This window comes from Thamnophis sirtalis, unplaced genomic scaffold, assembly GCF_051295495.1.
Source record: "Thamnophis sirtalis isolate CommonGarterSnake01/CBP01778 unplaced genomic scaffold, rThaSir2_p1.2 scaffold_12, whole genome shotgun sequence".
NCBI classification, from domain to species: domain Eukaryota; kingdom Metazoa; phylum Chordata; class Lepidosauria; order Squamata; family Natricidae; genus Thamnophis; species Thamnophis sirtalis.
Genome location: NW_028261392.1, coordinates 56,357,343 through 56,429,431, shown reverse-complemented (window position 1 = coordinate 56,429,431; position 72,089 = coordinate 56,357,343). Strand labels below are relative to the sequence as shown.

The 72,089-nt window shown below is 42.9% G+C and overlaps 2 protein-coding genes across 3 annotated transcripts in view; one reads left to right on the top strand and one right to left on the bottom strand.

Moving 5' to 3' along the window:
* Window positions 1–15,470, top strand: part of ATF6 (activating transcription factor 6) — a 97,696-nt gene extending 82,226 nt beyond the window's left edge. Inside the window, exon 16 of one of the 2 annotated variants that reach the window (XM_087726711.1) lies at window positions 13,510–15,470. In XM_087726711.1, coding sequence (XP_087582837.1) covers window positions 13,510–13,718 — 209 coding nt within the window. In that variant the 3' untranslated portion in view covers window positions 13,719–15,470. The remainder of the gene's footprint in view (window positions 1–13,509) is intronic. The other variant, XM_087726710.1, reaches the window with a different exon arrangement.
* Window positions 15,471–23,122: 7,652 nt separating this feature from the next.
* On the bottom strand, window positions 23,123–68,459 carry OLFML2B (olfactomedin like 2B). The gene is made up of 8 exons (XM_087726709.1): window positions 68,249–68,459; window positions 63,476–63,739; window positions 48,226–48,333; window positions 41,909–42,073; window positions 40,268–40,493; window positions 33,240–33,836; window positions 27,237–27,413; window positions 23,123–24,185 (listed from the first exon to the last, which is right to left on the bottom strand). Exons 1-8 carry the CDS (start codon window positions 68,393–68,395, stop codon window positions 23,584–23,586), a joined length of 2,286 nt encoding a protein of 761 aa, XP_087582835.1. The 5' UTR covers window positions 68,396–68,459; the 3' UTR covers window positions 23,123–23,583.
* Between the last annotated feature and the right edge of the window lie 3,630 nt (window positions 68,460–72,089).

The window sequence follows — 72,089 nt, the reverse complement described above, 5'->3', positions numbered from 1 at the left end:
TCTATAAAACATTTTTGTTTGAATTATTTATTTCTTCGATTAAATAAATACAAAGAGATAAAGAAAGAGGCATATCTCTTTATACAAAGATATTCTGAGCAGCTTGCAACAGCTACAACACATAAAAACGGTTCCACCACAAAACCGCGGTAGACTAATGCGCGCTCGACGAAACCGCGTATCTGACATCATCACAGCACGACGAAAAAGCACGCTGTGAGTGGTAAAGCTAAAATTAATGCATAAACCTAAACCTAACCCCCCGAAACCTAACCCTAAACCTAACCCTTAATCTAACCCGAAACCTAACGCTAAACCTAATGCTAACCCTTAACCTAACCCTAACCCTAAACCTAACCCTAACCCTAAACCTAACCCGAACCCTTAACCTAACCCTAAACCTAAACCTAACCCTTACCTTTACGTGAATCGGCTTGCTTTAAAAGCGCTTTTTAAAGCTCCCTTTTTTCTCCGCGGTTATTGTCGTCGTGCTGCTGATGACGTCAGTGATGCGCTTTAATCGGGGGCGCTTTAGTGGACCGCGGTTTTGGCAATGTTTCCTATTACATGTTTCATCAGTTGCATTGAGCAGAGATCATAAGGAAGAAGTGAACTGAATTTTGAAACATTGACTTTCATTTCAGCTGCCGTGCTGACATTTTACTAAATAAATGATAGAAATTTGAAAAATGAATCACCAAGTATATCCTTGAACCAAAAGCACGTGGCTGTTGTGGAAATATTGGAGACCGCTGGTTAAAAGCATTTTGAAAGGCAACAAAAGCCATTACAGTTTCACTTACTGAGATCATCTCTCTGTTTTGTCTTGATGGTATTTCTTGTGGTTGCTGCTGTTGTTTTTTAATCCCATGAGTAACAGTTTGTTTAATTTGCTGGGATAATGGGATTTTTGGTCAAGATTTTATTCCCTTAATATCCCTTTTGTTGGCTTGACTTGAACCTCAAGTCTAGCATTTTCTGGGAACTGAGATTTCTCCTCTTGTCCCATCACATTCCATTTTCCAGAGCGTGGGAATCCAACTGGGCATCGCAAATGAATCAGGATTGTTCTTAGTTTTAAAAATAAATTAATCTTTTTGAAGTTCTCCCATCTTTATTCTTAACAGTTACATATTTCAAATTTCTTTCTTGATTATACATTGGTTTCTTTTCACAACAAGGAGTCTGTAACTGTTGTAGCATCTGTTCTGAAAGATCCCCTCCTCTATTTGTATAGATGTCTTGACCAAAGCTGTTTTTTTCTTTTACATCTCAAGCTTCTTTGATATACTCAGCTGGTATCTAGTCCCAGGTATTATGAGTTATTAAAAAAGATTTGCAGGAAGGAGAAGTTGAACTTCATCATCTATGTAACCTATTTGTACTTTCCAATTACCTGATTTCCAAGGTTCCACCACAAATGCGCGCACAACAAAAGCGCGCCTGACTAAACCGTGGTGTCTAAAGCACGGTGACAAAACCGCGCGACGAATGAGCGACTAATTAGCCCTAAAGCGCGCCGACAAAAGCATCCCTAACCCTAATCCTAAACCTAACCCTAAACCTAACCCTAAACCTAAACCTAAACCTAAACCTAAATGTAAATCTTACCTTAAATTAAATCACGCTTCTGTCGGCACACTGTTGTCGGCGCGCTTTTGACATCGCGGTTTTAGCGCCATGGTGTTGTCGCCGCGCTTATGACGTTCGCGCTTTTGTCGGGTCACAGATTTCCAAAGCAGTGTGAAATAAATGTGTAACGAACATTCACAATAAATCAAGCCATCTGTGGAAAAAAAGTTGCAATAAAGTTGAGAGCAATTTAGACAGAACAAAACAATCTTTTAATCCTCTAAAACATTAAATATGAACCATTCTAATTTCCGTGGCTAAATCGAGCTGCTGAAAATGACCCGTTTTATGAACTCCCTCACCAGATCTTTCCACTTTGCAAAAATATAAAGGTTGCTTCTCCAATGTTGAAGATAAACTTTAAATATATTTACATATTCTGGCGCTAAATATTTGGGCTTGTAGGTCAAAATGAGCGGTTTGAATTTATATGTTATGATATGTGGTTACAATAAACTTACTTAAGTGGTTTAAATTGAACCTGAAAACAAAATGGAAATAATTGAAGTTGAAATCCAAATGTATTCTACTTGTAGTTCTCAAATGCAAGAGCCAAGGTGGCGCAGTGGTTAAATGCAGCACTGCAGGCTACTTCAGCTGACTGTAGTTCTACAGTTCGGCTGTTCAAATCTCACCAGCTCAGGGTTGACTCAGCCTTCCATCCTTCCGAGGTGGGTAAAATGAGGACCCAGATTGTTGTTGGGGGAAATATGCTGACTCTGTAAACCGCTTAGAGAGGGCTGAAAGCCCTATGAAGCGGTATATAAGTCTGACTGCTATAAATGCCTTCAAGGAAATCCTCACAATAATTGGGATTCTTTGTTTTGCACCTAATATCTGTAGATTTAGGGTGAAGTAAGGTGTTATTGCAGAGTTTTACTCAGAGTACTCCACAACAGTTATGAAAAATTTACCTAATTAAAAGGAACAATGTGTTATAAAATGAGTTAAAGTATTGATCCAAAATGGCTTTAAAGCAGGTTCTTGCATTGAAATAAAGCCCCTCGATTCACAAAGATGCTTTTTTTTAAAAAGTTCAATAAATATAGTACCAAAAGAAGATCTCTCAAAATCTGATGGCATGTGCTTGGAGTGGAGGGTATTTTTAGTAGGTTTTTGCTGTAATACTAATTGGTGTTTATAGACATATTTGGTAACGCTTAGCAACTCTTTCGATGGAAATATTGCCCAGACAGAGATGGAACAGCTTAGTTTAGTCTGAGTCACAGCATTTGCAAGAAGTGAGCTATGGGATGAGTTACAGCTATGCCCCTCACGTGAAAATAATCTAGGGTAAACCCTCTTGAGTTGCTTTGGAGTTCCCCCATTCCTGGGTAGTCTTTGAGGGACAACTAAAAGCTGGGTTTTAGATTTCACTCCTATAGTTTTGAGTTGCATAAGCATTTGCATTCGTCTTCTGGCTTATCTGTCCTTGAGTAAACAAGAAAGATAAAACTTTTAATTCATGTTTTAATTAGTTACTTTTTAAAGGAAGAAAAAGCGTGTGTGTGTGTGTTTGTGTGTGTTTGTGTGTGTTTGTGTCAGCCGAGGTGGCGCAGTGGTTAGGGTGCAGTACACAGGCCACTTCAGCTGACTGTTATCTGCAGTTCAGCGGTTCTAATCTCACCGGCTCAAGGTTGACTCAGCCTTCCATCCTTCCGAGGTGGGTGAAATGAGGACCCAGACTGTGGGGGCGATATGCTGACTCTGTAAACCGCTTAGAGAGGGCTGAAAGCCCTATGAAGCGGTATATAAGTCTAACTGCTATTGCTATTGCTATTACCAGGGTTCTACAGTTAATGTTCAGATATCATCAAGGGGAAATTTACCATAAAAAAAAATGCTTTATTTCATAGTTAGAAAAATAGTGGTAGATATATTTTTGAATCTATGTGCTATGTTTCTATGTCTCCAATATTTTGTTATTTAATGATATAAAACATGCACAAAACAGGTAGAAAGAAGAAAAACTTCTAAATATATGTGTGAATATTTTCTAAATTCTTTGTTATACTGCAGCTAATATACATTATTTATAAACATTGAAAATGTTTATATATTTCTGATTTCTTTTGTCAAATTAATTTTCCCCTTAGAAACCATACCTTGGATGCTTGAATTTGTCTACATAATATGTAAGATATAGAAGCTGTCCTCGCTTGAATAAGAAAGTGAAAAGTTGATAGCGATAAAAACATAAGCTAATGACTTTTGAGTAGTTTTTAAAATTATGTTTTAATTATCAGGATATACCTTTAATATTCTGATTTGGGACCTTCTAAATTGCAGCAACATCTTACTTCATTCCTTCATTTTGTGTTTGTTATTTATGTGTGTTTGTGTGCCCATGATGAAGAGTTGATTATGGTGTTATTAGTGATTCCACACTTATGCAGAAGTGTCACTGAAACATCTAAGGTGATGAGGATGGATGTACCTCTTCCATCCAAATTGTGTCATAGGATATTCCTTAGAGCAACCAATGTGGTTTCTTTCCTGTTGTGAGTCAGCAGAAGTTTGCTGTGAGTTGAGTCGGGATGCAAGATTAAAAATGCAGCTGGGGCTCATTAGTGTGGTCTTCTGGAGATAAAAGGACTGATGGTGCCACACCCTGTTGCAGAAGTCAACGTTCATCGTTCATCGGCCGTGGTTTGTTTGTGAGAGACACTTGGATAAGTGATTTGCTTTCTGTAACCCTGATTCAAAGAGACATTTGGAGAAGTGATTTGCTTTGTAAGAGATCTTTGGTTTTGCGTTCTGTTATCTTCTTGCCAGAGACTTTATTTATGTTTATTTTTGGGCTCGCAGCCAGCATGAGCCGAGGCTGATAAAGTTCTTTCCTTTTAAGTCTGTCTGCCTGTTGTCTTTGAACGAGCGAAGAAGGGGGGACAGAACACTTTCCTATGACCACATATGAACCCAGATGGCTAGGGGATCACAACTTACACTGGCTAGTTCTTTTAGCCTATTCTTCCCCAAAAGGATCGTGGACATTTTAAATGTAGTAGCTGACCGGCATTTCACAGGTGCAATAAGGACAGAGAAGTATTATACTTTGCCACGTTTAATACTGAGTAGGCTTGTACCTGAATTCTAATTCATATTTGCTTCTTGTTTTCCACCAGTATTGCTCCTGGCATCTCTTTATCTGCTTCATTTCTCAGATCTCCTCCGTAAACCAAGGAGATGCGTGGGATCAGTAGACCACTCATAAATAATCCTGTCAAGCACTTTGATTGCCTCTAGCAAATCACTTCAAAATATGTTGCCATGACTGCAGGGACTTGACCAAACAGTCACAAAAAGACAAGACTAAAACTATGAAACTATGTCTTTCATGTTGTTCATTCGTTCCTGCTCTTCACTATACATTTCCTTTATAGTGGTTGTCACTCGATGAGTTTGTGAATGTTGACTCCAGACAAGAATCGCAACTTGGTTAATTTGTTAATCCACATCAGGGGTGGGTTTCAACCGGTTCGCGGCGGTCCCTGCGAACCGGTTGGTCGACGAACCCGGAAGTAAGTAACTTCCGGGAACGGCGAAGGGCGCGCCCGCCCGCCCGCGGTCCTTACCCGGTTTTGACGAGTTCTGTGCTTCCACGCATGCACAGGACGCATACAGTGCCTGCGCGATCCTCCAGGAGCAGCTGGAGCATCGCGCAGACGCTAGTACGCATGCGTGCACCACGCGCGTGCACGAGAACGCCGCCGGCCCCGTTCCAACCGAACCGGTTGGAACGGGGCGAGAAACCCACCCCTGATCCACATCAATGTTTTTTAGGAAAATAGAAAGGCAAGCATTAGATTGCAGACTTGATATAGTGTTCCCCGCTAACAATTAGGAGAGTAATTGGTCATGTTGTCCACTATTCCACAAGTGTAGCCAAGTCCCAGTTTTATCTCAAGCACGCTCATGCTCTTCTGTTGCAGGCTCAGATCTCTAGAGACTGCCTTGAAAATCAATATATTGCTGCCAACATACCTCCAACTGGGAGGTATCTGCACTATATTTGCACATTCAGGATGCATAAACAACTACTGGCATATTTATAAATCAGGACATCTAGATCAGTGTTTCTCAACCTTGGCAACTTGAAGATGTCCAGGACTTCAACTCCCAGAATTCCCCAGCCAGCATTCGCTGGCTGGGGAATTCTGGGAGTTGAAGTCCGGACATCTTCAAGTTGCCAAGGTTGAGAAACACTGAACTAGATAGAAGAAGGAGGGAAAACATTTCCTTAATTACCTTGTGTAATTCTGTAAAACAGCTACAGCATAAGTAACACACAGCACAGCACTAAAATATTTTTATAAATGTGTGCTCTTGGCCATCTTTTTACTGAACATCATGTAATTAAACAGCTGTCATATGCAGCCGGGTAATTCTACACAAATACCCTGCAGAAAGAGTGAAGTTTCACTCCAGCTAGTTTCAAAGTGAACTAAATAAATAAGAGGAAAGAAAGCGCTAATGCTATTAAATTACCCTCCTTCAATCTGGAACTCTTGCTAATCCTCAGGATTTTTAACCAGAATGATCAATAAATCCTGGCTGGGAACCCTGAGAGTTGCAGTCCTGATCCATTGGAAGGATTCCACATTGGACAATGTTAAGTAAATAATAAATGTTTCAGGAATCGTCAACATTTTTTAAAAAAATTGGTCAACCAAATGTGGTTACTCAAGAGAACCTTTGCTATGGCAGGTGTGGGGGGGAGGGGCTTTTCACAAAACTCCAACTTAACTCCAACCTAACCAAAAGGCTCACGATCAAATTCTTAGTTTGCTTTATACGTAATATATTTACAAATAAATCCTGCCCTGAAACCATCTTTTTTCCCCCCTTCATTCTAAAAATCTATCATAAGCCCTGTGGGATTCTTGGAAATGAAATGGATTCTGGGAATTGATATTATATGAGCTTCCTTTTAATTTCTGGTTTAAAAACGTGTTTTAGACAGGCACTTTTGTATCCACAGGTTCAAAAATGAGGATGTCCACAATGGAGATACATGAACTAGATAATCAAGTAAATACATTCTACAATTATAAAAACCCTTTCTAACTCCAACATGCCTTTCTAGTTGTGTGTGTGTGGGGCGGGGGGGAACTGAGTCTCCCACTGTCTTGTTTTCCCATTCTTATCAGGCAATTATTTTTCATAGGGTGGTTCTGTAACTGGAAGAAAACAGGACTGTGAATAAAAGTGTCCCAAATAGCAAAAACCTGTGTGACTTGTCAGGAGACCTTTTACCTGTTTTTTCTTAGGTGGATTAAAAAGTACACCAGTGGTGGGATTCAGCCAGTTCGCACCAGTCTGGGAGAACCGGTTGTTAACTTTCTGAGCAGTTTGGTCAACTGGTTGTTGGAAGAAATCATTAGGGCAGAGAACCGGTTGTTAAATTATTTGAATCCCACCACTGAAGTACACCTTCTATGACTCTTTATTTCTGAATGCCGGAATTCATTCTGAATTTTTAAAAAAATGTGTTCTTGCCCACTCTGCATAAATATGACTGGTCTTGTCTTTTTTTTTTTTTTATGTTCAAATGTTTTATTTTCATTTTTTCATTTTCATTTCATACAGTCACATATATACTGTGCATGATTGGGGCCATATAACATTGGGCAATAAACACAGCCATCCTTGTCAAAATTACTCCCCAAAATACAAAACCAATATACCACTTCAACCCTCCATACACCCTTTCTTTCTCCCCCCTCCAACTTTCCTTTCTCCCCTCCAACATTCCCCTCTCCTACTTCCCCTCCCCCTCTATCACTCCTTTCTCCCAATACACTCCCTCCCTTCTATCTCACCCTCCTTCCGATCCTCTCTCCCACCCTCTCTACCCCTCCCTCTTCTTTCCCTCTGCTCCTCCTTTCGGTGTATTTCTACTATCTATCGATATATTCAGCTTCTTATTTTTTGTCTTGTCTTTTTGTGGGGATGCTTCCCATGGACTGCAATTCTGACCTGGGGTGCTGGGGTGGCTGTGTTACCCCTAGAGCAGTGGTTCCCAAACTTGGCAACTTTAAGACTTGTGGACTTCAACTCCCAGAATTCTCCAGCCAGCTCTAGCTGGAGAATTCTGGGAGTTGAAGTCCACAAGTCTTAAAGTTGCCAAGTTTGGGAACCACTGCCCTAGAGCATCCTTAAGTTAGGTTGTAAAAATTCAACAGCAAAATCCAGGACCAAATACCAGCATTTAGGACCAAAATAAAGTCCAAGGCATCATTTTTTTTCTTTTTCAAGACCTCTCCCTCCATCTGGCTGAAAACTACCCATTCATTAATCCTTCCAGTTTTAGTATTAATTTATTTCCTAGATATAAAAAGCAAAGTGAAGCAGTAGCCTTGGAATACACTTTGCGTTCCAGTAGTCTTTCAAGGATACCACACCATCTTAATTGTGCAGATATGTTTTCTAATCATTAGCATTAGTTAGTTCGACTAATGAATTAGTTCATTAATTTGTATTTCGCTCAAAAGAGTGATCTGTAACTTGATCTCTTGAAATATTTATGGGATTTGATTAATAAGCGACTTCATTTTAAATCCTGCAGCAATGTCAAATATGTCTTTATTAGTTTACTTCAAAAAAGGAGTCATAATAACCAGCAGACCAAAATATCAAATAAAATAACTAGAATCAAACCAACTGCAAGTTAACCAATTTATGCATTGTCCTCCTTCTAAGCCTCTTATATAATTAAGCTATGTTTGGATGCTACCAAAAATGAGAAGGAAAAATAATCTAAACTGCAAAAAAGATCTTAACCATTATCTCTTCTTATTTATCTTATGATAACAGAACTCAAATGGCCCTGTCACTCAGGGGTGGGTTACTTTACTCAGCATGCACTTTCAGTTGCCTGTAAAAAGGTCTGTGCTTGCGCAGAACATTAAAAAATGCCCCCCCCCCAAAACATGCCAAAGATTGGATTGCGAAATAGAGGTCCTATAAAAGAGGATTACTAAATGAAATTGACCAATGCCTAGCGCAGTATAGGGCAGAGCCCCCAATCTTTTTGGATTCGTGAGCAAATTTCGAACAAGGACAACATGGAAATGGAATTTTGTCACACCCTGAGGCTCCCTCTTCCATAGGGCATTCTCTCCTATCCCTCATATTTTTACTCTCTTTTTTAAAAAAAAGATGGCCACCCTTTCAAAAACAATGCAGAATTTCAGCTGCATATCTGTTTTATTTTCTTTGAAAGCTTTTAGCAATAGCAATAGCAGTTAGACTTATATACCGCTTCATAGGGCTTTCAGCCCTCTCTAAGCGGTTTAGAGTCAGCATATCGCCCCCACAGTCTGGGTCCTCATTTCACCCACCTCGGAAGGATGGAAGGCTGAGTCAACCATGAGCCGGTGAGATTTGAACCGCTGAACTGCAGATAACAGTCAGCTGAAGTGGCCTGCAGTACTGCACCCTAACCACTACGCCACCTCGGCTCTTTTGGGTCCCAAAAGAATACATGGAAGTAAAGAAGAACGCCAGAGATACACATTTGGCAATGCAGCATACTAGCTTTTCATTTTTTAAAATAAAACTCAAGAGTAACACCATTTATTGTACCCCTCCCTATGCTTCTATCTTTCATCTTATTTAATAATTTATACTTTTTACTTTTTGGTCTTCTTACATTCCAAGTCGCAGTCTTCCACGTATGCCTTAGGATACAAATTCTTTGAATCTGTGTTTTTCAACCTTAGCAACTCTATGCATTTCAATTTCCAGAATTCTTTAGATACGTGCTTATAGCAGGACTGGGGGTATAGTAAAGTTTCAAGCTAGGCATGAACAGGGTGGCATTTCCTTCCCGTAGTATATTTTCTGTTTTACTACATCCTTGCTCATGGCGCTACTAAATTTTCACTAAAGAGAACCAAACCTTTCTAGAGTACTGTTTCACTACAGACATTAAGCTCATTCAGAAAACAAATAGCAAGAACAAAAATAGCCAGGGGCAGTTCGGGCTGCAGAATTCTTTGGAGTCAAGCTCTCGTGAATGTAGGAAGCTGGCCACCTACTAAGAGATACTGGGATGGTGCAAGTTTGAAGGCCAGCTGGCATGTATGCAAAAATGTTAGGAGGAAAGATGAGAGGTTGATTGCATAAGTTATGAGAAAAGCTTCAGAAAAGCTTTATTAGTCTTAATGAAGAATAAGACTACGGTATTCAGGAGAATCCTACACAATCTTCTACCTTAATTAAATGAGGTGGTTTTAATTATAGCTTCCAAACTAAGAAAGAGGGTGGGAGTTGAAATAGTTCCTATTGCAATTTTGCCCATTTTTCTGCTAGAAATGGTGTTTAAAATGGCTAACAGTGCATCAGAAAAGATAAATTTAATTCACAGCAAATTAAAAATGTATCAAAGACTAAATGGCGCCCAACCAGTAAAAACCTATTTCATAAATAAACCAACTTAAATGCTGAAGTTAAAGAAAACTGTCTTTGTCTGTAAGAAAAAAGAGAATACTCATCTGGCCTCCATTAGCCCAGAGAATCCAGAGACAGACAGTGTATCCCCAAAAAATCCCTCTTATTTTTCTTTTCATATTCCTTGTGATTAGCAATAGCAATAGCAGTTAGACTTATATACCGCTTCATAGGGCTTTCAGCCCTCTCTAAGCGGTTTACAGAGTCAGCATATCGCCCCCACAGTCTGGGTCCTCATTTCACCCACCTTGGAAGGATGGAAGGCTGAATCAACCTTGAGCCAGTGAGATTAGAACTGCTGAACTGCAGATAACAGTCAGCTGAAGTGGCCTGCAGTACTGCACCCTAACCACTGCGCCACCTCGGCTCTAGGTGGGGGATAAAAAAGCGGGGCGGCTCTCTCAAGGCCAAGCTCATTTGGGGGAATGTGAGCCTTCCGATTGCAAATTGTTTAAGACTTTGTATGTGATAACTTCGCTTGCCCATTCAAAGCTACTCAGATTAAGAAATCAGCTGTTCCCTGGAAAGGAATCGCTTCTGTTGTCTTGCCTCAACTGAATTATCTTAGGTTTCAGAATGCTTGTGAAGGCATCCCTCTGTAAATGGGTTCCAATAGTCAAATGGAATACCATTTAGGGTTAGGGTTCATCATTACGTTCAGTATGATATATTTCCCAAAATGGCACACCATTTGTAACTGTGCCAGCAATCTTGGTCACCTAGTCCAGGAATATATAAGGCATAGTGGTATGTTTCAGTGGTGGGTTTCAAAAATTGTTCGAACCTACTCTGTGGGTGTGGCCTCCTTTGTGGGAGTGGCTTGCCGCCCATGTGACCGGATGGGAGTGGCTTGCCACCCATGTGACCGGATATGAAGATGCCGACGACACTTGTCAGAACCACCTTAAATTACCTCACACACAGCACTGGCATGCATAAGAATATGATGTAAACTTGTTTTTTAAAAGCCATCTTTGGTTTGCGTTAAAACAACTTCAACACACGCAATGTTCTGATTGCACCACAAATGCAGTAGTCATCCTTACCTTTCACAGAGGCACTGAGTTTTATAAATATGAGCATGATAGTGTAGAATAATCATATCCAAGGACCAGTGGTGGGTTTCAAAAAATTCTGGAACCTCTTCTGTAGGTGTGGCCTGCTTTCCGGGTCCACTGGTGGAACCTCTTCTAACCGGTTCGGTAGATTTGACGAACCGGTTCTACCGAATAGGTGCAAACTGGTAGGAACCCACCTCTGGTATGTTTCCTAGTCTGGTCTGTTCTGAAAAGGGACAGAGGAACTGAGTCTAGTTTTCAGTTCACTCTTCGTAGCCATCTATGTAGGCGTGAGTTTTTTGTCCCATTGCCACCACCATTGACCAACAGAGCAACAGTTGAAAGAAGTAACTTGGGACAAGAGGAACCAGTTGTTTGCTTCAGCCATTTTTCCAACACAGTGCCATTGCTATGAAAAGAGAGAGCCTTGCTATGTTGGTAATCTGAAGCTGAGCGTCCTTCCAGTAGTCCTGTATATTCCAGGAGGCAGCCATGTACCTAATCTCGGTGCATAGGGAGAAGGACAGGGAAAGGAGGAGGGAAAGAGAAGGCTTTTCATAACTAAGACTAGGCCCTTGGGAGTTGCAGCTGGGCCCGTTGCTCTGCTCACCAGGCAAGTTGGTCTCGGAGGCAAGACAAAACTTCCTCTGCCCACAAGTCCTGAAAGAAATCAGGTTCCACAGAAGTGGAATCACTTGTCTCATCTTCCTTTTGAATGATTAAAAACAACTCGATTCATTTGAATTAAGCTCTGTTTCTCAGCCTCTAATTTAAAATTAATTTAAAACTTCCACCGATTTAAAACATGAACAACGTCTTCAGATAAAATTAAGGCAGAATAGAATTTGGAGTTATTTGCATATTGGTAACATTGAACTCTTTTTTTTTTAAATAGATTCATGTCTGTAACGAACAACACAAGGTTTAAAATGAAACTTTGAAGTTATATCATGGGTTGGAATCTACAAACTCTTAAGGTGGTGGATATGTTTGTAATTTTGAGGGCATTTTTAAAGCACTTTTCCGTGGGGGTAGTGTTTGTCTATTCATAAAATGATCAATATATCGGCATGAACAATTGATCCTTATTTTCTAGAAGGCAAATGGATAAAGCTTTATAAAAGCTAAAATACATGGTAGAAGTGAAAGCTTCATTCCCAAAAGATACAGCTTCTCTTTTCAGTTCAGTTTTCTGCTCCTTTTTTCACTCTTTCACATAAGACAAATTCACCTGGCTCAAAGTAGATAATTTTATCAAGTAATTGGCTGAACCTGAGCCATAAATCCCCACTAAAGAGCCAAGGTGGCGCAGTGGTTAAATGCAGCACTGCAGGCTACTGCTAGATCAGCAGGTCAGTGGTTCAAATCTCACTGGCTCAGGGTTGACTCAGCCTTCCATCCTTCCGAGGTGGGTAAAATGAGGACCCAGATTGTTGGGGGCAATATGCTGACTCTCTGTAAACCACTTAGAGAGGCCTGAAAGGCCTATGAAGCGGTATATAAGTCTACTGCTATTGCTATTGATATTGCTATTACTAAATGAGAAGTTTTCATATTATTTGCGCCACACATTCCCCAAAGGGAAAGAAAAGAAAAAAGAGAGAGCGGGTAACTTAGCTATTACGTGTTCTGTGTTGTGGCCCAGCAGGAGCCGTTGGAGCTGCCACCAGACTCCGACAGCGAGGGGCCCTATGAGTCGGCTCTGGAGGATGTGGAGGACCCCGGACAGGGTTCCGACTCCAAGCAGGGCGTAGAGAGGCTGGTTGGTCACCAGGAGGCGCCTGAGCCTTGGACCAGTGGGGAGGAGACAAGGGAGTGTGATCCGGACGTCATGCATTGGAGCAGTGGGGAAGAGTCAAGGGAGTTGTTCCTGGATGCCCGGCACCAAAGAACTAATAGGCGTAAGGAACAGTTACGCAGTTACAGGAGATAATTGCACTCAGCTGGTGGTAATTAGGCTCCTCTCAAGACTATAAAAGGAATGATTGCGCACACTCCCTTTGCAGGAGTCAACATATTCACTAGAGTTGGAGAACTCTCGTGGCTAGCTTGGCAGGCTGGATTGCTGCCAAGGTTGGTCTGTGCTGGATTGCTGCCAAGGTCCTGTCTGTGTGCTAATAAATCCTTGCAGTATCTTTGTCTCGGTGTGCTTTGGTGTAGGACGAGGGGGGTCATCTGTATGAGGTGACGAAATGTGGCAGATGTTAAGAAGTGCCTTGAATAAAGTTTTGCAGCCCTGTTGTTCTAAGAGGCCAGATTTCTTTCACAGACTGGTTAGCCATCTCTGGCTTGGTTGTTATTTTTCTTTGATATCCCCAAGATATTTATTTCTGATTAATTCTTTCTCCCTTCTGTCCTTTTGTAGAGAAAATAATTAATGGGCAAGACTATGAAGTTATGATGCAGATTGACACCGAAGTCATGGACACCAGGATCCTGCACATCAAAAGCTCAACCATCCCACCTTACCTTCGAGATCAGCAGAGGAACCACACAACATCCTTCTATCATTCTCCTCCAACCGTCCCAGAGGCAGCTCCAGCTGTGAGAACAATCACTGAATCACCCCAATAGACTCTCCAAAGGAGGCTTTCATAGGTGCTCTGGGATAGGCGACCCACGTAGGTTTGCCCATGGTAGTGTCAGGGGCAGCCTCGTGTCTTAGACAACAGCTTGAGGTTTCTGGGTCTCAGGATTTTCCCGGTTTTTAGACCTAGCCAGAAAATAGTTTCTCGCCCACTCTGTCTAGATTATCTGCCCTCTTTATAAGACAATATTTATGGGTCTAAGAACTCCACTTTGTTAAAAGAAATGCTAAAATTGCAATGGGTAAATTAGTGTTATCGATGGGAGTGAGGCTTCTGTGGGGTTAACTAAATCCTGGGATGGGGGGTGGGTGGGCACTAAATGCCATTTCTTTCCCCTGCCTTCTTAGAAATAAATATCAATTTCTTGCCAGTTTCTGCAGAAGAAATGTAGGAGCCGCATATGGATTACAGGTTGTCCATCGTTAATTGTTTTAATTGTTCTATGTTTAATTTCTGTTCATCTGTAGAATTTATTCTTTTACATTCTTCATTCAACCTTATTCTGGGTTCTCTTTCCTGCTTCTTTTTACCAGGGGGGAAAGGAGGGAGAAAATCAGGAACTACAGGCTCTTGTTAACCGAATTAGAGTTTAAGCCGTTCTTTGTTGCGTTCTCTATTTTCAGTACTTTTTCATTATTTTATTCAGTCTCTGGACAAAGTACTATATCCTACGTCGGCTTTTCCTGGTACTTTTTATTATACAACAAATGCCCGATCCAGCTGTTTTAAATTTGTTACATAAGATGCAGATGTTTTGTTGATACCACCCTTTAACTATGTGCAAATTTGTAAAGTATTGTTACTGGGGAATTGTTTCTAGTACTATTATAGAAATTAAAATTCTCCCAGAGTGTATCTGAAACCAGTCTCATGGGCACCTATTGACCGAGATTTGCAACATTATTAATGAAGAGCTTTGTTCTGAACACTAACACTTTTATGGCTTTGGGCTAAAGGGAATGTACTGGAATTGGAGCAAGTGGTGCTTGTCTATTGGCCCAGGTTCCATAGAAGAGAGCCAAAACCCAGATATTCCAGAAAGAAGCAATGTTCATGTGTGTGCATCTTCATGAACTTCCTGTATGAATTTGCTCATAAGAATAATTTATGTCCTCTGGTTTGGCAACAATAAAAAAGGATGGGTTGTACTGGAAAGGCCCCCATTCATATTGAGAGCACTAGATCAATGAGAACAGGTTCTCTGCCTTTTCCACTCCGCCTCTTTCATTGACGTAGTTCATGCCCACATTGGGCATATAGAATACCCACATTGGGCATATACTTTGAGATTGGGACAAGAGTGTGTTGCCCGATGCATATAGATCTTTGCAGGGGATACGAATTAGAGCATAGTAGTGCATAAGCTAAAGTATTTATTTCTTATCAAATATCTGAGCCTCCTTTCGATGTAAATATCCTCAGGGCAGATTTCATAGCAAAGGTAAGACTAGTGAGGAGCATCTGTGAAGTGGGAAAATAAGCTCTGGATGTGAAAGGCTGCTTCAAATAAGTGGAGATCATATTCATCACAAGGGTTCCACCACAAAACTGCGCTCGACTAAACCGCGTCCGACTAAACCGCGTAGCTGACGTCATCAACAGGGCGACAACAGCGCAGAGACAGAAGCACGCTGTAAACCCCAAACCTAAAATTAACCCCTAAACCTAAACCTAACCTTCCTAAACCTAACCCTAAACCTAACCCTTAACCTAACCCTACACATAACCCTAACCCTTAACCTAACCCTAACCCTAACCCTTAACCTAACCCTAAACCTAACCCTAACCCTAACCCTAACCCTAACCCTAACCCTAACCCTTAACCTAACCCTAAACCTAACCCTTAACCTAACCCTAAACCTAACCCTAACCCTAACCCTTAACCTAACCCTAACCCTAACCCTTAACCTAACCCTAAACCTAACCCTAACCCTTAACCTAACCCTAAACCTAACCCTAACCCTTAACCTAACCCTAACCCTAAACCCAACCCTAAACCTAACCCTAAACCTAACCCTTACCTTAAGTTGAATTGGCTTGCTTTCAAAGAGCTATTTAAAGCGCCCTTCTTTCTCCGCGCTGGCTGTTGTCGCCCTGTTGATGACGTCAGTGACGCGGTTTAATCGGGCGCGGCTTAGTTGAGCGCGGTTTTGACGGGTCACGCATCACAAGCAAAGCTTTGTGTGCCTCTCGGCAAAGAAAGCCTCCATTGGCTCACTCTATTGCCTGGTCATCATCTACTTTTCTTCCCTTCTGTATGTGTGTGATCTTCTTTGACCTTCAACATTCCACTTCCACATCTTGCAGCCTTGCTTTATTAAAGATGATCACAACTGCCACAAAAACCCACAGGCATTGAACAGGTATTTATGCAAATGTATGGGCAGCGTACATATGAGCAATATAACGATAGATGGAATTGCAAGAGATGAACAGCACTGGAGTCTCCCCTGAAAAGGGATGGGTAAAATTATTGTCTGTAACTGTTGTGTTGTGAGTTGAGTCATTGATACATTAACTCTTCTGGAGAACAGATTGAGTAAGAGTTGTAATATTACATGTATATACTTTAACCTCAAAATCTATCAGCTTTATTTTCTGTGCTGTTGTTTCCACACATGAACTGCTAGATATAACCAAGGTAAAGTCAATGATATGTACATGTAAAAAAATTTAAAAATCTTTCTTTAGAAGCATCAAAAGTGACCTGGAAAAACCAAACAAAATTGAACAAAGATAATAATTCACCATAAACAGTAGCAAAATAATTGAATAGCATAAACCTAAAATCCTTACAGAACAAGAAAAGAAACACTGGCCGCAGAATTAGGCCAAGTCAGCATCACCCCAGATTTTCCACTTGCTCACAAGGCAAGGATCTTTTTTATTAGTTATTCTGTGAACATTGATATATCGGAAGGCTTATGCCAGGGGTGGGCTTCAACCGATTCGCGGCGGTCCCTGCGAACCGGTTGGTCAGCGAACCCGGAAGTAAGTAACTTCCGGGAACGGCGAAGGGCCAACCCGCCCGCCCGCGCTCCTTACCCGGTTTTGATGAGTTTTGCGCTTCCACGCATGCGCAGGACGGATACAGCGCCTGCGCGATCCTCCAGGAGCAGCTGGAGCATCGCACAGACGCTAGTACGCATGCGTGCGCCGCGCGCGTGCACGAGGACGCCGCCGGCCCCGTTCCAACTGAACCGGTTGGACCGGGGCGAGAAACCCACCCCTGGCCTATGCATAACCCTGCCTTGAGGGTAGCATGAAATTACTTGTTAAAAATTAACTTCTGTCACAAGAAGTTGCATTGTACATGGAGCTGAGGATCTCAAAGAGTTCAGTCTTGAGGGACAAAACAATTCTGGGGGTTTTTTTTAGAGAAAATTTGTCTGGCTCTTACTGGAAATTGAGTAATGTTTTGTAAACATTTTTTGATTAAAGGCGTTGTTCACTTGGATGCTGATGTTCCTTTGTGCCACAATTAGGAGAACGCTTTTCCCTGTTAACTGTTCCCTATAGACATCCATACAATGTGCAATTTGACCCTGTGAAAATAAACAAAAAAGATGTTTGAATGTGCACTTTTAAAAAAACAGTAGGGAACAAGATCAGTGAGCAGTTTACGAGAAGTTTTGTTTGGTATATTGAAGATAAATCTTGGTAGTTATCCTGGTTTTCAGATTTAATTTGACTCAAGATCACTAAGAATTTGCCAGATGGGAAACAATTCTAGTTCAGCTAATTTTTTTTCTGCGTCTTATGTGTTAATATTTTGCAGTTAAAGTAAGTTGAAGATCCGTGAAGCTATTGCCAACTAAAATCTAGCAGTGGTCTTGAATATCAAAGTATCCCAGATCCAATTTTGCTAAATATGTTATCTTGACTAAAGTACTTATAACTATCTGCTGGTGGGAAAGTGTACCTTTTGAAAAGACAAATCAATGGGGTGGGTGGGTGGGGAGAAGAAAAGAATTCAAGACTTTGAGTCCATCAGGCCTAAGTTTGTTTTTAGTTTTCTCTCTGCCTTAAGCATCCTTCCTTGTTTGAAAAACTCTTCCCCTTCTTGAGGGGCCTTGTTCATCTCTAGTCTGGCCAACTGTGGGAATCAGTTTTGAGCTGTTCTCCTGCCAGCCTCAGCATTTCTTCAATATTGCCTGTCCAAAATTGGCCGACTGTTTTTGGCTGAGCGAATGTCCAGTGTTGCTTTTTCATTGCTGCGCTGGAAATACAACTCTTTGCAGAACACTTTATTAAAAACAAACAGCCTTCCTCCTCTGAGAAAGTATATGGGTATATCACAAAAGCCTAACATTTATTGGGTGCTTTCTTTACAGACTGCAACATCTTTAAACAACGTTAAAACAGTGTCTTGCACATTAGAGCTGTGCTTTGATTAATGCTGTAAAGTAGGTTTAGTTAATTTAAGAGAGACTGAATTCAGTGGCCTACTCTTAACAATTGTTAAGTTTGTACTTACGGTAATGTGCTGTTTTGGTTTGTTTGTTTTGGTAATTATCTTTTAAGTTATTTCCTTGTTTCAATATTGTGCTTATTTCTTTGAAATATCTGAAGAAGAAATCATTTTTGTTACCTGAAATTACTGTTGGAAGAGCGAGTGCATTGTCTTTTTGTTGTTGGTCTTTAAGCAAGATGCCTGGAATTGAAATCATACTACTGGGGCATCATAATCAAGAATTACTGCTGTGTTTACATTTTCTTCTAAAAGATAAATAAAATATATATGTAGAGCTGTGGCATTTGTTTTTATATCTGCATATCATTGAATTCACCTGTTAAAGGATACCGTAGTACTGCCTAGAATACTAAGGAATGCAGTTTAATGAATATTGGCAGGATTACGAGTAAACAACGTACTTAGAAATAAATGGGAGTTAGCGTTAGCCGCCCAGAGTCCCTTGGGAGTGGCCGGCATACAAATCCTAATAAAACCTAAATAAAACCTAAAAGTGTGCTCAGGTAACTTTGTGAAAGTGTTAAAAATATAAAAATTGGGGGTGAGGATCATTCTCTATTAATCATTGGGAAATCTGGGAAATCCTTTCAACTTCACCCTGGCAGGGCCCTTGTTCCCTAACAATATGTATTATAACTGCCCCAATCTCTCGATGCCCCCTCATCTCTTGGCTAAAGAGTTCTTAGCCCATCTATCCCTCCTTGTTCCTCCTTTTTTTTCCTTTCGTGTCCTCCCAAGCATTATCCTCAATCTTGCAGAATGTGATTGAAGGCACCCTCTTGGAGGACACTATCTGTAATGGCTCCTCTCCTAACTTGAAAAAGTAAAGACACTTGAAACGGATTGTTTCAAAAGGAACCTTTAATCAAGCAGGATGGAAACCATTAGAAGCAAAGCAGCATCTGAAAACCTTTAGGCCATGCAAATGGGATTAAGATGATAATGACCCCTTCCCTTTGTCTGAATGCAGATTCTGACCAATACACAAGTGTGAAGATGCTTCCTTAACTCTTCTGCCCTGGGAGTCAATAAAGCACACATTCCCATGGCTATCTCTAGTTTGACATCAAAGTTATATATCCCACATGGCTACCATAAACATCCCTCCAGAGATGTTGGGACCTTCAGTCTGCCGGTGACAGGAAACCCGTTGTAAAGTTGTAAAACTCAGTTGTTTCAGATGTAGCCAATGATTTAACTCCGAGGCTCCCCTCCTCCCAATTGAATGGCAGTATCACTTTTAGGGATTTGACACTATCTTTGTTCTCAATTGAGCAAAGAGCTCCAACTCTGATGTCTTGGCATTACCCAGCAAATCAGAAATTGCCTTCCTAACAATCATGCGTAGAAGGTCCAAAGCACAAACATATTTTTCACCTGTTGTGTCATTATATAATGGGATTGCACGGAAGTTTGCCTTTTGTAGCCTATTATTGTTTTATTGAGCTTGTATGCCGCCCACTCCTGAAGGACTCCGGGCGGCTTACAATAAAACAAGGGAGGGGGATAATACACAAAACAACATATTAAAATATACAACAGTCACAATTTCCGAGGGGCTGGATATTTTGAAAGCCCCCTGGCCTGCTGGAGCAGCCAGGACTTAATGGCTTTGCGGAAGGCCGGGAGGGTAGTGAGGGTCCGGATCTCCACGGGGAGATCGTTCCAGAGGACTGGAGCTGCAACAGAGAAGGCTCTACCCCGGGGAGTCGCCAGCCAACATTGGCTGGCAGATGGAATCCGGAGGAGACCTAACCTGTGTGATCTAATCGGTCTATGGGAGGTAATCGGCAGGAGGCGGTCTCTCAGGTACCCAGGTCCGATGCCATGAAGGGCTTTATAGGTAACGACCAGCGCCTTGAAGCGGATCAAAAGATACTAGAGTGCTATCTCAAAATATGAAATAAAAACACTCTGAAACCCAAACACAGCATTGGTTATGGGGAAGGTGATTGACCCTGCTTGATCCCGTTGCAGCTGTAAAGAGAGCATGGCTGGGACTGATACAGATGCACTTCCCGCAGTAGAGCTTCTCTTTGTCTCAATGGCTTCATCACCATTGCAGGGAATGTGCTGTCAGCTCAGGAAGGTGCAATTTTTCTCACTTAGTGGACGGACATCCTTCATTGCCAAGTGCTAAAACAAGAACCAGGCAGAGGAAGGAATCCAGAAAACCAAGGCAGGCAGAACTCCCGTGGAGCAGGATATAATAGCTGAAATTGTCAATAATTCATCCGCGAGGTGTGTATACGTGTCCCCCCCCCCTCCGCATTTGCAGTCACATTCTCTCTCTTCCCTCTATCCGTAATTTATTTAGCATGATAAAAGCACATTTCAGCGGCATATGATTTGCAGCTCTCCCTTTTGCGTCTGTATTTATTCAGGGAAGGACACTGTTCTTGCCAAATGTGAAGATACCTTTAAATATATGCTTCCCAGAAACAAATTCCCTGGGTATGTTTGTTTTCCATGATGCTTGTGATAATCTTTCAATAATGTGAAAGCAAAGTACTAGCAAGTACTAGCAAAGGTGAACAGAAAAAGAATTTCAACAAATGATATAAGTTTTTTTTATGGTTCCACCACAAAACCGTGTTCGACTAAAACGCGCTGGACGAAACCGCGTAGCTGACGTCATCAACAGGGTGACAACAGCGTGGAGACAGAAGCACGCTCTAAATGCTAAACCTAAAATTAACCCCTAAACCTAAACCTAACCCCCTAAACCTAATCCTAAACCTAACCCTAAACCTAACCCTTAACCTAACCCTAAACCTAACCCTTAACCTAACCCTAAACCTAACCCTTAACCTAAACCTAACCCTTAACCTAACCCTAAACCTAACCCTTAACCTAACCCTAAACCTAACCCTAACCCTAACCCTAACCCTTACCTTACGTTGAATCGGCTTGCTTTCAAAGCGCTATTTAAAGCGCCCTTCTTTCTCCGCGCTCGCTGTTGTCGCCCTGTTGATGACATCAGCGACGCAGTTTAATCGGGCGCGGCTTAGTCAAGCGCGGTTTTGTCGTGCCACGGTTTTTATTGACAAAAGCTGTAATGCTAGGAGTGCTTACTTATAAATTCAGTTGACCAAGAGATGATTAACGTTACGCTTGCTGAAGCATCTTACCCTGGGCTGGATTGTGTCTTGAAAATGTCCATATGAGGAAGGGATTTTGCAGGAAGGCGTCAACAATCAATCCCAATTTGCCCATTCTTTCATATTCACTGGGCATCAGTTAAGATTTTGGGAGAAGATGCTACATGTAGCAGATGAACAATCCTTGGATTTTTATTTATTTTTTTGGCATACTTGGATATATAGCATTTGCTTCATTCCCAGTCTTCCCAACATTCTCACCCAGACCTCTAAAATACTCTTTTCTACATGCCTTCATTTTAGTTTCATCCCAGACAATTCCATCACTTTTTTTTTAATGCCATTCACTCCGTTGGCAATGGTTTGTTTAACCTATTTCATCCATTTCCAAACCAATTCTTTTGTTTCCATCAAAATCCCTCTACATTGTTTTTAATTCTTTTAATTTAATCATTTTTTTAAACTTTCGTCTGTCTTCTTTAGCCTTTCCTTTCTATATTTCAAACAGCTTTCTCTCATCCACATTTGTTTACGGCAATCACGCTGTGAAATGTGCTTTTCCTCATCCACAGCATTTCTGTCGTCTGCATTTCTTCTATCCAATGATTCATTGAAAATAAATTATGCAAAGAGCCTCAGGATTCTGTCCATTTGCCCGATCTGTCAACAGGATAACACTCCAAAAATGAAACCAACCAATACCGAGCTAAGTATGAGACTAAGCAAGCACTCGATTTAGTTATTTAAACTTGGTTTTTTTCCAGGCGCATTTCCCTCCACAATCCATTCTTGATGCTGCCAAAAGTTCAATTAATTGTTCATCACAATCGGTTCATTTGTGGGGACTAAAGGATCTGCATCTATCTTCTAGGACAGGCTTCTATGAATTAAGCTGCCTGCTATGGCAGATGGAGACCCAACTCCAGGGCTGACATAGTTTTCCCTTCATCCTTCTGAAAGGGGCTTGAGTTCGTCAGTTTCAAAGCCTCCCGCCCCCTCCCCTTTGTGCTTCTCGACTGCAGATCAGAGCCGTGGCACGACAAAACCGCGCTTGTCAAAATAGCAGTGATAAAACCGTGTTGCTAAAGCCGTGACATCACCGCGTGTCATCACTGCCGCAACAACAGCGCGGCGACAGAAGGGCGCTTTAAAACAGCGCAGCGGCAGAAAGCCGATTTAAATTAAGGTAAGGGTTAGGATTAGGTTTAGGGGTTTGCTTTAGGGTTAGGTTTAGGGTTAGGTTTAGGGTGCTGAGTGCTTCGGAAGGCGTGGATTTGCCCTCCGCGATTATGTCATCGCGGTAGGGTCGTGTTTTTCCTTAGGGCTTCGAACGGCGCAGATTTGCCCTCCACACTTATGTCGGCGCGGATAAGGGCTTCGCGGTTTTGTGGTGGAACCGATCAGAGCACCTACAGTAGTGAAGCCATAGTTGTGAACCCTTCTGTCCTCAGCCAAAGGAGGAGTTCTGCAGCAGATCTTTCTAGCTCTGCCTGCAGAGGTGGCGCAGTGGTTAGAGTGCTGTACTGCAGCCACTTCAGCTGACTGTTATCTGCAGTTCGGCGGTTCAAATCTCACCGGCTCAGGGTTGACTCAGCCTTCCATCCTTCCGAGGTGGGTAAAATGAGGACCCAGACTGTGGGGGCGATATGCTGACTCTGTAAACCGCTTAGAGAGGGCTGAAAGCCCTATGAAGCGGTATATAAGTCTAACTGCTGTTGCTATTGCTATTGCTACAGTATTACGGCTCCCGGAGCCTCCAAAATGCCATAGGATTGCAGTCTGAACTAAAATGTGAATGTAAAAAGTTACAGCAGTTTAGGCAGGAACCGTTGGTCAGCAGAAAAGAGAAGCATGTAGTAACAGCAGAAATGCGAACAGGACACTGATTTGCTGAGTTTCAACACTGATATTTTATTATAAAAAATGTTAACTTTAAAGGGTTTTCTCATCCAAACCAAGTTTTCTATTACAATAATAAAGGCAAAAAGACATGTGCTTTTCCCCTTTGGGGTGTCTGCGCTTGGCAGAGTTAATGAAAACATAAGGTCCCGTTGTCTCAGGGTTTGGCAGTATATTCCATATAAAAAAAGTTATGCCCAAGATAAAAGGGTTGATTTTGGTATATGGACTGTTCTACAGTCCAATTTTATTTTTATTTCTTTAAAAAAAATCTTTTAAACCCACACATTTTACTCTTGATTTATAGAATTAAAAGCAAACACGTTTATATAAAAAAAAAGGTGCTGTGGTCCATTAAAAATCACTCCCTTGCGTCCTTAATAAGCAAAAATGACGTTGTAGGTAACCTGATGGCCATTATCCCAAGCGTAAAGGAGCCGGTCCTTGGGGTTGTAGTCTATCTGAGTGGTGTAGGAATACTCATTCTCAAAGAGCAGACGAGGGATGATCTGTGTATTGGTGTGCGTGTCGAATGCGTATGAAATGTTGGCATTTCTCTTGTTGTAGCTGTCAACGGCATAGAGGACCCCGCAGATGACAAAGGAGTTGCCGTAGAAGTTCTTGCGCAGACCCGTCTGCCAGGTGGTCTCCTTACGGGTGCTGAGATCCATGGCGTTGAGTTTGCTGAGGACAATCACCTCTTGGTTGAAGCTGTCATAATTACTGGCGGGATAAATGATCCATAGGCCGTTTTCATCCACGGCGAAATCTACATCTGAATGGCCACGCCACCGCCAAGGGGTCTCCTCCTCATAGGCTACGTCATGCAACATGGCCCAGGCAGCCACGTAGCGCTGCTTTAGGTCATACTTAATGAGGTTGCGCGTGAAGGCTCGGTTGTAGTAGAGAGAACCGTTAAAGACGGCATGGCCTGTTCCCATCCAACTGTAGGGCAACTTGTACGAGTTACTCCATCGGCCTAGGAAAACAGATGGTGTCATAATTTAAAGAGCACACTTGATCCTAATCCTACTTGCACATATGTTTCCTGTGAAGATTCCAACAGAGACATCCTACCCACTGCTTAGTGGCAGCTGTTCAGGGTTTCAGGCAGATGTCAAAGATTAAATCTGGAGATTTACTCATGTATTATTGATCTCCTAATCTGGAACGTGCTAACTAGATATGAAATTTATTCCCCCCACATTTTCTTCGGCAGATTCAAGTTTCAGTATTTCTTTTTTTCAATGTTCTGTATATCTGCAGTGTATCTGCTATTTGTATGCTTTCAGTTTTTAAAAATCTGTTAACAGTAAGCATATCTGCCTTGTGGCAAACATGGTATTTTAAATATATAGCCATGGATAGCTTGTGGATAGTTTATATGACTCTTGCCAAAAATAAAGACCTCATATGCAAGTAAATCTAAAGTACTTAAAATGAAAGATAAAGCACCACAAATTTTGCATTCAAAATGTAACAGATTTCAAACAGTTTCTCCCTTAATAGAAAATCCATTTAGCTCCCCTATGAGGTTAAGAGGTTAAGAGGGAGAAACTGGATTGCTGAAGAAGTGCTACATTTGGCACCAGGGATGTGCAGTCACTAGAGGCAGGGGAGGCGTGGCCTCACCAGTCATGAGGAAAAGGAAAGAATTTTAAAGAATTTTTTAAAAATAATTAAAGCCAAGGTAGTTGCTACCAGATTCTAAGTCACAGTGACTTGGAACAGTGCTTAGTGTTAACCATAGAAGGAGGCCAGAGAACTAGGGGCCTCTTTTGCATAAGGAATTTTTCGCCTTTTAAGAGTTAACCAAGGGTTAAAAAGCGAAGAATTCCTTATGCAAAGGAGGCACGTGTTCTCTCGCCTCCTGTAGAGGGCATTTTTAGAGGCTTTTTAGAGTTCTCTGGGAGCAACTAGCTCAGTCTGACTCAGAGCTGTGGCCTTTCATGAGGGCAGAGTTGAAATCCTCTCTGAAACAGCTGGAAAAGGTGCATGTGTGGGGAGGGGGGAGGAATTCAAAAGGTTTGATTGCATGCAGAACCCACGTTGCCTTTTCAAACACACACACACACACACACACAAACACACACACACAGAGCTGGATAAAAGTATATAAGCCCAGCTTCACTGAAAAGGCAACGTGATTCACCTGCAATCAAAGGCTCCGATCGGAAGGCAGCAGGGGAAGGTGGGGGTTATGGCAGAGGAGCTGCTTTCAAGCCTTTGGAAAATATATCCAATCCAACTTCTGTGTTTGTTTGAGATTGAGTGAGTGAGAGAGGGATCCAAGTTCTCTGTGTGCCTGTGTCTGTTTGAGAGAGGGGGGAGGGAGGGAGAGAGGGAGGAAGGAGGGGGAGGGAGAAGAAAAAGAATGGGAAAACTTATTTTGCAAGGGAGAAAAATGCTGTCGCTTTAAATCGGAACTGAGCATGCCTGGCTGTGGAATTCTGGGAGTTGAAGTCCACAAGTCTAAAAAGCTGCCTCACCAGCCATAAAACTCACCGCACGTCACTGTTTGGCACATACCTGCTACACCACCCTAGGCTTAATTCTCTACAAGTAGTTCTTGGTTAACGATGGTAATTGGGACAGGGATTTCTTTTGCTAAGCACTGGGGTCGTAAGGCACAATGTAACATGACCACATCGCTCAGCAACGGCAATCCTGGCAGTCCCCATTGCCATCATTAACTGAATCCCACCAATTGTTAGGCAAGGACCCACCCTGAGCCAAGCCATTCTGTGGTTTGGTCCCTCCTACTCCAGAGCCTGGGTAAAATAAGGGACTGTGTCCTCTGGAATTCTCCCCACCTTTCTATCTCACTCCTCCCCATCTTAGCCCTAGCCTGCCTACCCAATGCTGCTGGTTCCACCACAAAACCGCAGTAGACAAAAGCGCGCTCGACGAAAGCGCGTACGTGACATCATCACAGCGTGACGAAAACATCACGCTGTGATCGATAAATGTAAAATTAAAGTGAAAACCTTACCCTAACCCCCCAAAACCTAACCCTAACCCTTAACCTAACCCTAAACCTAACCCTAACCCTAACGCTAAACCTAACGCTAACCCTTAACCTAACGCTAAACGTAACCCTAACGCTCTAAACCTAACCCTAACCCTAACACTTAACCTAACCCTAACCCTAAACCTAACCCTTACCTTTATGTGAATCGGCTTGCTTTAATTTTATTTTTATTTCAATTTTTAATTTTTTACGGCGCGCTGTGATGACGTCACGTACGCGCTTTCATCGAGCGCGCTTTTGTGGACCGCGGTTTTGACGGGTCACGAATGCTGCTAGCTGCCTCAGTCCTGTTCATGCACCAGCCAGGCCACCATCTGTGCATCAGCTAGGGTCTTACTCTCTGTCTCTGTTTCTCTCTCTCTTTTTGCAAAAGAGGGCCAGCCCATGAAAAAAAGCTCCAGCTGTGGTAGCACAATTGAAACCACCAACTGAGGAGGCCCTATCTGGTGTACAAAGTAAGAATTACCTACAACGTATTTTTTTATTTCACAGATCTCTAAAGACTTTTGATGCCAAGCTTACGTTTAACTGCCCTTTCTCTAAATGCTTGTGCTTGGAAGAATTCAATTTTCCATCTAAACTTTTCATGAGATGCATCAAATCTCTCCTGACCTCCCAAGAATTCTTCTTTTCTCTCAGTTATCTTCTCTAGCAATTCACCCTATATAGTACAGAGCAGGGGTGGGTTTCAACCGGTTCGCGGCGGTCCCTGCGAACCGGTTGGTCGCTGAACCCGGAAGTAAGTAACTTCCGGGAACGGCGAAGGGTGCGCCCGCCCGCCCGCGGTCCTTACCCGGTTTCGACGAGTTCTGCGCTTCCACGCATGCGCAGGACGCATACAGCGCTTGCACGATCGTCCAGGAGCAGCTGGAGCGTCGCGCAGATGCTAGTACCATGCGTGCACCGCGTCCGTGCACAAGGACGCCGCCGGCCCCGTTCCAACCGAACCGGTTGGAACGGGGCGAGAAACCCACCCCTGGTACAGAGCTAACAAAATACCTTGTCTGAAGCTGTCCAGATTCCGGAATTCCACCAAGGTATTGCCATAATAGTAGTTGGTGACATAGATTCGCTCATCTTTGGCAACTGGATCTTTCATCCAAGCACCTTCATTCCGCCCATAGGTATTCTGAATTACTGGCCCAGTAATGGTGGACAAAGTGTCCTTGCATTGACCTGAAACAACAAAGAATGTTTAGCACTTCCTATGTATATCTAAAGGCTTTAAGGTGCTGTAGTTGCTCTCCCTCTTTCTTCACACACACACACACACACACACACACACACACACACACACGAGAGGGAGGGGGGAAAGATAGAGAGAGAATGTAGAAACTGCTCAACTGTAAACAACTCTAGGTGTCCGGCACTTTAAAGGCAACTGTAACAAAGATAAAAGATCATATATGCCAGTGGTGGGTTTCAAAAAAATTTCGAACCTACTCTGTGGGTGTGGCCTCCTTTGTGGGAGTGGCTTGCCAGGCATGTGTTTTCTCTCTCTCTCTCTCTCTCCCTCTCCCTCCCTCTCTCTCTCTCTCTCTCTCTCCTTCCTTTTGTCTCTCTGTCCCTTTTTCCTTTTTTCCTTTCATCTCTCACTTTTTCTTTCTTTTTTCTTTTTTCTTTTTTCTTTTTTCTTTCTTTCTTTCTTTCTTTCTTTCTCTTTCTCTCTCTCTCTCTCTCTCTCTCTCTCTCTCTCTCTCTCTCTCTGTGTGTGTGTGTGTGTGTGTGTCAGTGGTGGATTTCAAAAAATTTTGGAACCTCTTCTGTAGGTGTGGCCTGCTTTCCGGGTCTACTGGTGGAACCTTTTCTAACCGGTTCAGTAGATTTGACGAACCGGTTCTACCAAACTGGTGTGAACTGGTAGGAACCCACCTCTGATATATGCCCAGAAGTAAACCATTCAAATTGCCCAAGCAATCCTGTAGGGGCTTAATAACTGCTTTACTCCAAGATGTCTGAAGCTATCCTTTCCAGAAGTAAGTGCTGCTTCTTAAGACCCACATATGACATTATTTAATTTCCCGAAGTGTTTCCTCGAATAACCAGGCTATGCCATATGGAACTCAATAGGTGGTAACCAGAACTTTGAATTGCATCCAGAAGCAACTGGGTGTCACATGAGTACACCACAGCATGCCCATTACTGTCTGTACGGCTACTAGTGTAGTTTCTGAGTGGTCTTAATGGCAGGCCCACATAGGATACATTGTAATACTCCATTCATGAGAGGACTAGGATCTGTGTGACCTTCTGAACAGCCTCCCAATCCAGAAATGGGTATAAGTAATGCACTAGTTTGCTCTTTGCAGAGGCCCTCTAGGCCACAGCCGCCATCTGCTCCTTGAGCAGAACCTATAAGTTCAAGACATCAGACTTGGTCAAGGAAATGCTACCCACCCAATTTAAAAGATGGAAAGTCCGCAAGACTAGAGGCCCAAATGTACACAGCTACTCAGTCCAGTCAGGATTGAGCCTGAGACTGTCCTCATATAGATCTGAAAGGCCTCTAGATACTGGGACACACATAGTTTGGAGTTTGGAGTTTATTCAATTTGTAGGCCGCCCTATTCCCTGAAGGGACTCAGGGCGGCTGAACAAAAGCCAAGGGAGGGGAAATTACAAAAAGTAAGACAAAAACAATCAGGCAATACGAACAATTTAAAAGCACAACAGACACAACAAATTCGAGTACGGGGGGGGGGGACTCAACCCCAGGCTTGCTGGGACAGCCAGGTCTTCACGGCCGTCCGGAAGGCCCGAAGGGTGGAGAGGGTCCGAATCTCCATGGGGAGCTCGTTCCAAAGGGCTGGAGCAGCCACAGAGAAGGCCCTCCTCCGAGTAGTCGCCAGCTGACATTGGCCAGCAGATGGAATACAGAGGAGGCCTAATCTGTGGGATCGAATGGGTCTGTGGGAGGTAATCGGCAGAAGGCAGTAGACAGTATCACTTGGATCTCCCAGGGTCAAGATATATAATTGGATGTCATCCGTATACTGATGACCCTGGGAATCAACAGATGATCTCACTTAGTGGTGTCATGAAGATGTTTATTTATTTATTGAACTTTTATGGATTACTACCATGCACAAAAAGCCTAGGCATAACAAAATCAATTTAAAAAATCAATAAAACAACTGCATCAACCTTACAAAGGAGCACACCATACTTTCCACTATGGAGCCATCCCATCCCATCAACCCTAAACATGCTGGAACAATCAAAGAAAAATGAGGGGAACCACTGCAATATGGCATCTCTCTACTCTCATTCCTCACAGGCAGTTGAGAAAGATACTCATGGTATCCAAAGCACTGAGGACCAAGGAGCACAAGGAAGAACATTATCACTCCCACTCCAGCTCTGCCAAAGATAATAAAAAAAGCATGATGTTGCTTGAAACCTGACTGAAATGGGTCAGATAATCTGATTCTCCCAGGATGCTCTGGGGCTGTTGCCCGATTACATCAGCAACTTTTCCAAAAGAGGGAAGATTTGAGATTGAGACAAAATTGTCCAGGACTATTGGTTTAACCAATAACTGATTGGGGAGGAGCACACAACTATCTCTTTCACGGCTAAAGGAATCACTCTGTCTCTCAGAGAAACAAATCACCGTATGGACCAGAGGTGGGTTCCTACCAGTTCGCACCTATTCGGTAGAACCGGTTCATCAAATCTACTGAACCGGTTAGAAGAGGTTCCACCAGTGGACCGGGAAAGCAGGCCACACCTACAGAAGAGGTTCCAAAACTTTTTGAAACCCACCACTGGTCCTTGGATATGATTATTCTACACTATCATGCTCCTATTTATAAAACTCAGTGTCTCTAAGAAAGGTAAGGATGACTACTGCGTTTGTGGTGCAATCAGAACATTGCGTGTGTTGAAGTTGTTTTAACGCAAACCAAAGATGCCTTTTAAAAAACAAGTTTACATCATATTCTTATGCATGCCAGTGCTGTGTGTGAGGTAATTTAAGGTGGTTCTGACAAGTGTCGTCGGCATCTTCATATCCGGTCACATGGGTGGCAAGCCACTCCCATCCGGTCACATGGGTGGCAAGCCACTCCCACAAAGGAGGCCACACCCACAGAGTAGGTTTCGAACAATTTTTGAAACCCACCACTGGTATGAACCATATGGACCCAATTTCAGAGGGTCATCCCACCCTCCCCCAGGCAGCCTTAACGATCTAAGGGGGAGCCTGGATGACAGGTAACTATGTTCAGAGTTTGAAAGACCCTACTCCTAACACAGGCTCCAATTCAATCAACACAAGACTATGCTCTGAGCATCTCAGCCAGACTTGCCCAAATGATAGCCACCTCTGAGTGGATTTGAGAAACTGTACCTGCCAGAGAGTTTAAATATACATTACAGTGCTGTACAAAATTTCCAGTATTTGGTCCTTCCCCAGCAAGGAATTAGTCGCCTTAAACAGAACCATCAGTCAATGGATTCAATGCAATGGCAAAAAAAGGAAGCCATTTCATTTCTTTCTACCATTCCGTAATCTGCCCCAAACTGAATGTCGCTTGGTGATCAAGTGGAATCCCCAAGAATTAACCATCTCAGTATCTCTTGCCATGAAATCAAGTAGATTAGGCAAGGATGGTTCTGGGGAGCAGGGAGTGCAGTACATCAGCAGCAATTCCAATCTTATAACCTGATTTCAACCAAGGATGTAATGTCCAGTTATCTGCAGCAGAGACTCTAGCAGCTAAGTACTAGCATCCTGCCCTCCAACCAGCTCTAGGATGATAGCAATCCTGAGAAAACTGGGTGCCCACATTTCAGGAGATATGGTGGGCAGAGACAGCCTACCATCTTTTCTTTGCAGTCCCAACCTATAACTATTTCTCCCCATAAATAAGCATGCCAAAGGTATGGGAATTGATTAATAATACATTTTTGTGGCAAGTGCTTAACAGAGGTGGGTTCCTACCAGTTCGCACCAGTTCAGTAGAACCGGTTCGTCAAATCTACCGAACCGGTTAGAAGAGGTTCCACCAGTGGACCCGAAAAGCAGGCCACACCTACAGAAGAGGTTCCAAAAAATTTTGACACCCACCACACACACACACACACACAGACAGACAGACAGACAGACAGACAGACAGACTCACACAGAGAGAGAAAGAGAAAGAAAGGAATAAAGAAATAAAGAAAAAAGAAAAAAAGAAAGAAAAAGTGAGAGAGGGATGAAAGAAAAAAAGGAAAAAGGGACAGAGAGACAAAAGGAAGGAAAGAGAGAGAGAGAGAGAGAGAGAGAGAGAGAGAATACATGGCCGACAAGCCACTCCCACCAAGTCACATGGCCGGCAAGCCACTCCCACAAAGGAGGCCACACCCACAGTAGGTTCGAAAATATTTTGAAACCCACCACTGATGCTTAAGCAAGAATATATTAATAAACAGAACAATTATGGCACAAAAGATAGTCAAGGACAATGTCTAGACCAGTGTTTCTCAACCTTGGCAACTTGAAGATGTCCGGACTTCAACTTCCAGAATTCCCCAGCCAGCTGGAATTCTGGGAGTTGAAGTCCAGACATCTTCAATTTGCCAAGGTTGAGAAACACTCGTCTAGACTCTAAATCTTGTAAAGTAGAGGCATCACAAGTTACTATTACCAAATTCTAGGAGTGACTAATAGAAGAACATATTGAGCAACAGAGGTCTTGAACCAGACATTTTGCCTTTTTGATAATTTATATGTTAATTTTGGTTCTGACCAATTAAAAGAATTGGCTTTCCTGATATAATATGTGGTTTCGCCACACAGTAAGGAAAAATTTAAAAATAAATAGGGCCACCCAATTCTCAAAATAAGGAGAACTATAGCATGATGCACAGATAAATCTCTAGCCCTGCTTGCTGGAAACCTGGGGCAGTCAGACGGGCACACTGATTTGATGAATAGAAATAAAAAGCCGGAAAAAACAACAACAGATAGTTTCACATTACATCAACCTCTGCCCAATTCATTCATCCATCCCCCTAGAAAACAAATTTTATCTTGCAAAGATAAAATAAAAACAAAAATCTAGTATAAGTCTGCATTTCATAGACTGGAATAGAAACACCGAAAAAAAATGTGATTTAAGACCAGCAGAGACTCAAACATAATAGAAGGGAACTATTTAGATTTCATGGAAACACTACTGTATGAAGGAGAAAAGCCTTTGACCTTTAACACTTGTGTTCTTGTATTGTGAACAGGGCCCTCTTCAACCCTGTCCCTGGGACACTTCAGATTCTTCCTCTGATCCATCAGGCTCTGTCCCAATACTGTCTCTACCGGTTCCACCACAAAACTGCGTTCGACTAAACCGCGCTCGACGAAACCGCGTAGCTGACGTCATCAACAGCGCGACAACAGCGTGGAGACAGAAGCACGCTGTAAACGCTAAACCTAAAATTAACCCCTAAACCTAAACCTAACCCCCCTAAACCTAATCCTAAACCTAATCCTAAACCTAACCCTAAACCTAACCCTAAACCTAACCCTTAACCTAACCCTAAACCTAATCCTAACCCTTAACCTAACCCTAAATCTAACCCTAACGCTTAACCTAAACCTAAACCTAAACCTAACCCTTAACCTAACCCTAAACCTAACCCTAAACCTAACCCTTACCTTAAGTTGAATCGGCTTGCTTTCAAAGCGCTATTTAAAGCGCCCTTCTTTCTCCGCGCTCGCTGTTGTCGCCCTGTTGATGACGTCAGCGATGCGGTTTAATCGGGCGCGGCTTAGTCGAGCGCGGTTTTGTCGTGCCACGGTCTCTACCCACCATGCTTTTTAACTTAAGAATTCCTCTGCAGTCCTTGACACCATCCATTCATGATTAGAGAATTTAACACCGTTTCACTTATAATGTATTTCGCCCCCTTCTATTGATTTGGCCCAAAAGCAAGAGCTTTCTTTATCCCATTCTAATGGTATCCAAGCCACTAGTAACGAAATAAGATGAATGGGAAGGAAAAAGAAAACAAACTCACCAATGCTGTTTCTGATATCTTCTTCCTCATCGAGGCTGTATTCCGGTGTGACAGTAAGGCTAGGATTCACAGAGGCTGGAGAAGCCACAGTTTTGATCATAGTAGGCTCAGGCGTCATCTCTTTGTGGAAATCTGTTGTGCTCGTGCTAATTATGGGTAGCCCCATAGTAGCTGTGTCCTGTTCTGCTGTAGTTGTGATTGTGGGGGCCTGAGTGGCCATCTGAGACAGTGTTTTCAAGGTCTGTGCGGTCTTTTTATACCCTGCCCCAGTTACTGGAAACTCAGCTGTTGCTGTGGTCTCCGGGACTTGAGTAGTAGAGACAACTGATGAGGTAGTGAGTGGGGTGGACTCTAGAGGAAGCACCCTGCCTGTGGAAGATAGTGGTGATTCTGTTATTGTGCTAATGCTCTCAGACATTTCCTTTCCACTGGGCGCGGTGCTTGTAACGCCCTTCAGGAGTTGAACATCATCATGTAAAAGCAGATTTTCCATCGATGGTGGTTTCCTTGAAGGAACATTTGACAGGTAGTTGTGTTGCAAAAGCTGGTCCTCGATCAGCAAATCTATAGTATCGCCACTGAAAGACTCTTCTTCGGCTAAAACACAGATTTTTTAAGTATTACATTTTTATCAATTCTAGAGTTTTAGAGTTTTTAGAGTTTTATTGAACACTTATAGGCCGCCCTTTTCCCTGAGGGGACTCAGGGCGGCTTACAATAATGAGGGAGGGGAGTGCAAGACAAGACATAAAAAAAAATGTGAGTAAAAAATAATTAACAATAAAAGCACAACATTCACTCAGCATTCGGGCGGGGAGAGAGTAAAGTCCTATCCCCAGGCCTGACAGGATAGCCAGATCTTGAGGGCCGTGCGGAAGGCCTGGACAGTGGTGAGGGTGCGGATCTCCACGGGGAGATTGTTCCATAGCGTCGGAGCTGCAACTGAGAAGGCTCTCCTCCGCGTAGTCGCCAGTCGGCACTGACTGGCGGATGGAATTCGGAGGAGGCCTACCCTGTGCGATCTGATGGGACGCAGGGAGGTAATTGGCAGAAGGCGGTCTCTCAAATAGCCAGATCCACTACCATGGAGCGCTTTGTGGATGGTAAGTAGGACCTTGAAGTGCACCCGGAGATCAACAGGTAGCCAGCGCAGCTCACGGAGGATCGGTGTTATGTGGGCGAACCGCGGTGCGCCCACGATCACTCGCGCGGCCGCATTCTGGACTAGCTGAAGTCGCTGGATGCTCTTCAAGGGCAGCCCCTTTCTACAGTTATAATTGATAATAAAATATGAAATATAAAATATTTTTAAAACTCTACGTGTGTTGTCAAAAATCATTTTTTGGTCTGGGAAAATAATATGACGTTAAAGACTTTTACTAGTAAATTCTCCCATTGCAACAATGAGCCCATTCTACAAATGGGTTGGCTACACAGGAGATTGAGTTCTGAAACTCCTCCACGTATTTTTTTCCAATATATTTTTATTATTTTTACATTTAAAACAATGCAGTACCGCGAAATCGGAGTGACTATACATTCACATTATATACAGCTAGTCACAGCTATTAACAATTAGCCTACTAAATACATTATCAATCCTTCTGTCCAATCACAGCATATACAGTTTGTTCCGGTCTTGTCACCTTTATTACAATAATCCACCTCAAGACTGGATTATTGTAATGCGCTCTACATGGGGCTGCCCTTGAAGAGTGTTCGAAGACTTCAGTTAGTCCAGAATGCAGCCGCGCGAGCGATTGTGGGTGCACCCAGGTACACCCACGTCACACCTATCCTCCGCGAGCTGCACTGGCTACCCATTAGTCTCCGAATCCGCTTCAAGGTGCTGGTTGCTACCTATAAAGCCCTACATGGCATCGGACCTGGGTACCTGAGAGACCGCCTCCTGCCGATTACCTCCCTCAGACCGATAAGATCTCACAGGTTAGGTCTCCTCCGGATTCCATCTGCCAACCAATGTCGGCTGGCGACTCCCCGGGGGAGAGCCTTCTCTGTTGCAGCTCCAGCCCTCTGGAATGACCTCCACGTGGAGATCCGGACCCTTACTACCCTCCCCAGCCTTCCGCAAAGCCACCAAGTCCTGGCTGCTCCAGCAGGCTGGGGGGCTTGTGAAACATCCAGCCCCACGGAAATTGTGAATGTTGCGGTTTTAGTTTTTAAAGTGTTTTCTTTGTCCAGTTTTCCCCTTCCCTTGTCTATTGTGAGCCGCCCGGAGTCCTTTGGGAGTGGGCAGCATACAAGACAAATAAATACAAATACAAATACACCTTGCCTTATACCAGTCTTAAAATCTATTCCAGACTTCAAAATATTCTGATTCCCCTTTATTTTTAAGTTCAAGAATGAGCCTATCTGCTTCCGCACAGGCCAACACTTTTCTGATTATATCTAGCTCTGATGGTGTATTTTCTTTCTTCCAATATTGTGCATAAGTTATGCGTGCCGCAGTTAGTGCATGAATAATTAAATAAAGGGTATCTTTCTTATACCCCTCTGGTATTATATTTAGGAGAAAAATTTCCGGTTTAAACAAGATTTGGTCTCCCACCATTTGTTCTAACCATGATTACTCCTCCACATATTTTTGCGACATCTGAAGGTAAACTTTCCCAAATATCTCAATACACAAAATATTCCTATAAAGAGAAGATATTTCCTGTAATTAGGGCACAAGCAGCAGATAATTAGAATTTAATTTTGTGCTCCAAAATAAATTGGCAGCTAGTGTCTTGGTTTCAGTAGGAGTTGTCTTTAAGTCTTGCCAGGCACCAGCCTGGTTGTTACATTAAGCAATAATTAAGCTTCTGGACTAGATACATAGGTTGTCAACACAGAGTACATTGAAGTATTCAACTCTAGATGTGTATTGCTATTTTAAATTAATTTTTCCTCAAGATAGAGTGCAATTGGCCAAAACCAAAAAAAGTTCTCCCAATAGCAATAGCAATAGCAATTAGACTTATATACCGCTTCATAGGGCTTTCAGCCCTCTCTAAGCGCTTTACAGAGTCAGCATATTGCCCCCAACAACAATCCGGGTCCTCATTTTACCCATCTCGGAAGGATGGAAGGCTGAGTCAACCCTGAGCCGGTGAGATTTGAACAGCCGAACTGCAGAACTGCAGTCAGCTGAAGTAGCCTGCAGTGCTGCATTTAACCACTGCGCCACCTCGGCTCTTCAATCTAGAAACCAGGGAGAGATCCAGATCCAGACATAACCCAGATTTTGAATCTGCTCATTTTGGGAGAATAGATCTCCATCCAGAAAGAGAAGATCTGTTTATTGCCTGGAATTGAAACACTTTATAATGAGATGACCATTTTAACTGAATTTGGTTTGATTTATTACTCCTAATTTACCAGCTACAGTTAGACAATTCAGAGTCAGGACTCAGGAACTTTTAATACCTGGAAATATTACAGAGAAATAGATCTCTATCTCTGTCCCCAAATCCATTCACAACTCAAAAGGGCAAGATACCCTGTCACCATAGTTAAACTGAAGATTTAACTTCACTTAAATTCTCCCTGATGGATAGGAATGGACGTATTGCAAAATCAAAACTTTCCAGGTCTCCAAGCAAAAATCATCCATCAGGTTAATCTGCAACTCACTCTGAAACCAATTCCAAACGGAAAGAGATCTTTGTTTTCTCCAGGACTTCTGGAGAAGCCACCAACATCACGATCTCCTTTTTCAAACTTGAAAGGTTAAAAACTGGTCTGTCATTCGAAACATCCAATACAAATTTCATATGACAGGTGTTGTAATTGTCACCTTTATACGAAGAGGCATTTTACCGGCTCCCTCGGAAAGTGTTTCTCATACTAATTAAATCAAGACTGGAGGAAGGAACATATGTGAGCTAGTAAAAGCAAATGTCATCTTTCGGATCAGTTGCTTGGCAGAGAAGAGGAAGTAAAGAAGCAGGATCCAGCTTTCCTTCTTCAACAGCTGATTGGCAGCCTTCCAGCTTCGTTTAGTAGGCAAACACATGTCCACTAAACACAGCTGGGGAATTATTGCATAGATAATTGATTGCAAAATCTCCTTCAGGATATATTTAAAAACCTGCAACTGAGTTGGGTCATGTATGACCATGTGCTTAATTCTCTGGATTCTGAATTGCATTTAAAATACAGAGACACAAGTAGATAAAGTCAAAATAGGATCTGGGGTGATATGTGGACCGCCACATAATCCAACTCCCAGTTATGAAGCAGAAACACTTGCTTGCTCCAAGCTGTATGTGGTCTAGTCCACAGAGTGACAGTGACAGAGAGCAGATGCTCTGAAAAAAATGATGTTGCAGAGTACAAAGCACCATATGTTCAACAGCAAATGATTCATATCAGGGAGGAAGACAAACACTCATGCACATTGACCAAATGGAAAGGTTAATCTCTAAATCCCAGGCTCTAAATTGCCTCATGTGACGGAGGTCCTAGCCGTGTAATTCATATCATATCATATCATCTATACTGCATCCACAATTGAATAAGTCTGTTGTGGCCTGCCAGCAGAGCCGGATTTTCCTATAGGCTAACTAGGCTTCAGCCTAAGGCCTCAAGATCAAGAGGGGCCTACATTCAAATTGTTAGCAAAATTAAAATTACACTATTCTAAAAACAGTGAACACTAAAACGCTGAACCGAAAATAAGGAGAAATTCTACGCATATGACTAATAAACAAACATAAAAATGTATTGGTTAAGATCGTTCCAGTGCCGCGGCAGTTGGGGAGCCCACCCACGTTCCCAGCACTGGCGGTTGGGCGAGAGGCGCGGCTGCTCCCAGCTCCCAGTAGCCACCCCGTCGACACGGAGCCCACCAGGGGCCAGGCAGGTGAGGGCGAGGGAGACGAGCCGGGCAGCTGAGCGCAGCAGGGGAGGCGGCTGGCCTCACTGCCTTTGCCGCAGAGCAGAGCCGCCCTCCCACTTAAAAATGGGAGGTGAAAGGGCCTCATAAGTGGAATAGCCTAGGGCCTCTTTTCATCTAAATCCGGCACTGCCTGCCAGTCGCTAGCGGGGCTGGAGACATACTCAGACAGTGAGGATGTTGGGGAGGAACGTGGGCCAGTTCTGGAGTCTGGGGAAGGCTCTAATGGGTGCTCTGTGTTGGAGGCAGTGATGGGGCCAGGGCCTTCCGACATTTATCAGCTGCACTTGGAGTCAGAGATAAGTGGGGAAGAAGAACAGCTGGAGCCTATGCACAGAGCTGTCAGGAGAAGGGAACAACTCAGAAGAAAAGGCATAAGTGGACCAGTGGCGGTTTTCCATTTTTTTTTACTATTGGTTCGCTCGCTCGCTTGCACAACATGTCTGCACATGCCAGTGGTGGGTTTCAAAAATTGTTGGAACCTACTCTGTGGGTGTGGCCTCCTTTGTGGGAGTGGCTTGCCACCCAAGTGACTGGATGGGAGTGGCTTGCTGCCCATGTGACCAGATGGGAGTGGCTTGCCGCCCATGTGACCGGATATGAAATTATGAATTAGTACTTAGGTCGGTCCAAGTAGCTATTCAGAAGTTAGTGGTTAGAAGCAATCGTAAAGAGAGATATGGAATTAAAACCAGAAATATTTTGTTGGCTATTTGAAAGGGATTATAATATATATTTAATTTTACACATGTTAGCAGCTGCTGGAATTGTGTTTGCACAACAGTGGAAAAACAGAGATATGTAAATGAATAAATATTACAATGTGCAGGAATAAATAAATTGACAATTAAAATCAAGGAGGCTTTGAATACTTTTTCACGTGGGATTGGTTTTAGCAATTGCCAACTATCGGAAACAGAAATTAGAAATCCAAAAATATGAAAGAAAACACCAATTATGTAAGGAAAGATCCCTAAAATGTATAAGGAAATATTACTAGATCATTATTAATGCGTAGATAACTGCGGGACATTACACACCCACCAGTGGTGGTTTCAAAAAATTTTGGAACCTCTTCTGTAGGTATGGCCTGCTTTCTGGGTCCACTGGTGGAACCTCTTCTAACCGGTTCGGTAGATTTGACGAACCGGTTCTACTGAATAGGTGTGAACTGGCAGGAACCCACCTCTGGCACATGCGCAGAAGCAACCGGGCAGGTGGGCAGAGCGATCCAGGCCGAACCGGGAGCAACCTTCCTCTGAAGTGGATGCTGAATGGCCCCTCCCATAGGGAATAAATAGGAGCAAATGGGGAGTGGTGTTTGCAGGAGACAATTCGTTTGCTTATTATTGTGAAGACTTGCTTATCTGAGTCCGTGCCTCACAGAATCTCCTTGCCAGGCAATGGTGGGATTCAGCAAGTTTGCACCACTTCGGGAGAACCGGTTGTTAACTTTCTGAGCAGTTTGGTGAACTGGTTGTTAGAAGAAATCATTAGGGCAGAGAATCGGTTGTTAAATTATTTGAATCCCACCGCTGTTGCCAGTTATTTCATTTTATAGTGTTGCGACTGGAAGCTCTCGGCCTGGCAACTATCCAAGGACTGATAAGGTCTGTTTTTGCAATTAAATCTTGAAAGCCTTATTGCTGGGACTTTTCTGAATGCGAATGCCAGGAATTCACATTAACCTAATAAAAAGGGGTTTTTGGGGGGGGGGACAAGGTGCCTGTTTCGTGATTTTGTTAAGCCTGGGTCACAACCAAGTCTGAGATCACAAGCTAGGAAGTGAAGGCAGTGGTTGATTTCAAAAGCCCACATTGAGATTCATTTATATCTGTTGATTTGTTTAGTAAAACTGTTTCTAAGAAAATAATTTTTGAGCCACATGGTATTTTCAAGTCCATTCCTTGGCTCATTACACACAAACCTTTCTTATCAGTCTTGAACACTTTTGTCCTATCAAAAAAAGTTTTAACTATTATCTTTTTTTAAAAAAATGTACCAGTGATATCAAGTTAAAATAGTTTAAGAATTAGGAAAAACTGTCTAACGGAACTTTATTAAAGTACAGTTTCCAAAATTATAACAATTATGATTTTTTTAAAAAAAGAAACCATTAACTCACGTTCTTCAAGGTCATTTTCTATTTCAGCATCTTTGGCCTTATAGTAAGTGATTCCTCGGACAACGTTCTGCTGGGTGGGAGGCCTGCTCCTCACGTGAAGTTTTCTTGGTGAAACTGCTTTTGGATTCATTGCCCCTGTGGCAGGGAGGGCATAATGCAATGACTCAGCAGAGCTTAGATGCCGCGAAGCCGTTTCATCGTGTACGAAAACATCTTCATATTTTTCCTTTAAGAAACCGAAATTGTTAAACTACAACTTTCTTAAACCTAGCTCAGGGGACACATCCATCAATTGGAAAACCTCCAAAAGCTCTTCCCATCCATTATCCTCTTTCGGTGGCAACCAGGGGTGGGTTTCAACCGGTTCGCGGCGGTCCCTGCGAACCGGTTGGTCGGCGAACCCGGAAGTAATGCCCAACAGGCTGTCTTCATGTCCCTTCCAAAGAGAAGTTAGATGGCTTTTAGACAATGTGGGTTGCCACCAGGGGTGGGTTTCTCGCCGGCCCGCGACGGGCCCACCTGCCGGCCCGCGCTCCTTACCCGGTTTTGATGAGTTCTGCGCTTCCACGCATGCGCAGGACGCATACAGCGCATGCGCAATCCTTCAGGAGCAGCTGGAGCATCGCACAGACGGTAGTACACATGCGTGCGCTGCACGCGTGCACAAGGACGCCGCCGGCCCCGTTCCAACCGAACCGGTTGGAACGGGGCGAGAAACCCACCCCTGGTGGCAACCCACATTGTCTAAAAGCCATCAGGAATAGGTTTGATCTAACTTCTCTTTGGAAGGGACATGAAGACAGCCTGTTGGGCATTTCCAATAAGCAAATTTTCTAATGGTTTGACATACTGGGATTTCTGAAGCAACTTACGACCACATTAAAAAGGATGCTTTTAGATATCTATCAATACCAATTAGTCCTAGAAATATAGTAAGGCAAATGGTATTACACCAAAGTAAAAAGTCTACTATTATTCACCAGCTGCAGTTTCTCAGAACTCTTTAGCAACACCGTGTTGTAGTAATTCAGTCGAACTATTCCCGAGGCTAGATTCTCCTATACTATCCTCTGTATGCATTTAATGAGAAAAGTATTTCAATCACATTTTAGATCACTGTGTATCATATATGTCGGGGAAATCAGAGCTGTACCAACGGATTAATGTGAATGATTTCTCTTTTTGTGTGTTCATTGTCTTTCAACATACTTTTCCTCGACTGGTCAAAATGTTCAAAAATACAAGTTGACTATATTGTCCAATCTCCATAGTAAACGGAATATTAGAGGGGATATTATTTAGATCAGTGGCAACTTTAACACCTGTGGACTTCAACTCCCAGAGTTCCTCAGCCAGCAAAGCTGATTTAGATGGTCTAGAAATTCATTGTGTTCTTTCTCAACCTAACTCTAAATCACAAAGATATCATCCACCTACAGAAACCCAAAGGGTGGGTTCAAAAGCACATAATCCAGTTACCCGTTGCTCAAATTTCTCCTTTTTTAAAAATTGCCTGTAATTGGACTAAATGGGCTCCTCACAGAACTGTAGATTTTAAAATGAGGGAAATGGAATTCTGACTTTATTTGTAAGGGATATTTCTAATGTTCAGAGAGGGTGGGATAGAAATCTGTGCCTTACCTCTGGGAGTGTGTAAGCTGCTGCAGCATCCCTCTGCAATGAACTCTGGCTGTCAGCATGGTTGTTGGAAGAATTAATTGTGCTATCAATATCCACCTCCTGAAAACTTTCTTCTGCATTCTGTCTCTTCTGTTTATTGTCTTTGGTGAGGTTTCTGGATGTTTTCTGGAATATATTTCAAAATGAGAAAGTAAACATCATTTGTACCTGGAATACATTCAATACTTTATAATTTCGTGTTGGGCAGAGAGGCAATGTAATATTAAGATCCTCTTGTTTCTGGGTTTTCTTTCTGCCTTCAATGGTTAGTTGCCTGGAATTTCCAGAAACAGGGGGAAAGAACCCAGTCCTGTCAATAGCCAGAAAAAGGAGGGATGTAATCACTTTCTCTTTAGTGTTTCAAAAATACACAAAGGTGTTAAATTTAGGGAAGCCGGTGAATATCACTGAAATGAAGCAGGACCAATTCAGTTCCACTCTACAACTGAAGGTAAGAGCCGAGGTGGCGCAGTGGTTAAATGCAGCACTTCAGGCTACTTCAGCTGACTGCAGTTCGGCTGTTCAAATCTCACCGGCTCAGGGTTGACTCAGCCTTCCATCCTTCCGAGGTGGGTAAAATGAGGACCCGGATTGTTGTTGGGGGCAATATGCTGACTCTGTAAACCGCTTAGAGAGGGCTGAAAGCCCTATGAAGCGGTATATAAATCTAACTGCTATTGCTACAACACCTGCTAGTATATTATCTTCCTTCTGCTCAAATTGTAACAGCAGCAGTTCAATACAATATACGCTTACATCTGCCCCAGTCTGGCAGTAAATGGCACATAATCATCTATTATTTCCAAGAGGGCTCAAGCTCTATTTCTAAAAGGACACCAGATGTATCAACGGTTCCTTTAATTGTTAATTGTTCCTATGGGTCAAACAATGCAACGCCAGAATGTGGCATAGCATTCCTGACAACTGAAGCATCCCTGCATGCTGTTGCTTCCTAAATTCAGCATGCAATAACTGCCTAAAACCTTTCAACACATGTTCTCACTATGTCTTGGGGACTAGGAAGCCAAGCTAATTAACTACTGGCGCATCTTCTGCTACAAAGGAAACACAGCACAAACAACTTTGCAGCACTTCCCCTGGAGCTGCAGTGTAGGTGGTAATTTCCTATTGGCAGGATCTCCCACATTGATTAACCCCTTCTGGGATTTCCCATGGCCCATCTCTAGTGACCAACTGGAGTTCTTAAATTTGGACAGGCTGGGGGGGGGGGGGTGATTGTCATTTTTGCCCCCTCCTGGCAACATGGGATGGTGGAATTCAGCCATGGGTTCATTTACCCAACATTTTTAAAAAAAGTCCTATTAAGTTTGCTACTAAAAGGCGTAAACCCAATGACTATGTAGAATTACCCGGTTCCACCACAAAATCGCGGAGGACAAAATCGTGCTCGACGAAAGCGCGCATTTGACGTCATCACAGCGCGACGAAAACATCGCGCTGTGATAGAAAAATGTAAAAATAAAGCTAAAACCTTACCCTAACCCCCCCAAACCTAACCCTAAACCTAACCCTAAACCTAACCCTTAACCTAACCCTAAATCTAACCCTAAACCTAACCGTTAACGTAACGCTAAACCTAACGCTAACCCTTAACCTAACGCTAAACCTAACGCTAACGCTCTAAACCTAACCCTAACCCTAACCCTAACCCTTACCTTTATGTGAATCGGCTTGCTTTAATTTTAATTTTATTTCAATTATTTCGTCGCGCTGTGATGACGTCACATGCGCACTTTCGTCGAGTGCGCTTTTGTCCTCCGCGCTTTTGACGGGTCACGGAATTACCCGAAGGCTCAAACACACCCCATTATATTGTATATAACTAAACGTCTATCCCTCCTACAACATACTTAACTGCAAAAACTTGATTGTGGCCTTAAAACAGTCAAGGACCCTTGTGGCATTTTAACGAAAAAGAGCAATACTTTATCATGAAAGACAGTGTGTGTGTTTTCTATTTGGTCCCGTGGAGATGAATATTATATAATCCAGTGTTTCCCAACGTTGGCAACTTGAAGATGTCCGGACTTCAACTCCCAGAATTCCCCAGCCAGCATTCGCTGGCTGGGGAATTCTGGGAGTTGAAGTCCGGACATCTTCAAGTTGCCAACGTTGGGAAACACTGATATAATCGATGGGATGAAATGGCTTCTCTGAAAGGCTGCAGTTCCAATTCTAATGGAAGGCGGCAGCACAATTACTTTTAGATGGGGGGGAAATGTACTTGTAGAGCCAAGGTGGCGCAGTGGTTAAATGCAGCACTGCAGGCTACTGCTAGATCAGCAGTTCAGCGGTTCAAATCTCACCGGCTCAGGGTTGACTCAGCCTTCCATCCTTCCGAGGTGGGTAAAATGAGGACCCAGATTGTTGGGGGCAATATGCTGACTCTCTGTAAACCGCTTAGAGAGGGCTGAAAGCCCTATGAAGCGGTATATAAGTCGACTGCTATTGCTATTGCTATTACATCAGCCATCCTAATGTCAAAATTAACTCTTAAGAGAACGGTGGAGGGGAGGGGACACCTAAGAAAACCAGCAATTCTCTCCTTGAAATCTGGCCTGTTCTTTAAACTCCAAGCTCTTCAGGGAACACTAGTATATATCTTCAATCCCAGCTACAGTAAGATAAGAATACTGTACTGGTCTACTATATTGTAACAACTAAACTATGAAACAATCTATCTTATGTTGTGACTGTGATTATTATTTTTTAAATAAACATGTTGACATACAAGCCACTTTTCTTTTAAAGAAGAAAACGGTGGCCAAAGAGACTCACCTTAAATTCTGCTCCCAACCCAGACAGGACTCCAAAAACTGCTTTCTATTGGAAATCATCCTGCCTCTGGCTCCTTTTAGCCCAAAAAGTGCAATTTGAAGTAAGCACCACTTTCAGGAACAAAAATTTCACCCTTGCAATAATATTTAAACTATGTAAAATTTACATTTAGTTCACTATTAACAGTTTATAGAATCATAGGGCTGGAAGGGATCTTGGAGGTCCTCTAGACCAACCCCCTGACTGAGGCAGGATATCTTATTGTATTTTGGACAAATAGCTGTTCAAACATTTCTGAAGGCTTCCTGTGATGGACCATCCACTACTCAAAGGCTGGATTATTGCAACGCGCTCTACATGGGGCTACCCTTGAAAAGCGTTCGGAGACTGCAGTTAGTTCAGAATGCGGCCGCGTGAGCGATATTGGGTGTGCCGAGGTACACCCATGTTACACCTGTCCTCTGTGAGCCGCACTGGCTACCAATTGGTCTCCGGACTCAATTCAAGGTGTTGGTTATCACCTTTAAAGCCCTACATGGCTTAGGGCCAGGGTACCTTCGAGACCGCCTGCTGCCACTTCCCTCCCAGCGGCCAGTAAGATCCCACAGTTTGGGCCTCCTTCGGACGCCGTCAGCCAAACAGTGTCAGCTGGCGGGCCCTCGGAGGAGAGCCTTCTCTGTGGCTGCTCCGACCCTCTGGGACCAGCTACCCCCGGAGATCCGGACCATACCCACTCTCATGGCCTTCAGGAAAGCTGTAAAAACTTGGCTGTTCCGGCAGGCCTGGGGCTGTTGACCTCACTGTTGAGGTCCAGCCCTGATTAGAATGAATGTATGAGGGTGTTGCTGTTTTTAAACTGTTTTCTTTTATTGTTATGTGTTTTTTTCTTATATTTTTATTGTAAGCCGCCTGGAGTCCTTCGGGATTGGGCGGCATATAAATATATTTAATAAATAAATAAATAAATACTCTGGGTATGATGCTGCAATTCAGTATATTGTTCCTATGCTAAAGCTCAGGTTACAATTCAATTTTATTAGGCTATGAGCTTACAAAAGCTGCCCATAAGTTGGAACTGAGTTTTACAGAGTCAGACTGTGGGTCTAGCTAATTCATCTCCTATTCTTGCCACCATATCAAAGTTTAAATGAAAAATCAACAATTATCAGTGGACACGAAAATTGGCAAAATACGTTTAAGCAGTGAAAGGAAGCATAATAGTTCCAAGACTGGACTTAAGCAGGATGCTGAACTCAAAAGCCATCCACATGGGGACCAGATAAACAGTTAGGGAGAGAATATCACAGTCAGCTATTCTTCGGGCTTTATTCAACACAGAGATTGGCTAAAAGCCATGTGCTTCCCTAGAAGATCATAATAACTAGGCAGGCTCATATGGAAGCCAGCAATTTTCCATAGTGGCTTTGGGCTTTAAGGGGCATAAATAACACTTTGAATTAAACTGAGAACTGGAATGTATGTCAGTGTAGTTATTTTAATAATGGAGTAACATGATCCTCAAAGACATTTCCAGTTAACAATCTGGATGCTACATTCTGCACCAATTGTAAATTTCCAGATATTTTTCAAAGCAAATTGTGCACAGTGCACATTGCAGTAACCTAACCCAGGTGGACATTAAGATATGAGTCACTGTCATCAGATCAGACATCTCTGGAAAAACACACGCATCTAAATTGGGCACAGGTATTTCCAACCGTAGCCAGTATCTCTTAATACCTCAGCATTGCCAATCTGGTGCCTTCTAGATAAATGAACCATTCCCTCTGACTGTGGATTGTGAGAATTGCTCCAACACATCTGGTACCAGACTGGGGAAGGCTGGCAAAAAAGTTCAAGGCCAATTCCCACCATAACAGATTTGATAAGAGATTCCATTATGCTCAAATCTTAACTTATACCCATATATTTTCTGCAGGCAATTGCTGCACAATTCTCCAAAATTCAATTCAACCAGATGATTCAAATCATCAAAAGATGTCAAATATTAAATGGCTACCTAGTTCCCACAGTAGGTCCAAATAAAACTATAATTAAAGACAAAATAAATTAAAAGGCAGATGTGCACATACCCAGCATGGAAAAAAACCATCCGTTTTCTTATGTTCTACTATCTATCCATGATTGCACCACTGACAAGTAGCAGTCAATCACTTCCCACCCATTTTCATTATAGCAATAGCAATAGCAATAGCAGTTAGACTTATATACCGCTTCATAGGGCTTTCAGCCCTCTCTAAGCGGTTTACAGAGTCAGCATATCACCCCCACAGTCTGGGTCCTCATTTTACCCACCTCGGAAGGATGGAAGGCTGAGTCAACCCTGAGCCGGTGAGATTTGAACCGCTGAACTGCTGAACTAGCAGTCAGCTGAAGTGGCCTGCAGTACTGCACTCTACCCACTGCACCACCTCGGCTCTGCACAATTGTCCAAAAATCAATTCAGCCAGATGATTCAAATCATCAAAAAATGCCAAATATTAAATGGCTACCTAGTTCCCTAGACATATAGTAAAGCTCACATAACATATACATACCTGATCACTTTTTGTGTAACAGGTAAAGCCCCTTAAAGAGGAGAAATAACCCAAACTGCCCTCTTTAAAATGCAGTCTATTCATCATCTAAGTGCCCTGCAAACCTCTACTGCTTTTCTTTTAGATTCTCACTCCAAGGTATGAGAAGATGTAAAATTAGAATTTGATGTCAAATTTGAAATAGTTTCCCATTCATTATTAAGCCTGTTATTAATCGTATGGTTTTTACCTAGTGAAAAGAGCTGAGGTGGCGCAGTGGTTAAATGCAGCACTGCAGGCTACTTCAGCTGACTGCAGTTCTGCAGTTCGGCTGTTCAAATCTCACCGGCTGAGGGTTGACTCAGACTTCCATCCTTCCGAGGTGGGTAAAATGAGAACCCGGATTGTTGTTGGGGGCAATATGCTGACTCTGTAAACCGCTTAGAGAGGGCTGAAAGCCCTATGAAGCGGTATATAAGTCTAATTGCTATTGCTATTGCTAAAAACAGTCATTTCATATTTATTCCGTTGTCAAATATGCTTTTAATAACCATACGGTCAGCAAACTGAACCTGCTGAATTACTTCCAGATACTCTTGTACTTAAAAAATCCAGCAGCTTACAGAGGTGTCGCCTGTTTAAATTCTCACACTGAAAAACTTTTTAAAGGTCAACCTTAACTTTATCAAATTCCATATTTTGGCTTTGAAATATAGCTTTCGGTAGTTTCTATTACTAATAGTTTTGATTCTCAACCTACATAATTCTCCAACTCAGCATAATCTTACATACAGTATATCATTTTTTTTTCAGTCCACAACATAGATAATAAGTCAGAGGAAGTTCTTTCTGAAATGGGGCTGTAAACTTGTTTGATTTCTGCATATTTCTGCATAAAGAGAGGGTTAAGATAATCCCCAAAGAAGATGAAATTCATCTTACCTCTTCCAGTTTCTCCACACGACCCACAAGTTTCGTTGTAACAGAATGCAGTTTTAGCAAGTCTAAACCATAGAAAGCATTTTCTAGCATCTCAATGACAGCAGCCAGCTGCAAAATAGATAGTAATGCTGTGATGATGGAACAGTTATATACTTTAGATTTGCTTCCTGTTAATTAGCATACTTTGCATACAGTTTTGATGAAAGCAGTAAATGTAATAGCTCAACTGTGACAATCACAGGACAAGTAATCGTAACTTCATCTAACCTGTTGCAGTGGATCTAAGGATCTAAGCAACTGGTTACACTAAACACCAGTAAAGAAACAATATTATTTATTTCAATATCTTTAAGAGTAATATGATCCATAACATAAAAATCACAATTTCTTGCTTTTCACATAGAATATTTCTATCCATTATCTACCACAGCACCACTCGGCTGCTACAGCTTCAGGGCTACTGCCCTGCCACAGCCAGTCATGGTCACGTGGTCATCTTTTCCAAAGCTCCCTGCCAGTTGTCCATAAGCAAAGTCTTTGCTTGTGGAAGGTGACAGGGAGCATTGGCAACTGGGAAGGGTCGCAAATGGCTTAGGTAAGTCTTCTCCACCCATGAAACGTCCTCAGCCCTTCTTCACTTGCACTGTGCCAGCTACTCATGCTTCCCAGTGCACCCTGCCTGATCTGTGCTGCCCCTCTCGCATACGCCTTTCCTGACCACATTGCAACCCTGAATGCCTTCCCTAACCCACATGGCAGGGGTGGGTTTCTCGCCCCGTTCCAACCGGTTTGGTTGGAACGGGGCCGGCAGCGTCCTCATGCACGCGTGCGGTGCATGCATGCGTACTAGCGTCCATGCGATCCTCCAGCTGCTCCTGGAGGATCACGCAGGCGCTGTATGTGTCCTGCGCATGCGTGGAAGCGCAGAACTCGTCAAAACCGGGTAAGGAGCGCGGGCGGGCGGGTGGGCCCTTTGCCGTTCCCGGAAGTTACTTACTTCCGGGTTCGCCGACCAACCGGTTCACAGGGACCGCCACGAACCGGTTGAAACCCACCCCTGCCACATGGCATCTTTTGCACATCCCTACACACCCTCCTTGACCCACGCTGCAACCCCATGTGCCTTCCCTGACCTGTGTGGGACCCCTCACACATCTCCACTCACCCTCCCTGACCTGCGCAGCATCTCTTGCACATTTCCGCATAAACTTTTCAACCTGCATTGCGCCTCCGCAAACCCTTCCCAATCCACCCTGCACACATGGTTTTTATACACTTATAAAAATAGAGAGGAGTGCCTTTCTATTATTTTTAAAAAAATAAATACTTGATCTACTTGATTACCCTATGAAGGAGACCAGATCAAGAAACTGACTCCATAGGAAGACTAGAACTATAAATTATTGACATATATAGAATCCTGCAAATCTGAAAGGTAAAGTATTTTATCTTTCCTCCCTTTTATAACCTTCTGAGTCAAAAAGGAGCCAGCCTGAGCTCCTTCCAAGTATTAAGTCCTCTGCCAGGGTTCAACAAATGGTTCCAACTCAGTGAAGCGGTTGACGTGATGAGGCTGTCAGGGTCTGGATGGGGGTTAACAAGCCTGCGCTCAATCCAGACAAGACCGAGTGGCTGTTGTGTTTCCCTCCCAAAAATGTGGTTAGTATTCCATCACTAAGGCTGGGGGGGGGGTGAAATTCTACGCCCCTCAGACAGGGTCCGCAATTTGGGAGTCCTCCTGGACCCACAGCTGACCTTAGAACATCATTTGTCGGCTGTGACCAGGGGGGCATTTGCCCAGGTTCGCCTGGTGCACCAATTACGTCCCTACCTGAACCGGGAGGCACTCGCAACAGTCACTCACGCCCTCGTGACCTCAAGACTGGACTGCTGCAATGCGCTCTACATGGGGCAGCCCTTGAAGAGCATTTGGAGACTTCAGCTCGTCCAGAATGCAGCCGCGCGAGCGATTGTGGGTGCACCTCGGTACACCCACGTTACACCTATCCTCCGCGAGCTGCACTGGTTACCGATTGGTCTCCGGATACGCTTCAAGGTGCTAGTCGTCACTTATAAAGCCCTTCATGGTATTGGACCTGGGTACTTGAGAGACCGTCTGCTGCCAATTACCTCCCAAAGACCCATTAGATCACACAGGGCTGGCCTCCTCTGGGTTCTGTCTACTAGCCAATGTCATCTGGCTACTACCCGGGGGAGGGCCTTCTCTGTGGCAGCTCCGGCCCTTTGGAACGAACTCCCCACAGAGATTTGGACCCTCACCTCTCTCCAGGCCTTCCGAAAAGCCGTTAAAACCTGGCTGTGTCGGCAGGCCTGGGGTCGATGAGTTCCCTTCCCCCCTCGATTTGTGTGGCTGTTGGTTGTTTTTAAATGCCTGTATTTGTAGTTTTTTGTGTTCCCTTTCCCTCCTTGGGTTTGTGCGCTGCCCTGAGTCCCGCTGGGAATAGGGCGGCATATAAATAAAATGAAACCTAAACCTTCTGCCCTTGTTGTTTCTATGATGGTTTCTGAATAATCTCTTCAGGGCCGTTTCCATGGCTCTCTCTTTCCATCTCACATTTCTGATCTGGTAGACCATATATGCATCTTGTTTTCCAGATATGTAATTAGTTTTGATTAATCGAATTTATTCTGAAATCCTTGGGTTTGTACATAGTTCATGCATTAATCTTCTAGCCTTATAATTGGTTGCTCTCTTTTCAATGCAGATATGATCCAGCTATGACAATTTAAATTTTCAAAACCAGAAAATATTGCACAGTAACGTTTCTTGCGTTCCAAAAAATATTTGGAGTACAATAAGAAGCTCTTTTGTGCACATGCAGTTTACACAACAGCTGGAAAAAATTATATCAAAAGAAGAACGGGCTCTTCTCTGCCACCTCCATCAATTCCTTCTTTAAGCTAGACAAACTAATAACAATTAAAATATGAAATGACATTGAGAAGCGTTGAAGATAAATTGCTTTGAACTGGGTTTGGCAGAGGCACATCCTGAATGGCCTGGTTCTGAGAATCCTCAGCTTGAGTTCTAGAGCCAATGATGTTTGCGTAATCTTCTTTAAAGAGTCTTTTGAATTGGCCCACTGAAAATTGAAGGAGGCTATCTGAAACTTACAGATGAACCAAAAAAAAAGTTGCCAGATATTGCGGCCTATGTAAAATTGCACCTGAAACAGCTGCTTTGGTTCCCTTTTCTTTTACTAGCCATGATTGAATGTGCCAGATTCTAAGCTCTAAACCAGTGTTTCCCAACCTTGGCAAGTTGAAGATGTCCGGACTTCAACTCCCAGAATTCCCCAGCCAGCGAATGCTGGCTGGGGAATTCTGGGGGTTGAAGTCCAGGCATCTTCAACTTGCCAAGGTTGAGAAACACTGCTCTAAACAACTTGGGAGCCAGGATTTGAAGGGAGATACCTGCCCAAACTTATTATTTTATTTATTTATTATTAAAATTTATATGCCGACCAATCCCGAAGGACTCAGAGGAAGTATATGCTGTGAATTATGCTGTGTGAAAAAATTACAGCCCATTCACCTTATTCTTAACAAGGTTCCACCACAAAACCGTGTTCGACTAAACCGCGCTCGACGAAACCGTGTAGCTGACATCATCAACAGCGCGACAACAGCGCGGAGACAGAAGCACGCCGTAAATGCTAAACCTAAAATTAACCCCTAAACCTAAACCTAACCCCCCTAAACCTAATCCTAAACCTAACCCTAAACCTAACCCTTAACCTAACCCTAAACCTAACCCTTAACCTAACCCTAAACCTAATCCTAACCCTTAACCTAACCCTTAACCTAACCCTAAACCTAACCCTAACCCTTAACCTAACCCTAAAGCTAACCCTAAACCTAACCCTAAACCTAACCCTTACCTTAAGTTAAATCGGCTTGCTTTCAAAGCGCTATTTAAAGCGCCCTTCTTTTGCCACGCTCGCTGTTGTCGCGCTGTTGATAACGTCAGCTACGCGGTTTTGTCGAGCGCGGTTTAGTCGGGTGCGGTTTTGTCGTGCCACGTCTTAACAATACACAAATCTCACCTTTCAATGACCTAGTCTGCTCACTCCTGGAAAGGCAGGAAGCAGTGGCACCAGTAGAGTCAAAAAAGGGATAATGGCAGGGAGAAATGAAGTGGTATTTTAGGGAGCACAAAGTAGTCCAGGAGAATCTCATAGCAACATGGCAGAGTACCTGCTCCACACCCACACAGAGGCTCCAGATTCAATCATTGCTGAACCTTGACCAGTAAAGGCCTCTCCCTGGGACTTGAGCAGTGGATAAAATTGGTGGAATCAGCAAATTGTAGGTGAAAAAAGAGAAACAGAGAGGTTATGAGAAGGAAAAGTTTGAAGGCAGATTTTTAAAAAAAAATCTGAAAAAAAAGTCACTGGGAATAAGAAATGATACTAAATTATGTCTGGGTTGGCGGAAATACCATCCCAAGGAAACATAAACTGAGATTCAAAATAGACACACCAACAACAATAGAAAAAGAAAGGGAGAGAGGAGGAGAGAATTAAAGGAAGATGGGGGGAAGAAGAAAGAGGTAAGGAGAGGAGGATGGAAAGGAGAGAAAGAGGAGGAGAGAGGGTAGAAAGGGGAAGAGGAAGAGCAGGAGTAGGAGAAAGGTACGGGAAGAAGGAAGGGGAAGGAGAGGAGGAAGGAGGAAAGTAGAGAAGGGAGGGAGGGAGAAAGGAAAGGGAAAGGAGGATGGAAGGGAGAGAAAAGGAAGGAGAAAGGGTAGGAAGGGAAAGAGGAAGAGCAGGAGCAAAGGAGAGGTAAGGGAAGATGGAAGGGGAAGGAGAGAAGGAAGGAAAGGAGAGAAAGAGGAGGAGAGAGGGTAGGAAGGGGAAGAGGAAGAGCAGGAGTAGGAGAAAGGTACAGGAAGAAGGAAGGGAATGGAGAAAGGAAGAAAGTAGAGAAGGGAGGGAGAAAAGAAAGGGAAAATAAGGTGGTGTTACAACAGGAGGAAGGGATGGTAAACAAAGCAACCCAAACTGTATATTATAACCTATTAAATGAAATAATAAATGTATAAGAATGATAAATGTTAAAACATCTGTAACCAAACAACATGCTGTATGTGATGATGGTTTTTTTTTGTGTGTTTGTTTTTTGATTGTTGTGTATGTGTTGTCTATGTAATTAAAAAAATTTATTTAAAAAAAAGTCACTGTGAACCTTTCGGGTCTATCTCCTAATTCTGAATTCAAAACACATATTCCGTGCACAGAATGATATTACTACCTACATACACACACAGAACTACTTTTCATGCTTTATTATATTACCAGGGGATTGCAAACCACTATTATCAGTGGCAGATTCAAATCAAGAATAACCTTATTCATAGTTCAGGATAATCACGAGGCCCTATGTGGTACCATAAAATCAAAGCATATCCATTATCACACTGAAATGTTTTTGGACCAAATGGAAATTTAATTATATAATTTCAAATAATACATGCTGATTTCAGAAGTCACTGTAGGATGTAACAAGCTGCTATCCCAGCACAGATTCCCCAATATGCTGTTCTTCTGGTGTGTAAAGACTAGAATTCAGTTGTGACCCTCTCAATCATCCATAACATTGCGGAAAGTTATCACCCAGCCCTCTCCCAGAGAAATGAAATATCCTAGGAAATGTTGAAAAGGCAGAATATTATCTTTCCCTGGATGTGAAAGGGAGAAACGTTTTAAAAAGAAACTTCCTGCAGCTTCCTGCCTCCCCCCGCTTTTGTCAATGGGCCATTAAGAAGGCCAAGCTAGTCCCTTTCTATAATAAAGAGTTCTCCACTTCAGCTCCAGGGAATGGGATTAAAGCATGATAATATTGGCCCTTTACTCAACTGACCACATGGCATCTGAGAACTCAACCAAACCTGAATTCAAAATGCAGCCCAGAGAGTTGCCCCTGCATGGCCCCATGGGAGTCTGACAACCAATCAGAATACATTTCTTACACAGGAACAGGAAACAGAGAGGTGGGACTGAACAGGTTATAAAAAGCCTAGCAAGCCCCTCCCTCAGCCCTTCTCTTCTTCTCCACCAACATTGAAGCATGTGATCCCCTTTTCTGTTCAGGGCTCAAGTCATGTGGTCCTTTTCACCAATAAACCATCTTTCCAAGCATCCTTCATGTCTCCAGTGTCTTTTTCCCCACTTGGAGCCGAACCCAGAAGGACATTTCTTTTATCAACATGAAAGTGTAATAGTCACACCTTATAAATGTATTGCTTTGAACATTTGCAAAAGCAATAATACAGCTGCAGCAGCTTTTTATTCAGCCTGTACAGTCTAAAATCAAACTGCATAATGCAGACAGGAAAACTACGATTGCTTTAAAATCCCCTGGTCTACTATGGCAACAACAGCTTAGTGCAAACATTTTGCTTGCACAAAATGCCTTTTGTTTCACATAGTTCTAAGGATTAGGAGGAGAACTGGTCAGCAACACTAGACTAGCATTTGAAGCAACAGGTACACTTATTAATTTTAAATTCCCAGAACAAATAGGAAGAAACAGGTACTCTTCAACACTCCAAACTCCAATGTTCTGAAACTCAATTTCTTGTCTTAGTTGTCAGTGCAACTTACTACCAAGTTAAAAAAAACAAACAAGGGGGGGGTTTCAATGATTGTATAAACGTGTTATGTAAGGAGCCAATATTTTTGACAGATGCTTTTCATTTAAATGAAACAAGCCTTCCAAGTAATGTATTTAAAACTAACTGGACTTCTACAAACACAGGAAAGAAGTGAGTGAGGCTGATTATAATGCATCTAACAGCATGTGTCCACAACTAAAGAAGAGCTTTCCAAGTTCTTTTCCAGGTTCCCAAAAGCCAAAATACTGCACTGGCAATCTGAAAGGCCAATCTTCCTTTGAATGGATCTAAACTCTTCCAGAGTTTGCTTTCTTTTCGTACAAATAATCATGAGGGCCACCTTCTCGTCAATGCCTCTAAGTGTGGCATAGAATAGGGTGATTCCCGTTTTCTTTTGAGAAGTCTTTTCTCTGCGGAGAGCTTATTGTTTTGCCTATATAGGCTCTGAAGCCAGGATAGCGTAGGACCACCAGTTTTGAAATTAGAAACTGCGTTAGAAATAAAAATTTCTATAGCAGGTAAACAAGGTTCACCGACAAAAGGGCGACCGACAAAAGCGCGCCCGACTGAACCGCGGTGACAAAACCGCGAGTTCTTAAGAACTCCGACGAATGAGCGCTGAATCGCGCTGACAACAGTGCGGTGACAGAAGCGCGCTGTAAACCTACACCTAACTCTAACCCTAACCCTAACCCTAAACGTAACACTAACCCTAAACCTAACCCTAAACCTAACCCTAAACCTAACCCTAAACCTAACCCTAAACCTAACCCTAAACCTAACCCTAAACCTAACCCTAAACCTAACCCTAAACCTAACCCTAAACCTAACCCTAAACCTAACCCTAAACCTAACCCTAAACCTAACCCTAAACCTAACCCTAAACCTAACCCTAAACCTAACCCTAAACCTAACCCTAAACCTAACCCTAAACCTAACCCTAAACCTAACCCTAAACCTAACCCTAAACCTAACCCTAAACCTAACCCTAAACCTAACCCTAAACCTAACCCTAAACCTAACCCTAAACCTAACCCTAAACCTAACCCTAAACCTAACCCTAAACCTAACCCTAAACCTAACCCTAAACCTAACCCTAAACCTAACCCTAAACCTAACCCTAAACCTAACCCTAAACCTAACCCTAAACCTAACCCTAAACCTAACCCTAAACCTAACCCTAAACCTAACCCTAAACCTAACCCTAAACCTAACCCTAAACCTAACCCTAAACCTAACCCTAACCCTAACCCTAAACCTAACCCTAAACCTAACCCTAAACCTAACCCTAACCCTAACCCTAAACCTAACCCTAAACCTAACCCTAAACCTAACCCTAAACCTAACCCTAAACCTAACCCTAAACCTAACCCTAAACCTAACCCTAAACCTAACCCTAAACCTAACCCTAAACCTAACCCTAAACCTAACCCTAAACCTAACCCTAAACCTAACCCTAACCCTAACCCTAACCCTAAACTTAACCCTAAACCTAACCCTTACCTTAATTTAAATCACCCTTCTGTTGCTGCGCTCTTGTCGCCCCGTTGATGACGTCACGGTTTTAGCGATGCGGTTTTGGCGGCACGGTTTTGTCATGCGCGCTTTTGTCGGGTCACGGGTAAACAAGGGTTTCTTAGCACATGAATTGAAACACAGTTAACGTCTCTCAAGTTCAGAAGTCCAAAGATTACCCATCACGAGCATAGATGGAGAAGCAAAACCCAAGTCTGCCATTTGCCTCTTCTATCTGGTGTGGAGGACTTGTCCGGATTCTCTGCAGTGGTGACCCATTAAGAAGGTTCTAAGAGGCAGAGTATAATTCTGTTTCTTTTGCTCCCAAGAGACATTTGTTCAATTGGGAAATGGGGAGAAGAGCATTTAGGATTAATGGGAGACTTATTCTCAAACTTGGGGATCCAGCAAGTGCCGGCTTCAGTCCATATAATACACAAGGGGCAGCTTAGCATTCCTCTAATCAAGAGGAAACCATCCTTCCAAATGTTTATATTTTTAGTTCTAAAGAGGCTCTTTCTGAGGAATATATAACTGGCAAACGAGGGAAAAAGTTTAAAAATAGGTGGAGTAAGTATGAGATAAAATTATTTTTGCATTAGCAGATCATAGCTATAGGGAAAGGCATAACAGTACAGTTATGCCTTAAAGAAACTACATCAGTGTTTCTCAACCTTGGCAACTTGAAGATGTCCGGACTTCAACTCCCAGAATTCCCCAGCCAGCAAATGCTGGCTGGGGAATTCTGGGAGTTGAAGTCCGGACATCTTCAAGTTGCCAAGGTTGAGAAACACTGTGCTAGATTGAGTTGGAGGGTAGAGGCATTCGCTGGCTGGGGAATTCTGGGAATTGAAGTCCAGTCATCTTCAAGTTGCCCAGGTTGAGAAACACTGAACTACATAGTCACCAAAAGTTTGGGGAATTTATATTATTTGCCAACAGAATGGTAAAAATAAGGAAAGGATGTTGGAGTAGGTTTCCATAAGGTTCTTCCAGTGACGCTTTCAGAGATAGAATATTGTCCCATGTCACTTGACTACTCTGTTGAAATAGATGCTAGCTGGTCAAAGAGTTAAAAGGATTACAGTTTATCTGAGGCTGCTCACATTTGCAAGGGCTGATGGCTCAGGTTTCGTCATGCCCTTCAAGGACAACGTCGCTCCAGGAACTGTAACAATGATCTCCAGTTACGTTTTGGACAGCTAAACACTTGTAAGCAGAAAATAAAATTGCCAGAACAAGTACGTGAAGCTGGTTGCTGCCTGCATTTTTGGCTCAGCCTTGTAGAACAGGCTTTCTTTTCCCTAACAGGATAATTCAAGGGAATTTAAGCAGTCACCTGGAGGATCTGGTCCCAAGGTGACAGCAACTGGACTGCAAACCAGATAAAGCAAAAACACTGAACAGACCCTCTGTTTTCAGAGTCTGTACCAGATGTGGAAAATGACAGCTCAAGGGACAGCCACTGCTTTTATGCTGTGCTTTAGATTTCTCCAAATGGGGCTGTTGCCTCCTAATGCCAATAGCAATTCAATAGGTTCCACTGACGTGATCCAGGAACACAATTCTTAAAGAGTTGTAATATTTCCAAGTTTGTAGCTGTTAGGAAAAAACATGCTAATGTAGCATGTGATCTTGCAAATCAAGATTAGAAAGAAGATGCTGCTGGCCAGTTCTTTTTCAAAATCCAGATTTTATTTCCAGCTGAGAAAGGCAGGGTATATTAAAAATGCATTCTGTTTTTTTCCCCCCCAGAAATATTCTTTTCCTGCCTTACCCCTTGCGGTTCATCACAGACCTGCTGCCTCAATCAATCCCTCACTGCCACGTACATGATCTCCTTCAGCAGATAATTTCCCACAAGAAATTTGTGATGAAATCAAGTATAATGTAAACTGAGCTAAAATTCATGCTGAAACCTTTTTGCAGCCAAGAAGTGTAAAATGTTTAGATAAAGAGAAGCATATCCACATAGACCTGATCAGTACACGATTCATATTCATTAATGATATATCATGGATAATCCAAAGCCCAATATTTATCTATACATATATTTAAATAATAATTTAGCTCAGATATAGGAATGCTCCACACTTGATCATGGAAAGAGGATATATGCTCATGACTTATCTTTGAATGGCATTTCAATTCGAGATCTTATGAGAGCCAATGTACTGGAATGGTTGCAATGTTGAATTGCAAACGAAGAGATGCAGTTTAAATTCTACTGAGTCTTGAAGCTTTCCGGGTGCAAATAAATTCGGGAAAGATAACTACATACATCATCCTGATCTCCTTTAGAAAAAAAGCAGGATAATTGTCATAAAGTCTGGGATTCATATCTCAGTTTAATATACCATCCTTTCTGATCTGCCATGTTCAGGATTGGACAACCCGCACACTCTCAGCCCATGTTGGCCAGGAATTCTGCTCCCCAGTGTAAATTCAGATTGGGAAAGGGAATAATACATTATAACAGTTCTTAGAATGAAGCCCCTTAATCACCAGCATTTTTTTTTTGCAGTGTACCCATCTCTCTTGTCCTTCCCTCAGAAATAAGTTTGTGCAGTTTGAGAATAATTCTCTCTTGTTTACCTTTGGAGGGCCATGCCTTAAAATGGCAGTACTTATTCCATTGTTACACTGAAGCTGCCATGATTCCTCTGACAGATGATTTTTGCAACAAGCAGAAGTTACAGGGAGTAACACTCTGCTAATTCTGCTGGATTTCTCAGCCACTTTTACTGCTATTGTCCATGGTATCCTTCTGGACCATCTGCTCTTGGCTGTGGATCGGAGGCACTGTGCTCAAGTTTTTGTTCCTGTTGGATGGCTAATTCCAGAAAGACGTGCTGCTGGACTGATTTCTGAACTAGAGGGTTTTCCAGGATTGTGATTTTTCATTTATTTATTTTTCTTTCTGATAATGTGAAATCTGATCAATAAGCGGATGATATCCAGCTCCATTTCTCAGTTTCAACTGATTCAGTCGAGGCTTGGCATTGCAAGGGATAATATTACTGTTTACAAATAATGAGGATTATGAAATGAAGCTCAATCCAATGGGCAGATTCTGAGTGTTGGCTCTGATCTATCTGCTCCTTTTATTTTTGGACAAATTTGAATCTTGACCCTCAAACTAATGTTTCACCAAGGCATAAAATAATTACATCCAGTTTAAAATGGTAGCAATTGTCTTTAAAGCTTGAGAATTGGATGCTAAAGAACATCTTCTGATGTCCTGAGACTTTGGAGTTTGCATCTCAAGAAATGTTTGAAATTCTGGGGTTCCCCCCTTTTAATGCTAATCGTTCCTCTGGAACGATCTCCCCATGGAGATCCGGACCCTTACTACCCTTCCGGCCTTCCGCAAAGCGGTTAAGACCTGGCTGTTCCGGCAGGCCTAGGGCTGTTGAACTATCCAGCCCCATTCGAGGTTACGGCTGTTGCAGAATTTTAAATTGTTGTTTCTATTTTATTTTTTGTATCCCCTCCCTTTTTTATTGTGAGCCGCCCTGAGTCTCTCGGGAATAGGGCGGCATGCAAACTCAATAAAACTAAACTAAACTAAAACTAATTTGAACTTTTAATTTTATGTCATTTGCATATTTAAAGGAACCAGCCTGAAGACTTTTTACCTGAAGGGGAGAATATAAACTTTATTTATTTATTTATTTATTTATTTATTTATTTTATTGAGTTTATTTATATGCCGCCCTTTTCCCTGGGGGGACTCAGGGCGGCTCACAACTTAAAAGGGAAGGGGGGAGAAAGACAGACTTTTAACATATAAGACAATACATAATTAAAAAACACAACATTCATACCATTCGGGCGGGTTACAATCTTAGTCGCAGGCCTGACGGGATAGCCAGATTCTGAGGGCTGTGCGGAAGGTCTGGAGGGTGGTGAGGGTACGAATCTCCACGGGGAGATCGTTCCATAGGGTCGAAGCTGCTACCGAGAAGGCTCTCCTCCGCGTGGTTGCCAGTCGGCACTGGGCGGCAGATGGAACTCGGAGGAGGCCTAATCGGTGAGATCTAATAGGTTGCGTGGAAACTCCACATTCCCATCTGTGTTTGTATTTAGATTCCATTTTATACCTCCCAATTTGCACTAGATTTATTGAACTGCTTAAGCCAAGGACACTGATTTAACCAAAGATTTGTGAATCTGCAGCCTTAGGACTAATGTCAAAAAAAAACTCTGCAAGCAATAATTCAAGCCATAATTCAAGCCATCACTGGCAAGAATGGCCTGAGAAGCAAGAGAGAGAAATGAGCAACAATGGTCGGAAAGGAGCAGATTGGGAAAGTATCTATTCTGGCATCCAGTCAACAGACAGTTTCCAGGGAATGACACCTTCCTCCTTCTTTTCTAGATCAGTGTTAAATCTATCCCTTCAGTCTACCACATTTCCACTTAAACTGAGTGCTAAACCCCGAATAATGTACATTTTTGTAATAAATAAGATTGTTCCATATTGGAATCTTTCCTTGCATATTCAACAAGGGTAAAACATTCATGACTGGAGTGTCCTTTTGTGCCGTTATGTAGCATATATCTGTTATGTCTACATCAGTGGTGGGTTTCAAAATTTTTTAGAACCTCTTCTGTAGGTGTGGCCTGCTTTGTGGGAGTGGCTTGCCAGCCAGGTGACCGGGGGGAATGGCTTGCCAGCCATGTGACTGAGTGGGAGTGGCTTGCCAGCCATGTGACTGGGTGGGAATGGCTTGCCAGCCATGTGACTGAGTGGGAGTGGCTTGCCAGCCATGTGACTGGGTGGGTGCGGCCAACTTGTAAACTGTGGTGAAACTCACTTAATAACGCACTTGCTTAGCAACCAAAATGTTGCCTCAGAAACTCTGGCATTTGAAGCACGCAAGTCTTAAAGCTGTCAAGTTACAAGACCCTTGCACCCCTAACCCTTTAGAAAAAAAAAAACCAGGGGTGTTCAAACTTGACAGTTTTAAGACTTTAAGGTTTAGATAGGACTCTTAGAGGCGGGCGGAGCGATTGGTGAGCCAGCCAATCAGTGAGCGGCGGGCAGGGCATGCGTGGTGCGGACAGGCGGGGGGAGGGAGCCGGAAACGGTTCTAAACGGCACTGTAGATTTGTGGAACCTCTTCTATAGAAGAGGTTAGAACTGGCAGGAACCCACCCCTGGTCTACATCCTAGTGCATGTGGGAGAATTCAGAGCTACATATTTATTAAGACTGTTGCTCTTCCTGTTCCCAGCAGGAAGAGAAGGCCAAGGATCTGTTCACTTCTTGCTAAGTAAGAACATAACTTCACCACGCAATCTTCACAGCAGTAAACTTTGGAGCGTCTTTAAAGAGCCTCATACAGCAGTTGTTGCTAAGCCCACTCCCACAGTTTGGTCCCTTGATGCTAAGGGATGAGCTGGCTGAAATTATGAAGCTGCAGTCCAACAGCTGAAAGAACAGGTTGAAGAAAGCTGCTCTAGGAGCAAATGAATTTCTCACCTGCTGGACGACCAAGCCAAGATGGAAATACTGCAGCTGCCATTCTAGTTAACCTCATCTTACTGTTTCCCAGTTCACGGTTTATAAAATTAACTTGACATTATGATGGTGTGTATCTCATATTATTTTTAATAGATTATAATTGTTGTTTTAATGGCTAGTGATAGCTACATTATAAGCATAAATGGACTTAAGTGCCATTGGCTTCTTGCTTCCAGATATTCCCTGTCCTGTTAAGATTGCATGAATAGATATAGGCTCCCACACCTCATTGAGCATTTCATGTGGTTTGTTTGGCCTTGACATGTGCTCTCTGAACTGAATCACCCTTGGTTTTTATACCATGGCAATTTAGTAAACAAGCCACATTTCTGAACCACGGCTTAGCATACAAACCAGATCACAGCTTAGTATTTGGACTGTGAACAGGGGAAGCACCCCCAGATTGCAACCTGCTGGGGCAAAATTGGGGAGGGGATTGTTTCATGGCCATGCTGCATACTTTGGAGTGGATTGGGAGAAGATTGCTACTGCTGTATACAGTACAGGTAGTCCTCAACTTATAGCAGTTCATTTAGTGACTATCTGAAATTACAACAGCACTGAAAAAAACAACTTATGGCCCCTTTTCACATGTACATTGTTGCAGCATCCCCATGATCACGTGATCAAATTTCAGACACTTGGCAATTGACTAGAATTTGTGATTGTTGCAGTGTCCCCAGGATCACGTGATTACCCTTTGCACGTGACCCGTCAAAACTGCGCTCAACTAAGCCGCGCCCGATTAAACCGCGTTGCTGACGTCAACAGGGCGACAACAGCCAGCGCGGAGAAAGAAGGGCGCTTTAAATAGCGCTTTGAAAGCAAGCCGATTCAACTTAAGGTAAGGGTTAGGTTTAGGGTTAGGGTTAGGTTAAGGGTTAGGTTTAGGGTTAGGTTAAGGGTTAGGGTTAGGGTTAGGTTTAGGGCTAGGTTAAGGGTTAGGATTAGGTTTAGGGTTAGGTTAAGAGTTAGGTTTAGGGTTAGGTTTAGGGTTAGGTTTAGGATTAGGTTTAGGGAGGTTAGGTTTAGGTTTAGGGGTTAATTTTAGGTTTAGGGTTTACAGCGTGCTTCTGTCTCCGCGCTGTTGTCGCCCTGTTGATGACATCAGCGACGCAGTTTAGTCATGCGCGGTTTAGTCGTGCGCTGTTTAGTTGAGCGCGGTTTTGTGGTGGAACCCCCTTTGCAACCTTCTGACAAACAAAGTCAAGATTCATTTAACAACCATGTTACTAACCTAATAACTGTAGTGATTCACAACTGTGGCAAGAAAGGTAGTAAAACGGGGCAATTAACTTAATCATCTCACTTAACAACAGAAATGTTGGGCTCAATTGTGGTCATAGGTTTGAGGATACCTGTCCCCTGGTATCTCAGCCTTGTACATCTGCAAGTATTGCGAAGAAACATCAACTCTCCAGGTGAATCTCCTGTTAAAACCTGTCTTAATTTTCCCATTACTTGGGAGAGGAAAACCCTCATGACTGCCCCTTGGGTAGAAAGGTGTGGCATCAACTGAAATAATAAAAATACATTTTAACTACAGTAAAGCTCAGGAAAGCCAAATACCTTGAAATCCTTGTTGTCTGCTTCTTGAAGTTTCTTCAGCCTGAAGTCCCCTTCGCAGGGATTGAGGGCAGAAGGTGGAGCCACACAAGAGCACTTGCATTCCGGTCCAGAAGTGATTGTTTCCACCATGTAAAAATCCTCAGCTTTGAAAGAGCCTTCGTTGATTCTCTGACATGCTCCTCTGCCCAGGGGTCTCACCACGCACTTGCACTGGCAGTTTGAGCCTTGGGACACCGCCTTCACCTTGTCATAGTCACCTAGCAACTAATCAAGGAAAGGAGAGGGAGGGGATGGAAAGGAAGCCAGTCAATTTGTCCTGGAATTCTCGGTGGGTTTGCTTTGGACGAATGTTTGGGAGAAACTGAGACATTCTGAGACATTGAAGAAATGGCTGTCTGGCTTAAAATGTTGCTGACGCTTCATGTTCGTTGCTCCTTGGTTATTTGAGAAAGTAATTTTCTTCTACCACCTAAAAGAATCCAAAAGCCAAACCCCAAACTAGTCAACTTGAACCCAAACAACTTTGGTTTCTCTCGGGTTTGGGGAAATTAAAAGGCTGCTGTGCTCAACGCAGACATTCTCCAGAATGATCTCATTTAAATATAATGGGAACAATCTGTTGGGAAATTCTCCTGTACAAATTTCATTGAAGTGAGGTCTTTGTATCTCTCCTTTATTTTCATGCATCCTGTACATGAAATCATGCTGGGAAGGCAGGCTACCCTAACTTAGGTCTATTTAATAAGATAAAAAGGGAGAAGATATGGTTTTTTTTTTAAAGCCAAAGCTATCAGGATACGTCTGATAGGAAGCTAGAGTTTCCAATGTGTAATGCTAGTCCTACATAAATAAGTCATTTTTCTGTTGGATTCAAGAACAAGGCAAAAGTTGTGAAACAGACTGGCACATCCTGCCTGGCCAAGACAAGGTTTCAACAAACATTCAATGCAATTCAAAGAATTTCCTTTAAGGGAATATGCCTGGATCAGATACAACTTTGGATAATAAAAGTAGTCAAACGTATGTTTTTTGTTTTTTTTCTGATTGCACAGTTCATGCAGATATTTTTCAAGGGATATTGGCCTCCATCATCCAGACAGATATTGTGCCAAGGCAGTTTTAAGCCTTTTTTGCTCAGCATCAAACCCAACACAATCCCAATTGATGTTGCACAAGTATTTCAATATAAATGCATGCAACTGATTTTGCTCATGACAAAGAGGACGCCCAGCCACCACAGACTGTGCAAATGTTGCCATTTGAAGCACTTCTCTCTCTTAGCTGGCTTTAGCTACAAAGGAAAATCAAGAGGAGCTGAAAGTTGCTGCAGGCTCTTAAGTGTCAGAGGAATTGACAGATAGCATTGCTCTCCCAGCGCTATTCTATATGGATATACTTAGCTCTGTCAATTAGTTGACTAGGAAATAAGTAATATGTTGCGGGCAGAGGGGGAAGGGGCTTTTAAAAAGGAGCAAACCTGGTCTACTAAATGGAGAAACTGGAGATCTACATCACAAGGCCTTTTGTCCCAGATACCTGGAGTAGTCAAAATGCTGCTTCTGTATATTTCATAGTTCACAAAGAACACAGAGAGAGATTTTAGCAGATGCGCCTTTTCCATTTGTTTGCTTCTCCATGCACTAAAACTACAGCTGCTTGTCCTTTTTCTGCACTGATCACCACCCCTGGATCTAACAGGTACCAGGTGAGGATGAAGCAAATTCTCTACAGGTGGAGTATAAGACTATAATGCAAAGCTTGCTGATTCTACACAATGGAAACCCTGGCACATTATTACTGAGTGCAAGGACCCAGCTTTCCTGAAATGAAGATTAAGAAGGGTTGATTTAATGCAAGATATTCAAGACGTAAAACCTGCCAACAATTTTAGTCATAGCCTTTGGGTGCAAACCTTCAGCAAGTCCTACTAAGTTCAAATATTCTTTCAAGTAACAAAACTGCCTTTATTTAGAATCCTACCTGTAGATTCCTTCCTCTGTTTCTTCACTGCTTCTAAAAATCATCCCATAAAATCAAACTTATGTTGAAGACTTAACTGGGATCCCCGAGTTGTGCCACACTCCCTGCTGTGTCAAATTGCCAGCATAATAGCAGTTAGACTTATATAGCAATAGCAGTTAGACTTATATACCGTTTCATAGGGCTTTCAGCCCTCTCTAAGAGGTTTACAGAGTCAGCATATTGCCCCCACAGTCTGGGTCCTCATTTCACCCACCTCGGAAGGATGGAAGGCTGAGTCAACCTTGAGCCGGTGAGATTAGAACCGCTGAACTGCAGATAACAGTCAGCTGAAGTGGCCTGCAGTACTGCACCCTAACCACTGTGCCACCTTGGCTCTGGCATAAACCTCCCCTGGCATCTTTTACTCCATGCAATCCAAGCTTATTGCTAAAACCATTCTAGGATAGATTCCCCTCCTGCAATTGCAAATGTACACCAAGTTAATTAGTTGTGAAGGACTTTTTGTACATGTTCAGAGGCATTTCTAATGGTGGGGTGTGGTTTTTTATGGGGGGGTTGTTGTTGTTGTTTTGGTGCCACCAGAGAAGGATGAGGGATGAATCTGTGCACTTCAAGAGCAGAGTGTCTCAAGGACTATGCAGATAGCAATAGCAATAGCAGTTAGACTTATATACCGCTTCATAGGGCTTTCAGCCCTCTCTAAGCGGTTTACAGTCAGCATATTGCCCCCAACACCAATCCGGGTCCTCATTTTACCCACCTCGAAAGGACGGAAGGCTGAGTCAACCCTGAGCCGGTGAGATTTGAACAGCCGAACTACAGAACTGCAGTCAGCTGAAGTAGCCTGCAGTGCTGCATTTAACCACTGCGCCACTTCGGCTCAGTATGAGAAATGAGATGAGAAATACAAGCTGGAATGGAGAAGATGGATTGATTGTATTCAAAATAAATATGGGACTAAGAAACTTCAGATAGCATATGAATGAACTAACAAGGAATGTTACAACTTATCTAAACTTAGCTTTACAAAAGGGGAGTTTGGGGGTGGTGGTGTTGTTGTTTTGGTGCCACCAGAGAAGGATGAAGGATGAATCTGTGCACTTCAACAGCAGAGGGTCTCAAGGACTATTCAGATGAGAAATACAAGCTGGAATGGAGAAGATGGATTGATTGTATGGGACTTATATGGGACTAAGAAATTTCAGATAGCTTATGAATGAACCAACAAGGACTGTTAACAACTTATCTAAACTTAGCTTTACAAAAGGGGAGTTGAAGTACAAGCCAGAGACAATGCTAAAGTTAATTAGAGAGAGATAGTAGGAAAGGAAGAGGAAGAGTGGAGGGGAGGTAAGGAAAAAAGAAAGAGGTAAGGAGAGGTGGGTGGAAGGGAGAGAAAGAGAAGGAGAGGAGGAAGGGAGAGAAAGAGAAGGAGAGGAGGGAGGAAGGGAGAGAAAGAGAAGGAGAGAGGGTAGGAAGGAGAAGAGAGAGGGTAGGAGTAGGGGAGAGGTAAGGGAAGAAAGAAGGGGAAGGAGAGGAGGAAGGAAGAAAGTAGAGAAGGAAGGGAGGGAGAAAAGAAAGAGAAAATAAGGTGAGAGGTGGATGAGAGGTAGGGGAAGAAGAAAGAGGCAAGGAGTGGTGAGTGGGAGGGAGAGAAAGAAAAGGAAAGGAGGGAGGAAGAGAGAAAGGGAGAAGGCGAGAGGGTAGGAAGGAGAAGAGAGAGGGTAGGAGTAGGGGAGAGGTAAGGGAAGAAAGAAGGGGAAGGAGAGGAGGAAGAAAGGAAGTAGAGAAGGAAGGGAGGGAGAAAAGAAAAGAAAGAGAAAATAAGGTGGTGTTACAACAGGCGCTAGGGATGGTAAACAAAGCAATCCAAACTGTACCTTATAACCTTTTAAATGGAATAACAACAGTATAAGAATGGCAAAGAAAAAGAATAACTATGTGAATGTATACCTATAACTGTATGTAAGAGAATAAATGACAGTAAGGATATAAAGCACAATATAGGTCAACAATATTTGGTTGTAAATAGCTAAGTATAAATAAATATAGAATTGTTATATTTATGCTGATAAATAAATATTTATAAATATAACTATATAAATATAAATATAAATAAATAAATATTTGGGCATACCAGGGGTTGTGACTTTAAAAATATAGAATTGTACATACAAATGGATAACGAATAAGGAGATCGTGAATGCAAGATAGAAATGTATAGAAGGGAAAACACTAACTGCAAAGAAACCCGTATGTATGATATACGATGGAACTTCTTGTTCCTATGTTGTTTTAAGTCGTGTGTCTGTTTCTGTTGATGGGTTGATGTGTTTAAAATAAAAATTTATAAATAAATGAAGGAAGGAAGGAAGGAAGGAAGGAAGGAAGGAAGAAAGAAAGAAAGAAAGAAAGAAAGAAAGAAAGAAAGAAAGAAAGAAAGAAAGAAAGAAAGAAAGAAAGAAAGAAAGAAAGAAAGAAAGAAAGAAAGAAAGAAAGAAAGAAAGAAAGAAAGAAAGAAAGAAAGTTAATTAGTTTATTTTAGTGTATGGTTGCTAAATGTTTATAGCCTGTATTGGCTCTGGGAGGTTGGGAGGGGAAAGGTATATCATTGCAAAACTCATGAAAACTTTTAATTTTTTGAAAAAAGGAGCAGAGTGTCAGAAGCCCTTCGGGGGCTCCACTCCCCACCTTTCCTGATGCGCCGCTGGGAGATCACCTCGAGGCTCCCACTCCCCCTTCCAAGGCACCGACGGCTCGGTTGCTTCGCGGCAGGCGGACCCCCCTTACCTGCGAGAGAATGTTCTCCTGGTTCTCCGCCTCATCCTCCAGCGGGGCGCCGGTGGGAAGCGAGCTCGGGCTGGCGTCGGCGGCGCCCCACCACGCCGCCAGCAGCGCCGCGGCGCAGCACCAGAGCAGCATCCCGGGCCGCGGCATGGACGGCTAGCGAGCGCCGCTGGGGGGGGAGCCGGGCATGGAGCGGCCCCGGTCTAAGCTTTTCTCCTCTGCCCGGTTGGGAAGCCAACTGGACGGGGCGCGCCGGGGGGGAGGTGGGCTGAATCGGGCGGCGTTGCTACCCGGCGAGGCGGGGCAGAAGGAGGAGTCTCCCCCTTTGCGGCTGTTGCGTCCGCCGGAGGAGCTGCTGCGGGGGAGAAGAGGGCGAGAACAGTAGGCTCCTCGTCCTCGGGGGTTGCACTCCCGAGCCCCAACCCGATGGCTGGTCTCAAAAGAGTTGGAATCTGCGGCCAAACCGCGGAGAATCGGATGCTTGGGTCGCAAAGCCGAGGACAGGTTGAAGGGGCTGGAAAGTTCAAATAGTCTACATCAGGGTTTCCCAACCTTGGCCACTTGAAGATGTCCGGACTTCAACTCCCAGAATTCCCCAGCAAGCGAATGCTGGCTGGGGAATTCTGGGAGTTGAAGTCCGGACATCTTCAAGTGGCCAAGGTTGGGAAACCCTGGCCTACATCCCTATTCAGGGAATGTGTGGATCTGTGCATTGACAATCCTCTAGGACAGTGGTCTCCAATCTTGGCCACTTTAAGACCTGTGGACTTCAACTCCCAGAGTTCCTCAGCCAGCTTTGCTGGCTGAGGAACTCTGGGAGTTGAAGTCCACAGGTCTTAAAGTGGCCAAGGTTGGAGACCACTGATCTAAATAATATCCCCTCTAATATTCCGTTTACTATGGAAATTGGACAATATAGTCAACTTGTATTTTTGAACATTTTGACCAGTCGAGTTAGGCTTATGTTGAAAGACAAGGAACACACATTTCTATCTGCATAAAAATTCTAACCATCAGTCCCGCCAAAAGACAAGCGTCATCAAAAAATGTTAGTGCCTCTCCCAGACGTATCTTTGAGCTGGCAGATTATCAGATGAGTTGAGCCATCTTACTAATGCGTACAGGGTAATGGACATTCTTCCAGGGGAATCAGGTAAGCCATGTCCTCCAGCAATAAAAATAACGTTGAATATACATCTAAGGGCATCCCACTCCCACTGGGAAATGTCAAAGCTGGCTGAGGAACTCTGGGAATTGAAGTCCACAGGTCTTAAAGTTGCCAAGGTTGGAGACCACTGATCTAGCTACTTATTACTAAAAATGGCGGGTAGCATTCTCCTTAACTCCAGCTAACGAAGTGCTGAAGCCACCCAATATTTTTTTGAACCATTGAAAACCATTGTAAACATCACATGGCTAACAGACCATTGGCTCAAGGAAGAAAAATGGCAGCCCATCTGTAAGTATGAGTTATACATAAATCAGACGTCCTTGACTGCCTGTATCCAAGGCATAAGCGGGATGAACTGTTTTGGCATTAGATTTCTGTGCCAATTAAAAACAAATATCCAGAAGGCAGCTTGGAAACAGACAAAAAGGAAACATTAAGAGGCTACATGCAAATATACCCAGCTAAAACTATGCATCGAATAATATGATGAAAATACCAGACATTAAATTTTATGGAGAATTATTTGAAAACATCACCACAAGGCATTAGAGCCAAAGTGGCGCAGTGGTTAAATGCAGCACTGCAGGCTACTGCTAGATCAGCAGTTCAGCGGTTCAAATCTCACCAGCTCAGGGTTGACTCAGCCTTCCATCCTTCCGAGGTGGGTAAAATGAGGACCCAGATTGTTGGGGGCAATATGCTGACTCTCTGTAAACCGCTTAGAGAGGGCTGAAAGCCCTATGAAGCGGTATATAAGTCTACTGCTATTGCATCAATAATCTATTTCAAATATTTGTCAACTTCTGCTTTAAAAATCTGTGAGTTCCTTAGAAAGATTAAAAATTACACTGGAAAAGATTTAAGTGTACAAATTAAAAGAGACAAAAGTTACTGTACAGTTGATTGTGATGATAAAAATGTTCTAGTATGGAAGCAGAAGGACAAAATATCTTTATCTTAATGGGGAAAAAATGGAGGGAATTCAACATTTTATGTATTAAACAATCACTATTACCAGAATAGTTTACATATGTGTGGGAAAGCATGTAAAATAAACAGCTTTGCAAGTTGACAAATAGCAAATTAACAACTGTTTCTGGGGTAATTATCATACCTATGAAGTCTCTGTATATAGAGGGGAAAAAAGAATGAATAAAATAGCCAAGGATCTGAATATAGTCCATTTACTGTATATAGACCCTTACTCAGTGGTGGGTTTCAAAAATTGTTCGAACCTACTCTGTGGGTGTGGCCTCCTTTGTGGGAGTGGCTTGCCGCCCATGTGACCGGATGGGAGTGGCTTGCCGCCCATGTGACCGGATATGAAGATGCCGACTACACTTGTCAGAACCATCTTAAATTACCTCACCCACAGCACTGGCATGCATAAGAATATGATGTAAACTTGTTTTTTAAAAGGCATCTTTGGTTTGCGTTAAAACAATTTCAACACATGCAATGTTCTGATTGCACCACAAACGCAGTAGTCATCCTTACCTTTCACAGAGGCACTGAGTTTTATAAATATGAGCATGATAGTGTAGAATAATCATATCCAAGGACCAGTGGTGGGTTTCAAAAAAATTTGGAACCTCTTCTGTAGGTGTGGCCTGCTTTCCGGGTCCACTGGTGGAACCTCTTCTAACCGGTTCGGTAGATTTGACGAACCGGTTCTACCGAATAGGTGCGAACTGGTAGGAACCCACCTCTGCCCTTACTACTGTAATGCACTCTGCATGGTGCTACCCTTGAAGAGCATTCAGAAGCTACAGCTGGTGGCAAAAATGGCCCCTGTAACACCACTGCTTCTGGGTACAATTCAAGGTGTTAGTGATCACCTTTAAAGCCCTTCATAGCATGAGTCCATGTTACTTGAGAGACCATTTCATCCCACTAGGATTAGCCAGTACCATTTGTGCTCGCAGAGGAGATATGCTACAGGTCTCATGAACCAGTGGTGGGATTCAGCCAGTTCGCACCTTTTCAGGAGAACCGGTTCTTAACTTTCTAAGAGGTTCAGAGAACTGATTGTTGGAAGAAATCTCCTTTTGTTTTTTTCCCACTTTACAGGGCTAATCCTGTAAGGAAGGCAGGAAGGAAACATTCTGGTGTTGTTTCTAGCCTAATCTTTATTGCCCTGCTTACAGAAACTGCCTCTCCGGTTAACCCTTATTACATTGTAACAGCTAAGGCATAGTGCCCATCGACCTGAGTAATGTTGAGTTGGCCACGCCCACATGGTCACATGACCACTAAGCCCCGCCTACCCACCTGGTCATTAGGACAGAGAACCGGTTGTTAAATTATTTGAATCCCATCACTGCCATGAACCCAAGTATTCTGGCTGTCGGGGTTCAGGAGGAGACCCCTCTCTGCTGTTGCTCCTACCCTCTGGAATATCCTGCCCTCCCACACACACATGTGATGTTGGCCACAACCCTCCCATCCTTTCATAAGGACCTAAAGATGTGGATTTGCCAGACAGGCTGGGGACCAGTGCAATGGAGGTGGTTGATTAAATGGTAACAGATCCCACCTTCCCCCCACTCTGCCCCAGCCCTCTCCATGTGTCTTTGTTTTTAATGCTTATTTTTGTGTTTTAGCTTATATGCAACTGTAAACTGCCCAGAATTATCCTATGGTAAAATTGGCCAATACATTTTATAAATAAAT

Excerpts from the sequence above, each read along its gene's own strand:
- OLFML2B (XM_087726709.1), bottom strand. The coding sequence starts at position 68,395 with ATGCCGCGGCCCGGGATGCTGCTCTGGTGCTGCGCCGCGGCGCTGCTG. Across the intron at positions 48,334-63,475 it reads CAGACAACAAGGATTTCAAG|CTGGCTGCTGTCATTGAGAT; the intron begins GTATTTGGCTTT and ends TCTATTTTGCAG. Across the intron at positions 33,837-40,267 it reads AGAAAATGACCTTGAAGAAC|CCGAAGAAGAGTCTTTCAGT; the intron begins GTGAGTTAATGG and ends TCTGTGTTTTAG.